At 34.8% G+C, this 72,089-nt stretch overlaps 4 protein-coding genes across 5 annotated transcripts; all 4 read right to left on the minus strand.

Annotated features, from left to right (window-relative positions):
• Positions 1-8,323: 8,323 nt before the first annotated feature.
• LOC127812599 (heavy metal-associated isoprenylated plant protein 12-like) lies at positions 8,324-9,388 on the minus strand. The gene is made up of 3 exons (XM_052353038.1): positions 9,222-9,388; positions 8,972-9,047; positions 8,324-8,866 (listed from the first exon to the last, which is right to left on the minus strand). Exons 1-3 carry the CDS (start codon positions 9,225-9,227, stop codon positions 8,538-8,540), a joined length of 411 nt encoding a protein of 136 aa, XP_052208998.1. The 5' UTR covers positions 9,228-9,388; the 3' UTR covers positions 8,324-8,537.
• A 12,298-nt stretch (positions 9,389-21,686) lies between these two features.
• LOC127812609 (heavy metal-associated isoprenylated plant protein 12-like) lies at positions 21,687-22,744 on the minus strand. The gene is made up of 3 exons (XM_052353047.1): positions 22,596-22,744; positions 22,352-22,427; positions 21,687-22,246 (listed from the first exon to the last, which is right to left on the minus strand). Exons 1-3 carry the CDS (start codon positions 22,599-22,601, stop codon positions 21,924-21,926), a joined length of 405 nt encoding a protein of 134 aa, XP_052209007.1. The 5' UTR covers positions 22,602-22,744; the 3' UTR covers positions 21,687-21,923.
• A 13,944-nt stretch (positions 22,745-36,688) lies between these two features.
• Positions 36,689-37,861, minus strand: LOC127812577 (heavy metal-associated isoprenylated plant protein 39-like). Of its 2 annotated transcripts, XM_052353017.1 has the most exons (4): positions 37,641-37,861; positions 37,398-37,473; positions 37,060-37,285; positions 36,689-36,936 (listed from the first exon to the last, which is right to left on the minus strand). In XM_052353017.1, the coding sequence occupies exons 1-4, from the start codon at positions 37,644-37,646 to the stop codon at positions 36,897-36,899; spliced, it is 348 nt and encodes a 115-aa protein (XP_052208977.1). In that variant the 5' UTR covers positions 37,647-37,861; the 3' UTR covers positions 36,689-36,896. The 2 variants fall into 2 exon arrangements, with proteins under 2 accessions (XP_052208977.1, XP_052208970.1); XM_052353010.1 differs by having other exon boundaries at positions 36,689-37,285; positions 37,641-37,856.
• Positions 37,862-49,608: 11,747 nt separating this feature from the next.
• Positions 49,609-50,793, minus strand: LOC127812591 (heavy metal-associated isoprenylated plant protein 12-like). The gene is made up of 3 exons (XM_052353029.1): positions 50,608-50,793; positions 50,359-50,434; positions 49,609-50,253 (listed from the first exon to the last, which is right to left on the minus strand). The coding sequence occupies exons 1-3, from the start codon at positions 50,611-50,613 to the stop codon at positions 49,922-49,924; spliced, it is 414 nt and encodes a 137-aa protein (XP_052208989.1). The 5' UTR covers positions 50,614-50,793; the 3' UTR covers positions 49,609-49,921.
• Positions 50,794-72,089: the final 21,296 nt, after the last annotated feature.

Genomic DNA, 72,089 nt, shown 5'->3' on the forward strand with positions numbered 1-72,089 from the left:
TCAAGATTTTCTAGAATTTTTCCCCATCATTTTCCTATTTTTTCTTCTTTTTCTTTCTTTTCTTTTCTTCTTTTTTTTTTCTTTTTCTTTCTTCCCTTCTTCTTCCTCCCGAGCGACCTGCAACTCCTCTGCTTCTTCTCTTTTCTTTTCTTTTTTCTTCTTTCTTTTCCTTCTTTCTTTCTTCTTCTTCTCTTCTCTTCTCTTCCTTCTTCCCCTTGTGCCTGCAACCAGCACCTGCGCCCCCGCGCTGCCGTCGCCCTTCCCATCCCCCGCCGCGGCCGCCCTCGCCGCATATCGCGACTACCACCACCAATCGCCTCGGTCGCCGCCCCAGCCTCCTGCGAAACCCCCATCGCGGCCTGCTGCTGCTACGAGCTACCATGAGAGCTGCTCGCTTCGCCGACCACCTCCTTACAGCCTCTGCTGGCTTCGCCGATCATTTAAACGACCGCTGCCACCCGCTCACGTCGCCACCAGCAAGCTGCCTCTTGCCGCAAACCACTCCACCAGCTTCCCCTGCCTCACTCGGACTTGCGGCCATGGCTGCTTGCTGCTTTGGGGCAGCCGATCGGCCTTCCTCTCTCTCACAACTCTCTTTCTCGACTCTCATCTTGGTGCTTCTCCATTGCCCAACCCCTGCCTATTTATAGGCAGCCATGCTTGCTCTCCAACGAGCGCGCGCGCACACACACACACACACACACATATATATATATATATATTATACATCACATTAATAACAAAATCTCTCAAATTTGGCTGCCATATCCCCTTAAATCCCGCTGCCATTCTCTTTCAATTTGCACAAATCTCGCTCGGCCATGAAAATCTTGCAGATGGTCCATCACTTCATCATTTAAATAATTCAAGTTGCAACAAAATGAGGCTTCACAGAAGCTCTCTTTCACGCACACACGCGCACAAATGTGTATATATATATTTATATATTTTGCATGTTACAATTAATTGCTTAATCCATTAAATCATCCTGTCCTACCTACACCATGTCTCTTGGAGATTTTTTTCCTCAATTCATGCTCCCAATATCTCTCCCATTGCAGCAAATCTCAGCCATTAAAGCTTCTCAAAAGCTGGCCAAGCGCACGTGCATATATATGTGTATAGTTATGTATTACACTAATAAATTACATATTTAAACTATAATCCTTAATTTTCTTCTTAATTTCACTCAAGCAATTTCTTTATTGCAACAATGCCCTTAATCCTCAAATTAATTTGCATTACAATACTGAAAATGCAAAATTAATAACTTTAAAGTTACTCGACAATGACGATTTTTGCCCCAGTATCCTTACTGGCTATCGTTTTACCCTGAAACCACTGAAGGGTTGCTCATTACGCAAAACCGAAACCCCCATAGGGTTCCGTTAATTTTTTGGGAGCCTCCTACGACGATTCAATTTTACAGCCTAATTAGAAGCTATATTTTAGCTATACCGAAAACTATTTCCGATCCGATTTTTCTCGACACTATAAATCATATCTTGGGATGCTCATCAAAGCCGTATGATTTTCTTTAGATAATTTCACTCCGAGACATTCCCTGCAGTTGATTTGGTACGTATAACTGTTATCAAACCAATTTTTCGGTGTCCTAAACTCATCGAAATTACGTGACAACCTCATACGAAAATGGGGTATTACACAGATAATCATTACAAATGCAAAGCTAAAATCATAACCTGATATGGTACATAACTGAATTCACTTACTCATAACATGTCAATCTATACCATCATATCATCAAATACTTAAATACACAGAGACTTATCATCAAGAGATAACAACTAAACACCTCAGATACAATCTAACGATACCTCATAAATACATTAAATCGTAACAATTATACATAATCATCAGTATAATATAAACTTCTAAATATGACTAAAAACATATCCTGAAACCTCATGAAGTAGCCAAATACTTGAATTGTCCTGCCAAGTCCATCGGACACGTTACCGTATGTCGTTGCATCTCAACCACTTTTTTGCCCTAATTGCAAGTCTCAACTGGAATGTTTGAATGTTTCAGGGGCATAACCCAATTAGAAGATGAAACTTCTACTGAGGGTTTAAAAATATGGTGCATGAATGCATGATGCAATAATATGAACAATCATAAGCCTAATGTAACTTCCCTAACTCACCAGCCCTACACAAAACCCTAAGCAGAATCCCGACCTATTTTTAGGATAATCCTAACGTTGTTTCATCATCTGCCTTTAGAGAATTACAACTACACTATTAGGGCGACATCCTATCCCGATGAACAAATATCAATATGCCAATCACATCATGCCATATGAAATATCATAACCATCGATGCAATAATATAGGTACATATATGACAAGATGTGCACAAAATACACATAACTTAGCCACTTTCATGACTATCATGCTCAACATAGGCAAAATATAACTTGTATAAGTTTTTTTTGAAAAAAACCACTCATCTTTAGCATGAAATTCAGAATTCCTTGAAAAATGTGCACCGCTCGATTTGCGTGCCCGACCTCGATTTTTTGCGTCAAATCTCAAAAATTGCACAAATCACTAATTCTCAAGTACAACAATCATATAAATCATATTTATTTACAAAATATATCAATACTTCAATTTCTTCACATTTTTCACTATTTTCTTCCATTTTCCTCTCTAAAATTCTAAATAAATACTTTTTAACTATTTTCTTAAATTTTTTCCACAACAATTCATAATATTCAAGGAACTTCAAAAGAAAATTCTAGAACTTATCCCGAAACTTCATTTGTATGCAAAACAAGGCTGGTCGTTGCGAAAATTGAGAAATCGAAAAGGTAAACACCTAAACTTTTTACACAAACCTCGAGATCACATTTTTCTCGATTTTTGGATATTTTTTCCCAATTTTTCCAGCCTTCATGCGCTAGCGAGTGGTCTACGTGTGATGACCAACGTGTGCGACCCACGCCCCGATCATCTTCTCCAACGCCGGCATACCGGCAATGCTAGCTTCCTCCACCACCATGCTCTCCTTGACTATTCAATCATGATGGCAGAACTCTCGGCCTAAAAGAAACACCGAAAGGCCCTTAACGAGTCGGCCAAAGTCTCGACCAGACCGTCCACCTCCTTATCCGGCCAAGCTTCAAAACTCCATCAAATGGCCACCAAAATGCATTAAAATCTCCATATTTGATCAACTCATGGGGAACAAAAGCCCCTTATTTTCGACCCTAATTCGTTCGAAAACAGGAGCAATTTGAAGCTCCATTTCTCCAAAACCCTCAACCAAACTTCCCCTATTTATAGTCAAAATCAACCCACAAAACAATCAATATCGAGCAACCCAAGGCCACTAATGTCCTAAGTTAGTCCAAAACCCACCGAAAGTAACCCCAAAATCTCCATTACATAGCCCAAACTTTCGGTCGAAAGTTGGCCCTTTTCTAATGTGATAAAGCCGATTGTTGGCCAAGATGTCTTGTCCTGAGGTACCTTGCCACTTTCTCGAGCTTTCCATGGCCGAATTCAGTGATGGGATGGAGCTTGGTCGGCCATGACTTTTAAGCTCTCTTAGAAATTACACTATCACCCCCTCTCATCTTTGAATTACATTTTTTGCCCTTTCCACAAGGCCCCTAGGTTTTCGAACATTTATATTGAGACCCTTACATTCTAAATTTCTTGTTTGACCCCCGAGGTTCCAGGAAATACGTCATTTCGACCAGAGATTTTAAAAATTACACTTTGGCCCAAACTTATGCTTTGCTTACAAAACCCCATTATTTCATCCCGAAATCACTTCAGGGTTGATCCTTATAAAAAATCGGAGCTCATTCAAGGTTCCGTTGACTTCCCAGAAACCCCCTATGACAATTCGATTTTTCAGCCTAAATCATAGATATATTTTAGTTGTACTGAAAATCCTCTCCGATCCAATTTCTTTTAATACCATAAATCCTACATCAGGATGCTCATCAATACCGTATTGATTTCTCTAGACATCTCGGCTCCAAGACACTTCTCTGTAATTGATTCAGTCAATTTTTTGGACTATTTAGATACCAATTTTTCTCGAAATTTTATTTTTCTAATAAAATACTTATTCTCATAAATCCAATTTTTTTTTTGAGTATTACACTACATATTAGGTCGATTGAGAATAAAATTAACATCAATATTAAAATATGATAACTAGATTGAAGCAATTCTCAAAACAGAATAAAATTGCTAAATAGTTCTATGTTCAAGATAAATCATGCAATTAATCCTTAAAAAAAATAGCTTTTAAAAATTATACAGAACCTTCGAAGTTTTTTCACAATTAAGGAAAGCAAAAAAATAAGATTCAGCAACAATAAATAATGGAAGACCTGGCTAAGAATTACTGCCTCATTGTAAGACTTGTATTTTTATTTGCTAATGATGGCTTAGTTACTATGTGTACTTTATGGATGATTATTGTGGGAAATTGAGATTAGGAGTAAACAGGGCGGACTCAAAGGTGCAGGTTATCGAACAAGATTTCAAAATAGGGGGGTCCCAACAAGATTTCAAAAGCCAATTGTTATCTAAAATTGTTCTATTTTTAATTAATAATTGAAAAAAATGAAAAAAAATAATAATTATAAAAGAATCAAAAATAAAAGAAATGATGAAAGTTGTTGAAATAAAAAATTATTTTAATTTTATTATTAAAATAAAATTAATAAATTTTTTATTTTTTATTAAGAGATTGGGGACCTTAAATTAATAACAACCTAATACCCCAACCCTTGACCCGACTCTGAGAATAAAAATGTAAGGGAGACAAAAAGGGCTAGTATTAAAAGGTGGACGACTTTTGGGGGCATGGATGGTTATTGATCAGCTTACCTTTTAGAAAGGGTGAAATGAATAAACTTTGCCGGTCCTCTTCTCCCATTTGTGGGCCGTCAAAATAGAGAAATGAATTTAAGGGTATAAAATTATATATGCAAGTGCTCCATTATCTTATTATTATTACTAGGATTTTTTGTTAACTTTCTTGGATTAATGCAAGTAATCGCCTTGGTAGCCATCTTAGTAGTTTCCAGAGTCTACATGTTGTAAGGATGGGTGTTTAAATTGGCATAAATATATAATTTATCTATTTTATAATTTTAAGCTGGATTAGAAGAATGAGGAAACTAGTTTTAAAATTACTATTACAAGTTGACAGGAAAAACAAAAACTATCACCTTTGCTTTTAATGATATTTTAAAAACTCAAACTCTTTAATAACAAAAGGAAACAATTAAAGGACTTAAAAGTATGTTAACGTAAGTCCCTCCCTCCCTGCATCATAAAATAAAATAAAATTACATGGCAAAGGCATGTGTACAAATTATATATAGCGATAAGGATGAAAGGCTATGATGCAATACTGATTTTGACCTCATGCAATTAATTTGTGGTGTGTATAGACAGGCGAAGATAATTTAATTTCAATCAAATCGCATCTCAGTAGCTTCAACTTTGACACATATGTGAGTGTCAATTCGAAAGGTTATAAGTTTAATTTTTAAATTACATAAAAGTTAAATATTTAATTAATAATTTATTTTTTTGCACATAATTTCTAACATAATCGAGAGACGAGTGTCTGAGATCACGCAAAAATAGTGACCCTAACTTGACACCGACTTTAATCTAATTAATTAATTAAGCAGGGTACATATATACCCCAGATGATGTGATGCTTCATTTTCCATGTTTATTTCAAAGGAAGAAAATGAGACAGAAACCCAACAAAATATATATGGAGAAATCCAAGCAAAACTCATTTGAATTTTCATTTATTTTATTTTTAATTAAAAATATAATATATATATATATATATAACATTGTTATTTGAATACAATAATAAATTTATTTATCAAAAAATTTATCTTCAAATCATCAAAATTATACCAAAAAAATAATAATAATAAGAGAGAACACAACATTCCTTACACAAATTCTTCAATGCTGAAGTAAGATTTAGGATCGATTAAGATTATAATTTTTTTTAATAAAACTTATCTCTCACAAAATTCTTAGAAAAAAAAATTAGATTTATCTTATTTATATTTTTAGTTACTAGAATATCCTGTGAGATACTCTTTTTAAGAGTCTGTCAAACTTTCTAGAAAACGTCTCACCTAAGGTGGTCTCCTGGATCTTTTGACCCTTTTACTTTATTTTAGCCTTTGAGTTTTGTTCCTTTGTGAGTTTCATCATTGGATTGAAATGTATTTATTAAATAGATTTTTTGTCTAAGTCTTTTTTTTAGGTCTCTTTTTAATTTTTCTTTTTGAGTCTCCCATGCATTAAATTGATTTTATTGAATTTTGGTTTACGTACACATAAAAAATTAATATCAAAACTCATGTGAATTTGTATTAAACAAAGAGATTAGTGAAAATTCTAATAAGAATCAAATGCTTTGTATAATCATAATAATGGGGTCATTATGATTTGTAAAGTAATTTTTGATAAAATCCATTATGATTTGTATAACCATAATGGGGTGGTCATTTTCAAAAATCAGAGCAAGTAGCCAATAAGAATCAAATACTTCAGGAATCGTAACTCTCTTTGTTAATCTTTTTTATTTATAGGAGGAGAAAATACAAAAGAAAGAAGAGCAAGTGGCTTCGAGCAGTACCTGCTTGAGAGCGAAAGCTGGCCCGAAAAATTAATTGAAACAGAGAGCTCAAATTCCTCACGCCCCTCACCCCGCTTTCACCATGCATGCCCATCAAATGCCGTTCATTTTGTGGCTTGTACGGTGACCGACCTTAGCGATAAGCAAGCCTAACAATTAATGTTTTAAAGATAATTGTTAAATATGGTATATAATTGATTTATTATTAAGTAATAAATAAAATTATTTAGATGTTAAAAGATGCACAATAGTTTTTTTTTTATTTTTTCTTAAATTAATATCATTTATTCTAAATTAAAATAAGAGTATAATATTGTATCTATTAAATGTTTGTTTGTATTTAAATTTAGAATAATGTTATAAATCCTAACTGATGACAGTGTCACCATTTATATGGCACATCTTCATTAGATAAGGTTAAAAAGACTATATGTTATTATTTTTTCTACGTAACATCTCCTTCAATGAAAATACGACACATAACTGTTGATACCATTACTGAATTATATTCTCAAAATATGGTCTCTTAAAAGTAGGGGTGTACATGGTGCGGTTTGGGCGGTTTTTGGCCAAAAAAATGCGCCAAACCGCATATGCGGTTTGCACCTATAATCAGACCGAGCGGTCTGATTTGGTGCGGACAAACCGCACCGCATAATGCGGTGCGGTTTGGTGCGGTTTCCGCGGTTTGCTGAAACTTGGTGTTTTGTGTAATTTAGGTGCGGTTTAGGTCCGGTTTGGTTTGGTTTGGTGCGATTTTTGGTTCCAAAATGATAACAAAAAATTATTGAAAATGGGACTACTAGTCTGCTACAAAAAATAATCTAATTATTTTATATATTTCATTTTTTATTTTTTATTTATTTTAATTATTAATATAGTCGGGCGGTTCGGTTTGGAACCGAACCGCCAGCACCCCAAACCGCATAAACCGCGGTTTGGGTATTTTTCAAACCGCACTAGACCGCGTCCTTAAAAAATCACGTGGTTCGGTGCGGTTTGGTTTGGTGCGGGCGGTTTCCGCGGTCTACCGGTTTTTTTGAACACCCCTACTTAAAAGTGAAATTTTATTCAAAATTTTTTATTTACAACTGAACAAAACTATTTCCTATTTTAAAATTTCACTAATTACTCTTCCAGTGATAATCAATATTTTATTTTTTTTCCTCTTGCCCTCTGATGATTTTTCTTCTTAATTCCATTAAAATTTTCAAATCTCTCAATAATACTAATTAGCTGAGCTACCTTCTCATTTAAAAGAGGCACCGATTAATTGGAACAACCCCTCCCATTTGTCCCCTCTCAATGATATGTTAAAAAAGGGTTCAGCTTTAGCAGACGGCGCATTTGCTGACGCTATTGCTTTTCATGACGTATGGACTGGAATATAAGCAAAATTAAAATGTTATTTACTACTTTTTTTCCATAACATTGAATTGTTTTTATAATAATAGAAAATAAAAATATTTTCATTATTATTTCATACATTAATCTTATTGAACAAATGAATTATATCAATTCTACTCATTTCAATCTGTTTTTAGATTTTAAATTATTCAATGAATATAACATAATCAAATCTTAACGTGTAATTTAACCACGTAAAGATGTCCAAATCGATGTAAAATTAAGACAATCGACTGAAGATAGCAGATTACAACATCAAATTTAATGAAAATTATATTATAGAAAACAAAACGCAAACCACCCACTAACATAAAGGCCCTTACCATCATTTACAAAACAAAAGTCCCAAAATCAAAACCATCACCACAAAATATAAAACTACTTCCCTCTTTCTTTTCTGTTTTGCTGGAAGGTGATCCTTTTTCCCCACCCAGCCGCGATTCATGGCAACAACTGGGAATTCAGCAAATAACACAGCCATTCGGATCCTCTTCTACGACGGGTCTGTAATAGCCACCATACGTTGGAGGAGGAGGGTGGTAATAGAAAGTTGCCGGGTGGTACCCGTAAGTCTTCTGGAACCAAGCCACGTACTCCTCCTTCGGATCTTTCTTCGAGTCCTCCTTCGCCGGCTTTGGCGCCTCCGGCTTTTTCTCTTCTTTCGCCGGCCCAACCGACAAGATCTCTGTGTGGCAGATCTTCCTCAGCTTGTCCGCCACTTCGACTGGATCCACAGCCCCTGTTACCGTCAATTTGCTGTCCTTTGCGTTCATGTCAATTGATTCAACTCCTGCATAAATTAAAATATAAGAGAAAACGAATGCGATTTGGGGAATTAATTCGGCGTTTCGAGATATGGGTTTGGTCGTTTACGATTCAAATTAAGGATCGGTACCTGCAAGGCCGGAGACTCTGGTCATAACTTTCTTCTTGCACTTGTCGTCTTGAATATTCAGTTTCAGCACCACCTTCTGTCATCAGCAAATTAAGTTTTAGTACTTAAGAGTCGATTATATATATATATATATATATAGTAAGAATCTGAACAATTTTGACGGAAAAGATGCCAAAGAGAAAAACGGAGATGGATGGGGAGAATCAGAATTAATCAAAAGGCCAAAAAGTGATGGGATTAGAAAGCTAACCTTCATTTTCTCGAGAAACGAGTGATCTGAGCAGATAGATGCTCCGGGAAAATTGTAAATCAAACGTTAAGAAGAAGAAAAGGAAGCAGGGAGAAGAAGTGTAATGGAGTTGCAGAAACGGAGGTGGCAATGGGCTGAATAAATAAGAGGGAAATCTAGAGAGAGAGAGTGTTAGAGAGAGAGAGACAGCTTTCTCGTCAAGGTCTAAGTCAACATTTTCCAGTGGCAGGCGGATCAAAATCTCGGTTAAGAACTTAAGATCATTAAAAACGGCGTCGTTGGTAGAAACTTTGAGCCGCCACGCTTTCAGTAATGTTCAAATCAACGGCCAACGCGAATCATCGCAGAAGCATCGTGTTGAAAACGGAGGGCCCATTCGCACGTGGTCGGGGAGGCCATTAAGTGTGTGCAAAGGGGGCCTCGCACGAGTGTCAGTCAACTCTTGGCTCTCAAAGGTCTTTGTCTTTATTTTATTTTGGGACATTCAGCGAACCGCGTCGATTACGTTAGATTTGAGGGGTGTGGCGCGGTTTCATCGGTCTGAATCATTTTTAGTACATCAAATTGTTAGTGTGATTTTTTAATCAAATTAGACTTTGGTCTAGTTTGGGTTCGGCCAAACCGCACCAAACTAGACTGCATTTGTAGTCTGATTTAGTGCGATTTACTGCGATTTGAAATGTTATTTAAAATAACTAAAAAAGATATTTAAAAATAATAAATAAAGACACAAATATTGATAAATAAAGACAATTAAATGTAAATAAATAGAAGTAAAAAAAAGATAAAATAATGTAAAAAATAAATAGGATGGGCTGCCAATTATTAGATTTTTATAATAATAATTTTTTATAATTTTTTTTATTATTTTTTTGGACGGTTCGGTTTAAAACTAAACCGCAAACTGTCCAAACCGCAAATCGCGCGGTTTGGACAGAATCCAAACCGTTTTTGATCGCCAAAAAAAAAAATCAATCGAATCGATTTGGTTCGGTTCGATTTGGCCGATTTCCGCGATGCATCGATTTTCTTGAACACCCCTATTTGATTTCAATATATATATATATACACACACAAATATCTTAAATACCACTTAAATAATATTATTTAAATGGTCAAGCTAATGGTTAAAAAATAATGGCTAATGTAATGATTAAATAATAATAAATATATTTTATTTTAAATAATATTATTTATTTTAACATTTTTTTAATATTTAAAAAAATTTATTAATTGATCATAAATGTATTATGTTTTAAACTATTTCAATAGTATTTGTTAATAAAAATTATTAAAAAATAAAATATAAAAATCATTTAAATAAAATTATTTTTATTACATTTATTAAATTTATGTGATAACTTTTCAAAAAGAAAGTATGAGACTTTTTATCTAAAATTATTTAGATAAGTTTATTTTTTTTTCTTTAGATAAATTTATTTTATACATTATAAATAAAAAACATAACTCATAAATCTCCCAGTATATTTAAGAAAATTAATAAATAGTTTGATAAAAATATTAAAATATTTATCAGATTTATTTTAACAATTTCATGTTTTGATTAGAAAAGTATTTCAACTTTATCTTATTAATTTTAAAAAAAACTACATTAATAAATTAATATAATTGTTTGAACGTTGAAAATAAAATGTAATGAATGAATATTAAAAATAAGGTATATTTATTATTATTTAACTATTACCATTAACAATATTGAAAAAAAATAAAAATATTTTATTTTCAACTAATCTCTATTTATTACATTTTATTTTTAATCTTTAAATCATTTTTTTTGATGAAAATAAATATATCGTGTTTTCAATTATTTAATCAAATAATAAAATTATTTACAATTAAAATTATCTTATTTAAATATAGGGTGATGCTAAACCTGGGCACCAATAAATATATTTTATTTTTAGATAATATATATTTATTATATCTTATTCTAAACACTCAAATAATTCAATTAGTTCATTAAATAATTTAAAACATGATATATTTATTATTAATTAATAAAATTATTTAAATATAAAAAATAAGATACAATAAATGTATCTTATTAGAATAAGGTATATTTATTGATAATATTATCCTTAAATATACAGAAAAATGCTACTCCCACCAACAAATTCAACAAATAATCATCATAAATTAAAGTAGCATACACAAAATTATAATATTTTTATTTAAAATTAAAAATAAATCTACTGATTAGTACAAAATATTGTTAGTATTGAATATAATTATTATAAATTGTTAGCGTGGGTTCTGAACGTTGTAACTTGTAACCAAAAGAGAGAGAGAAGAAACAATTATCTGGAATTCCAGAAACATCCTCCCGATCTACACAATTTCAAATCTATCTCCAAATCTTCGAGAATCGTTCAAGAAACGAGTGAAAGTGGAGTGGTGTAGTCAAAATTCAAAAAGATGAAAGTTTGCTGGCATCAGCAGCTTCTCGGAACCGTACGCGTGTCTCCCACTGCGCTTTCATGACATCGCTTCCTCCTCCGGTGCTGATGCAATCATGTGAAAAATTGATAAATTACATTTACTGAAAAGATAAAAATATGTTTTCCAAATAGAATTAGGCAACATATATAGAGAAAATTAAAAATTTTATTAATTTTCCTAAAAGGGTATAAAATGAACATATTGAAGAAAAATTTGATAACTCACTCCAATCTAATCGAAGTTTGTTAAGATTGGTTTCAACTATTCTATTCCAATTCAATCCAAATGAATTTAATTCAGAAATATAAAGTGTCGTGAGACATTCAATTTTTAACTAAAAACTCAAAACTCTTAATAATAAAAGGAAACAATTAAAGGATTTAAAAAATGTTAACGTAAACCCTCCCTGCAACATAAAAAACATATTATACATAGCAAAGGCATGTGTACAAATTATAGTGGTAAGGATGAAAGGCTATGATGCAAATACTGATTTTGAGCTCATGCAATTAATTTGTGGTTTTGTGTACAAAACCAAGGCTGATTTCATTTCAGTCAAACCACATCTCCAGTAGCTTCAACATGACGCACATTTTAATCTAATTAATTAAGCACAATACATCTAAATCTCAAATAATGATAATGTTACGCTTCGTTTTATTTGTTTATTTCAAAGGAAGAAAATGAGACAGAAACCCAACAAAATATATATAATATATATGGAGAAACCTAAGGAAAACTCATTTGGGTTTTCTCCCATTTTATTTTTAATGATAAACATAAAAAAAATATTGTTGCTTGAATGCATTAATGAATTTATTTGTCGACAAATTCATTTTAAAACTATTGAAACTCTAAAAAAAAAAAAAAAAGGAATTGATAAGAGGGAGTATTGACATTTATTACACAAAATTTTTGATACTTGAATCAAAATTTTTAAAATATTGAAGAATTTGTAAACTCTTATATTTATTATTAGAGACATATCTTTTTTGAATGTAAGTTCACATCTCCAAAGAGAAGTTATGAGATTTGTGATAAATATATCAAAATCGATTAGGATTTGGACTTTTTGTGAATAAGACTTATCCCTTGTAAAATTTTTAATTTTTTTTTAGATTTATCTTATTTGTAATTTTAATTACAAGAATACCTGCTGAATGATTTTTTTAGTAAGTGTCTATCGAGACTTTCTCGTGGACCTCTCAACTAAGATGATCTCCTAAGATCTCAACCTAGACATGGTCAAAATTGAACCGGACCGGCGGTTCGAACCGGAACCGGACCGGTCGGAACCGGACCCGGAACCGGCCGAACCGGAACCGGAACCGGATCGAACCGACGAAATTCGGTCCGGTTCCGGTTCAAGGTTCCGGAGAACCGGAACCGTCGGTTCCGGTTCCGCGGAACCGAACCGTTGCCCCCCCTCCCCCGTGCGGCCGTGCCCCCCCTCCCCCCCCGTGCTCCCCCCCCCCCGTGCGGCCGTGCCCCCCCTCCCCCAACGGTCCAATTTTGGACCGTTGGCCCCCCCCCAACGGTCCAAAATTGGACCGTTGGCTGCCACCCCCAACCAATTTTATTTTATTTTTTTTAAATTTTATAATTCCTATCTATATATACCCCTCCCTCCCCCACTCATTTTTCACACTTTCTCTCTCTCTCTCTCTCTTTCTCAAATCTCAAGCTATTATTCTCTCAATTTTGTCTCTCATTTAATATTTTAATTTCAATTTCTTCAATCTTCTCATTTTGTTATTTATCAATTTATTCAATTATATTGTTAATTATTTATTACTTGTTACTATATTATTTTATCATTATTATATTTTTTTATTATCATATTTTTTTTAAAAAAATGGCAAGTGAAGGTAGAAATGTTGAAAATGTTGAGTTTGAAGCTCAAAATTTTCAAATACAAGAGAGTGAAACTCAACAAAAGGGAGGTGGAAAAATTTCTACTTCTGATATTTTTAATATTCATTTCAAGAAAACACTAAAAGGAGATGGTAAATTTGATGTATCTTGTAATTATTGTAATCAGGTATACAAATTCAAGCAAGGAGGTGGATATGGTACTTTCACCCGACATTTGCAAACAAAGCACCCGCTCAAGGTTGGATTGAGCCGCGATCAAACACAAATATCTGGGTTTGCTACCTCTTCAAAGTCTCCTCAATTATTTCATTATAATGAAGCTAATTGTAGGTCTGGTTTAGCTGAAATGGTAGCAATTGATCATTTATCTTTTAGTTTTGGTGAAAAATTAGGTTTTACTCGATTTTGTCAAAACTTTGTTAATCCTAGTTTTAAATCAATTCCTAGAAATACTTTGAAAAGGAATTTGTTAAAATTGTTTAAAAACTCAAAAATTGAATTGATAACATATTTTCAAAACAATAATATTAATGTTTCTATTTGTAGTGATATTTGGAGTGATCATTGGCAAACTCATTCATATATGGGTATTACTTGTCATTGGGTTGATGAAAATTATGTTTTACAAAAAAGAATTCTTGCGTATCGATGTTTTGATGAAAGTCATAATGCTGAAAATATTTGTAGATTAATTCAACAAATTTTACAAGAATATAGATTAGTTAATAGAATTTTTTCAATTTCTTTTGATAATGCATCGGCTAATACTGCTTCTATTAATGAATTGAAAAGAATTTGCCAACCAAATTTTGGTGGAAGATTTTTTCATGTTAGATGTGCATGTCATGTTTTAAATTTATGTGTTCAAGATGGTATTAAGTCACTTAATTCTTATTTAGATCCAATTAGAAATGTTATTTCTTATATTTGGGTACACCCTCGAACTGCAAAAGCATGGGCACATTTTTGCACCTCCAATGGTCAAACCCCAAAATGTTTTTCAAAAGATGTCCCTACTCGTTGGAACTCAACTTTTAAATTACTTAATCAATCTTTTGAATATAAAGATTTATTGTGTTCTTTTGCAGCAAATTATATTCCACAATATCCTATTTTTCCAACTATGTGGAATGTTTGTAGTTCAATTTTGAATATTTTACGAATTTTTAATGATGCTACTCATACACTTAGTAATGTTTATAAACCAACTTCACATCAATTTTTAATAGAAGCAATGAATGTGGCCGGTGTATTAATGGAAGGAATTAATGTTGAAGAAATTTGTCATGCTGTTTTAGAAATGAGAGAAAAATGGTTACGTTATTATCAATTTATTCCTGAAATTTTTCTTGTTACTATGGTATTTGATCCTAGGTGTAAATTTGATGGTTTAATTGAGTGTTTGTCTAACTATTATTCGTTGTTAGGATTAGAAAATAATAAAGAAATTGATGTGAATATTATAATTTCTAAGGTTAGAACTTTATGCAATCAATTATATGAAGCATATGTTATTGCTCCTAGTAGTGAAGAATCATTTCCATCCATGGCTCCGCATTCCTCTTCCTCCCAACCAATGAAATGGGGTCATAAATTTTTAGATCAAAGGAGGAAAAAACCTAGATCGAGCTCACATTCGGCGCTCGAAACTTATCTAACCACAGTTTTTGAGTTTGGTGATGATACAGGTTTAAATTTTGAAATTTTGGAGTGGTGGAAAAGGCACAAAGAGACATTTCCAACTCTTGCAATTATTGCAAGTCAATTTCTTGCAGTTCCAGCTTCAACTGTAGCCGTTGAACAAACATTCAGTAGTGGAAGCAACATTTTGGACGAAAGAAGATCAAGATTGGCTCCAGAATCATTGGAAGCTCAAGTTTGCCTCGATAATTGGGAAAGAGCTAACATGCGACGTCAAGAAGAACTTATCCATTCATCATCATCTGACGAATGGGTTAATGATGGTTCAACAACGGCGACTTCCGACTCCAATGAAGATGCGTAGGATCCAAGTCCATATTTTATTTTTTTTCACATTTGTAAAAATTAATTACTTGTATTACATTTTTGTTGTAATTATTTTTTAATGAAATTAAGTCTAATTCTATTTTTTATTTTTTATTTTTCACATTTGTAAAAATTAATTACTTGTATTACATACTTGTTTAGTTGTTTTAATTATTTTTAATGAAATTATTACTTATATTTCTTCAATTTTTAGTAGTGTTTTTTTATTAAAAATATGGTTGAGAATATTTATATTTACAATTACATTTAACAATTAAAAATCGAAACCAAACCGAACCGAACAACGGAACAAGGACCAAAATTGAATACAACAATATTTAAAAAAAATTAAAAAAAATTGGTTTGAACCGGAACCGGAACCGTTGACCGAACCGGCTCAAACCGTTGACCGAACTGGTCCAAACCGTTGACCGAACCGGCACGAACCGTCCCAAACTGCCCTTGGGCGGTTCGGTTCAGGTTCAAAGATTTCTTGAACCGGAACCGGCGATTCATGAACCGGAACCGGCGGTTCATGAACCGTGGCCATGTCTATCTCAACCCTATTACTTTTATCTTTAGTTTTTGAGTTTTATTCTTTTGTGAGTTTTATTAGATAAATTTTGTTGTGCCAAGTCTTTTTTCTTTAGAATCTTTTTCTTGGCTCTTATTAAATTAATTTTACTGGACTTTAGTCTATGTACATGTCAAAAAAGTATTATCAAAATTCCTGTGATTAATATTAAACAAAGAGATTAGTGAAAATTTATTTATCATCATTAAATTATTATAATCATAATGGGGTCATTTTCAAAAATCAAATGCTTGTAGCCAATAAGAATCAAATGCTTCAGGAATCGTAATTCTCTTTGTTAATCTTTTTTATTTAGAAGGAGAAAATCCAAGAAAGGAGAGGAAGTGGCTTCGAGCAGTACGGCTTGACGGCGAAAGTTGGCCCGAAAAATTAATTGTAACAGAGAGTTCAAATTCCTCACGCTCCTCACCCAGCTTTCATCTTGTCATGCCGATCAAATGCCGTTCATTTTGTGGCTTGTACGGTGATCGACCTTTAGCAATAGAAAAATGCTATTAGTACACCTATTTTATATATTTTGGGTTATATAAAGGGCTATTATGACAAAAAAGTCCCTCATGAAGCCCATAGAGGCACGTGAGGTGCATGTAAGGGGCAGAGTATTTTAGTCATAATACCCCCTTATGTAGTCCAAAATGTACAAAATTAGTGTACATCTAGCATGATCTTTAGCGATAAGCAAGCCTAACAATTAATGTTTTAAAGATAATTGTTAAATAATAATAATAATTATATTTCATTTTTAAATAAGGTATATAATTGATTTATTATTAAGTAATAAATAAAACTATTTAGATGCTAAAAGATGGGCAATATTTTTTTTTTCTCAAACTAAGATCATTTAATTCTGAATTAAAAAAAGAGTATAATATTATATTTATTAAATATTTGTTTATATTTAAATTTAAAATAATATTATAAGTCATAATTGATGACAGTCTCACAACTTATATAGCACTTCTTCATTAGATAAAGTTAAAAAAACTGTGTTATTGTCTGTATAACATTTCATTCAATGAAAATGCGATACATAATTATTGATACTGTCGTCACTGAATCATAACCTCAAAATGTGATCCCTTAAAAGTGAAATTTTATTCAAAATTTTTTATTTACAACTAAAAACAACTATTTTCTATTTTAAAATTTCACTAAACTATTCCAGTCAGAGGAACGCTTAACCCACATCTTTAGGTTGCTTTTCGTTTTTGAGGCGACTTATGAGATGTCGTGGGAATGGAATAGTTTTTGATACGGTGAGGTGTTTTTAGTCGTACAGGCTATAGAGTAAATAAGATCGGTTCTAAAGATCGAGTCCCAACTACCGTATAAGGTTTTGAGGAGGTCAGGGTTAATATTTAGTGATCGAGAAGAAGTATGGCCAATTAGCTATTTGGAGTTAAGATCGGCGGCAGGTCAAGATTGAGGGTTGGTGGTCACCGAATAAGTCAAAATTATGTGTGTTGATTCCTTTAAGGAGGGGAGATCTGGCGACATTTAAGATCTCGAGGTGTATTGAGGGGGGAACGTGTAACCTTTGATAGTTCTGATTAAATGGCTACTCATGTTTATTAACAGGACCCCGAACGTACGCGACAAATTGTGGGAGAAAGTACTGCCGAGAAAATGATGTGTATCTGGTTAAGAATCAGTTGGCAAAAGTCAGACTAAAGGATATTGCTGCTGAATCCTTGATTGAGGATGTCGTATCGTTTCCGTGTTTCAGTGCGTCGTAAGTACGTGGCAGGTTTAGGTCGTGTTATCGAATATTAGCTTCTCGCCATGTAAGAGGATGGCCCCACTCCTATCGTTATCAGTTGAGTTATGAGATAGTAATAGAAGAACCTTGATGACGTCTCTTAGGCTGGTTAAGGTATTAGTGGTCATATCGTGGTTCACTTGCGGTGATGGATTAGGGAGATGTGCTAGTGTATTAAGTCAAGTAGGATATGTCGTGGACTTGGACTTGTGAGAATTGGAAAATGATGATATGGAAGGTCTCGGAAGATGTGTTAGGTAATATCATGAGAATCGTGAGCGTATCTTGAGGACATGGACTGAGCGCGAATTTCGAGGACGAAATTCTATTAAGGAGGGGAGAATTGTAATATCCCGAAAATTTGAGAAATAAATAATGATTAATAATTTTGGCATTTGATGTCATTTTGGAGTATTAGAGAAATTAAGAGAAAATATTTACTTATGTTATTTTGAGAAAATAAGTAAATAAGATAATTATTAATTCTTGCATTTATGGAAATTATTAATTTATTTGGGAATTTGGAGATATAAGAAAAAATAAATTAATTTAATGGATTTTTGAAAGTTTTCGGGTGTAAGTGCAATAAAGGAAATTGGAGTCTGGGGTGTGTGTGCCAATAATGAAAGTTCTGGGGGCTGAAATGTGATTTGCCGAAGTGGCCGCAAATCACCTTAAATATAAGTGAAGGCATTATATGGTTAAAGGAGTCGGCTAGGGCGGGCGGTCGCGAGTGCTCGTGTGCTGGGTGAGGTCGCGGGTTCGAGCCCCCTCGGGTGTGCGCGCGCGCTGGAGAATTTTGGCTGATTTTTCAGCCAAAATCCTTGCCCAAAACGGCGTCGTTTTGGGCAAGGCGGTGGCAGCCATGTGCAGCTGCTGGGCGCGCCACGTGGCGCGCTGTGGGCCGCCCATTTGCCTCGCGTTAAAGCAGCATTTTTGCTGCGATTTTAAGGCTGATTTCGGCCAAATTTGAGACAGAACCAGAACCAGAGGAAGAAAAATGAAGAAGAAGCAGCGCGCGCGAGGGTCATTTTTTAGAGAAAAATTGAAGATTAAATTACGTTTAATCGTGATTTAATTAATCAGGTAAGTAAATAATTATGTGTTATACATTCTCTACGGTTGAAATTTAATTTTGGGCTCAATTTTATTAATTTTGGGAGTTTAATCTAATTTACAGCGTGTATTAATTTGGTGATGTTTAAGCATGGAAACGCTGTAATCAGCTTAAGCGAGGCAAGTTCTCCTCTACCCTTGCGATCTATTTTCATTTGGTGAATCCCTTGTCTTCCCTTAATTCGGTTTGATTTTGCGTATTAATTATACGAATTAGGAATGTTTTGGGCATGATTTAATTTAAAAGAAATATGAGATTTATTGGGATTTTATTTACGAGGTGCCTATGTGGGATTTAGATGGCTAAATTAATTATATTATACGATTAGATTTAATTAATGTGAGTCTCGGGTTTTATTAATTGTTATCAAACGTTTTTAAACATTTTACTTCGCAGCGGGAATGCAAGAAATGGAGGAAACGGTCGTGTAAAGGCAAGCTCCTAACCCTCTTCTCGTGTTCTTTAATTCCCGTGAAAGACCCCGTGATTTCCTGTATTTTATCACCTCCCTTACTTTAATTCGGTACATTGCCTTATTAGTTGAACTATTATTCAATTGTTTTAATTTAAATTAAATCCGAGACTTCTAGAGTTGTGTTTGTTGTGAGCTTATGGGGGTTTGTACCGCCCCCACTCCTTTTGGGAATGATGCTGAACCAGTTTGGGGACTAGGTTCCTAGACATGAGGGTTTATTTACGATTTTATTAGGTTTACTTACAGTTTTTCTCAGATTTATTTGTGGTTCGGTTAGAGCTATCGAGCAGTGGGGCAGGGGTCGGTTGTTGGTGACGTTGGGGTAGACTATGGTACGGCCCTGATGTGGACCGTCGGGTGGACACCCCTAGTCACTGACCGTTGACCGGTGCCGAGCATTGCTGACTAGCTCTGCCGGTATGTGATTTACTGCATGATTAGATACATTGTATTACTGTTCATGATTTGATATGCACATGGGTACGGGATGCATATTGGGATATCCATTTATTGAGAATGCTTGGACACGGACATTCTAGTTTGGTTAGGTTGCATCCAGCGCGAGCATATGCATGGCGTGTGGTTTACTATGTGGGCGGAGCATGGCCTGATGCCTGGATGTATGGGCGCCTTGTATCACGTTGATGCTCACTACGCCATTGCATTTCTATGTGCATTGCATGGATACTGATAGTATTTAGTTCTCGGACGGGAGTACCGTTCCGAGGGAGCCTATGGCTCGGTTGTCGGGAGTACCGACGGATACAGGTGACGGGAGTACCGGCCTGGGACAGCGCGCGCAGGTTTGTGGAGATATTTGTTGCCTTTCAGGGCAGCGGCAGGTTGGTATGGGACTTGGGTGCCAAGTGTCTTATGTGGGCCCCAAGGACCGGTATGTGCCTTTATTTTGTTATGCTATTGAGCTGTTGTGTTGTAGCGTCTCATGGCTTGTGTGTACCTGGGGGTTTATTCTGGGGTGAGATTTCTGGTTTTGTGTAGCCTTCAGCCTTTTCTTCCTTATGCTTGCTGAGTCTCTCGACTCATCTTGCTTTCCATCATTCCAGGTAGTGGCGGCGTGGGCCATGGCAAGGGAGTCAGCTTTAACGGCAGAGTCGGTGTGGTGTACAGGCAGTCTCGTCAATCCCTGTCAACTTTGATGATTGTGTAGGGTCTACTCTATTATTTTCTACTGTGCCAGGTGTTTTCTCGAGTCTTGTGTATTTCGGCACAGGAGTTTGTGTTTGTTTATTTATCTTGTGACCGCTGTGTTAGCGGGGTACTCGTAGTGCATGCATGTGTTTTTCTTCGCTTCCGTTGCTCTCATCTTTGAGTATGCATGCCGGGGTGGTTTTTGTCTGGTGTCTCATTCTTTTCTCCTCCCGTAGGTGCTCCCGTTCGGGTAGTCCGGGTGCTTGGGATATCCGGGCGGGGGTGCTTACAGCAAGGTTTGAGCAGCCTCCATACCACGAGGTGCGGAGATTTCCATGGCGGCGACCAAACTTTTGTGTGTGTGTGATATATATATAATATATATATATATACACACACTAACACACAACAACACACACACTTTTATATATATATATATATAGGTGTGTGTGATATATATATAAGTGTGTGCGATGCTGGGTTCATGCTGCTGTGTGTATATGTATATATAGAGAGAGAATGTGTGTGCGCGCGCCTGTGTGTTGGGGGAAGGGGGTCAGCCAGTAATTGGATTCATGGCCGCATATGTGTATATATATATATATGTATGTGTTTGTGTGCATATATTTGTGTGCGGGGGAGAAGTAGAGAGGGGAGGCGGAGGCTGACAAGGAGAAGAAAGTGGGTTGTGAGAGGGGTAAAATAGGAATTTTAAAATTAATATAAAATTTTACGAGATTTGAATTATGAAGAATAAAAACACGGGTTTTAAATAGAATTTTCCTAATACTAATTAGCTGAGCTACCATCTCATTTAAAAGAGGCACCGATTAATTGGAACAACCCCTCCCATTTGTCCCCTCTCAATGATATGTTAAAAAAGGGTTCAACTTTAGCAGACGGCGCATTTGCTGACACTTTTGCTTTTCATGACGTATGGACTGGAATATAAGCAAAATTAAAATGTTATTTACTACTTTTTTCCATAACATTGAATTGTTTTTATAATAAAGATGTCCACATCCATGTAAAATTAAGACAATCAATCAACTGAGATTACAATATCAAATTTAATGAAAATTATAGAAAACAAAACGCCACCACCCACTGAACATAAAGCCCCCAATCATCATTTACAAAAACAAAAGTCCCAAAATCAAAACCATCACCACAAAATATAAAACACTTCCCTCTTTCTTTTATGTTTTGCTGGAAGGTGATCCTTTTTCCCCACCCAGCCGTGATTCATGGCAACAACTGGGAATTCAGCAAATAACACAACCAGTCGGATCCTCTTCTACGGGTCTGTAATAGTCACCATACGTTGGAGCATGGTGGTAATAGAAAGTTGCCGGGTGGTACCCGTAAGTCTTCTGGAACCAAGCCACGTACTCCTCCTTCGGATCTTTCTTCGGGTCCTCCTTCGCCGGCTTTGGCGCCTCCGGCTTTTTCTCTTCTTTCGCCGGCCCGACCGACAAGATCTCTGTGTGGCAGATCTTCCTCAGCTTGTCCGCCACTTTGACTGGATCCACATCCCCTGTTACCGTCAATTTGCTGTCCTTTGCGTTCATGTCAATTGATTCAACTCCTGCAGAAATTAAAATATAAGAGAAAACGAATGCGATTTGGGGAATTAATTCGGCGTTTCGAGATATAGGCTTGGTGGTTTCGGATTCAAATTAAGGATCGGTACCTGAAAGGCCGGAGACTCTGGACATAGCTTTCTTCTTGCACTTGTCGTCATGAATATCCAGTTTCAGCACCACCTTCTGTCATCAGCAAATTAAGTTTTAGTACTTAAGAGTCGATTATATATATATATATAGTAAGAATCTGAAGAATTTTGACGGAAAAGATGCCAAAATGAAAAACGGAGATGGATGGGGAGAATCAGAATTAATCAAAAGGCCAAAAAGTGATGGGATTAGAAAGCTAACCTTCATTTTCTCGAGAAACGAGTGATCTGAGCAGATAGATGCTCCGGGAAAATTGTAAATCAAACGTTAAGAAGAAGAAAAGGAAGCAGGGAGAAGAAGTGTAATGGAGTTGCAGAAACGGAGGTGGCAATGGGCTGAATAAATAAGAGGGAAATCTATAGAGAGAGTTAGAGAGAGAGAGAATCATCTGCCTCGTCAAGGTCTAAGTCAACATTTTCCAGTGGCAGGCGGATCAAAATCTCGGTTTAGATCATTAAAAACGGCGTCGTTGGTAGAAACTTTGAGCCGCCACGTTTTCAGTAATGTTCAAATCAACGACCAACGCGAATCATCGCAGAAGCATTGCGTTGAAAACGGAGGGCCCATTCGCACGTGGTCGGGGAGGCCATTTTTTAAGTGTGTGCAAAGGGGGCCTCGCGCGAGTGTCAGTCAACTCTTGGCTCTTAAGGGTCTTTGTCTTTATTTTATTTTGGGACATTCAGCGAACCGCGTCGATTACGTTTGATTTCAATATAATGGCTAATGTAATGATTAAATAATAATAAATATATTTTATTTTAAATAATAGTATTTATTTTAACATATTTTTAATATTTAAATAATTTTTATAGTTGATCATAAATGTATTATGTTTAAAACTATTTAAATAGTATTTGTTAATAAAAAAAAAAATTAAAAAAATAAAATATAAAATCATTTAAACAAAAATTATTTTTATTACATTTATTAAATTTATGTGATAACTTTTCAAAAAGAAAGTATGAGACCTTTTATCTAAAATTATTTAGATAAATTTATTTATTTTTTTAGATAAATTTATTTTAAATATTATAAATAAAAAATAACCCATAAATCTCCCGATATATTTAAAAAAATTAACAAAAAGTTTGATAAAAATATTAAAATATTTATCAAATTTATTTTAACAATTTTATATTTTGATCAAAAAAGTATTTTAACTTTATCTTATTAATTTTAACAAAAACTACATTAATAAATTAATATAATTATTTGAATGTTGAAAATAAAATGTAATGAATGAATTTTAAAAATAAGGTATATTTATTATTATTTAACTATTACCATTAACAATATTGAAAAATAATAAATATATTTTATTTCCAACTAATCTCTATTTATTACATTTTATTTTTATCAAAATTCAAAAAGATAGAAGTTCGCTGGCATCAGCAGCTTCTCGGAACCGTACGCGTGTCTCCCACTCGCTTTCACGACATCGCTTCCTCCTCCGGTGCTGATGCAATCATGTGAAAATTGGATAAATTACATTTACTGAAAAGATAAAAATATGTTTTTTATATTTAAAAAATTATCGAAATTTCCTTTTACTTTGTAATTTTAGTTATAATTTTTTATTATTTGTTATGAATGTTTAAAAATTTAATTTAATAAAACTACTTTTATATTTTTTCTCTCATTTTCTTTTTTCTTCTCATATAACAAACTAACTACAATCTAATTGTCTGTCATTAATTTTTCTTTGATTCAATGATAGTTTAGTTATAATTTTAATTACTATTTTATCAATATTAAAAATTTAATATAACAAAACTACTTTCATATTTTTCTTATATTATCTCTTTTCTTCTAGTATAACAATGTAACGCCTCGTAAATGTCAATTTAATTTAATTTTGGGGTAATTTAAATTAAAAAAAATATTAAAATAATTTGTTGTGATTTAATAAAATTTACTTATGTGATTTTAAGGAAATAAGAAATTAATATAAATTAATTTTGTTATTTAGGAATTTCTGGAAAAAGAAAAAAAATTAAAATAAATTAATTTGTGTGATTTTTAGAAAGTTCTGGGCATTTCTGTAATTATTATAGTGGATGTTTGTGTATATAATGAAAGTTTAGGGGTGCTGGCGTGAATCGCGGAAGAGGCCAAAAGTCACATTAAATATAACTTAAAACATATATAGGTTAGATGCGGGCGGTTCGCGCGCGAGGCGGCCAGGCAGCGCATGAGGGATCGAATCGCGGGGGCTGCGCGCGAGGAGGGGAAATTTTGGCTGATTTAAATCAGCCATAGGCGTCAAAACAGCGTCGTTTCGAAGGAGGCGGTGGCCTCCCCCAGCGGCCTGCCGCGTGCTGCCACGTGGCGCCTCCCTCCCCACTCGTTTTTTGCCGCAATTTAGCCTGATTTCGGGCGTGAATTTGAACAGCAAGCAGTAAGGAAAATTGCAGAAAATGGCAGCGAGCTCGCGACGTAAATTTGAGATTTTGGGGCTTCAAAAATTGGATTAAACTCCGTTTAATCCCTGATTTAATTATCCAGGTATGTAGAGCAGCTAGTAATTAATATTCTGTACAGTCAGAATTTCGTTTTGCGTCCAATTTTATTAATTTTGGCAAATAATTGGGATATTGCAGTTTGTATAATTTTTACTGCTTTTGGACCCAACAAGCCCAAGGATATCTCTGTTAAGGCAAGTTCTTCTTACCTATCTCGTCGTTTCTTTCGTTGGCGATTTATTGGACCTCCCTTCGTTTGTTTCGGCTATTAATTAATTATGAAGTTTTAAACGGTTAGTTTAAGATTTAATTTATTAAATGGATCTCGTGGGTTTTATTCGTTGGTTGCCTACGGGGGTTTGTACCACCCCCTGCCTGTTGGGAATGATACCATACACACCCGGGGCTAGGTTCTTAGCGGTTCGGGTATTAATTGGATTTTTGGTTATTTTCTGGCTGGAGCGGTTGTGCAGTGGGGGCTAGGATCGACGGTTCGGTGACGGAGTGACTGTCGTACGGACTACCTTAGGCCGCCGGCGAGTCTCTCCTACCCACTGACCGTTGACCGGTGCCAGGCACTGCTAACTTGCTTAGCCGTTATGTGATTATAGCATGCCTGCTTATATTTTATTCTCGTTGCATGGCTTGATGTGCACATGGGTACGAGCTGCATGTTGGGATTAACATGATTTGGTTATGCTTGGTCACGGGCATTTTAGCTTGATTATGATGCATCCAGCACGGGCATATGCATCGTGTGTGGCTTACTATATGGGCGGAGCATGGCCTGATGCTTGGATGTATGGGCGTCTGGTATCACGTTGATGCTCACTACGCCATTGCATTTTATGTGCATTGCATGGCTACTGATAGTATTTAGTTCTCGGACGGGAGTACCGTTCCGAGGGAGCCTATGGCTCAGTTGTCGGGAGTACCGACGTGGATACGGGTGACGGGAGTACCGCCCCGGGACAGTGCGCACAGGTTTGTTGAGGATATTGTTGCCTTTCAGGGCAGCGGCAGGTTGGTATGGGACTTTGGTGCCAGGTGTCTTGTGTGGGCCCCAAGGACCGGTATGTGCTCTTATTGTACTGCACTATTGTGTTGTAGTGTCTCATGACTTGTGTGTACTTGTGGGGCTGTGTTTGGGATGGTTTCTTCTTTTATTTATAGCCTTTCATTTCTTATAAACTTGCTGAGTCTTACGACTCACCTTGCTTTCCATAATTCCAGGTAAGGGTAAAGCAAAGGCCGAGGGCGATGATCGTTCCACTTAGCAGCCGGCCGCGTTGGTAAGGTGTACAGTTAGCTGCCCCCGTCATCTCTGATGTTTTGCTAGAGTCGTTGTCTTTTATTTTTGACTGTGCCAGGTTGTCATTTGTACCTCCTATTGTGGGCACAAGGTCTGTATGTATTTTTATATACTCCATGACCGCTGTATTAGCGGGGTACCTGCGGACATGCATGTATATCATTTTGCTTCCGCTGTGGCATTTCTTTTATGAATGCATGTAAGGGCATTTTGTCTTGTATTTGCTTATCTTCCCTTACGTAAGCGCTTTCATTTGGATAGACCGAGTGGTTGGGATATCCGGACGGGGGTGCTTACAATGTTGGTATCAGAGCGTCATTAAGTCAATTTGGGGGACAAGTAACTGTACACCAAGGCTGTTAGGTAGAGATAGAGTGTTAGGACGTGTCTGTTATTACGAAATGCGTTCTAATTAATTCTGGTTGTATAGGTATCATGGACGCACGTCGTGGACGAGATCGTGGTAGATCGCCGATGCGAGGTAGAGGGTACCTTGTCCCTACTCCGGAGGTTCAGGCTATAGGTGCGAGAGAGCAGAGACAGCCAGGGCCACCAGATATGCAGGAGACATTAGCGGGTATTTTACAAGCTGTAGATGTACTGACAGCATCTCAGTTGCGTTAGGAGCGCAGTCGTGATGGTAGGACTACTACGGTCCAAGCATCACATTCAGGTACTCCGAGAGATGGGAATAGGTCTGGTGCTGCATTGCTTAAGGACTTTATGGCCTTACGTCCACCAGATTTTAGTGGAGGCGCCGATACGACAGAGGCCGAGGATTGGCTACTGGCTGGGGAGAAGCATTTACGATCTATAGGCTGTGCAGAGGCCCATAGAGTTCGACTGGGAACCTTCCTATTGCGAGGTGACGCCGAGCGGTGGTGGGAGACCACCAAACAGCGATATGGTGATGGGGGCCCGACATGGGCACAGTTTGTCGCGGCATTCAATGAGACTTATATACCGGCTTGGGTCAGAGAGCAGAAGGTGTTCGAGTTTGTTGACTTACAGCAGGGAAGACGTTTGCAGTGTCAACCGCCGAGGCAGCTGAGGGCAGTGATATGGTACAATGTATACTTTCTCTTCATGGCCACGATGTACGTGCTTTATTTGATACAGGTTCTACTCACTCTTTTATAGCACCTCATTTGTTGCATAAGATCCCAATCCCGTGTGCCCCCTTACCATATGATTTATCTGTTTCGACACCGGGAGGGATGGTATTGTTGGGGAGTGACATGGTCAGGGATTGCGAGATAGGGATTCATGACTAGGTATTTTTAGGGGATCTTATTGTTTTGGCGATCCAGGATTTTGATTTACTGTTGGGTATGGATTGGCTCTCACGGCACTATGCTCGAGTTGATTGTCGTCGGAAGGTAATTTCATTTGAGCACCCGGGGAGACCAGTTGTTACATATCGGGGTGTGAAGCCTGTGGTGACTACGCCGATGATATCGGTTATGCACGCCGAGAGGCTTATACGACGTGGGTGTGAAGCCTATTTTACATTTGTGACTGTGATAGCTGGGGAGAAGAAGGAGTTGGCTGCCTATCCTGTGGTGCGAGACTTTCCAGATGTGTTCCCAGATGAGTTGCCGGGACTACCACCGCACCGGGAGATTGATTTTGCAGTCGATCTGATACCAGGTACGCAGTCTATTTCCAAGACTCCTTACCGTATGGCTGCCATTGAATTAAAAGAACTCAAGGTGCAGTTGCAAGATCTTTTGGAGAGAGGGTTTATTTGACCGAGCACATCGCCATGGGGGGCTCCAGTATTATTTGTGCGTAAGAAAGACGGGTCCATGCGACTGTGTATAGACTACCGACAGCTTAATCAGGTAACAATCAAGAATAAGTACCCCCTACCCCGTGTGGATGATTTACTGGATCAGTTGCGTGGTGCATCGATGTTTTCCAAGATAGATTTGCGGTCAGGTTATCATCAAGTGCGAGTCAGAGATGAGGATATTGCAAAGACCGCATTTCGTACACGTTACGACCATTATGAGTTTGTGGTCATGCCATTTGGGCTGACCAATGCACCTGCAGTGTTCATGGATCTGATGAATAGGGTATTCAAGGAATATTTGGATTCTTTTGTCATAGTTTTCATTGACGACATCCTAATTTACTCACCGAACCCTGAGACACACGAGGTGCATCTGAGCGTGGTTCTGCAGAAGCTCAGAGATGAGCAGTTATATGCCAAGTTTTCGAAATGTGAGTTTTGGCAGACCCGAGTGGTATTCTTGGGACACGTGGTCTCAGGAGAGGGTATCTCAGTAGACCCAGAGAAGACTAGAGCCGTGATGGATTGGCCGAGACCGATGACAGTGACAGAGATTCGGAGTTTTCTTGGCCTTGCCGGATATTATCGACGGTTCATAGAGGGTTTTGCACGGCTTGCTTCTCCCCTGACGAAGCTGACAAGGAAGGGCGCCAGATTTATTTGGGATGAGTCTTGCGAGAGATCATTCTAGGAGTTGAAACGGCGGTTGACTTCGGCGCCAGTACTAACGATACCCAGGAGTGGTGAGTTATTTACTGTTTACAGTGATGCCTCGTATGCAGGGTTGGGATGTGTTTTGATGCAGGACGGCCGAGTGAATGCTTATGCATCCAGACAGTTGAAGAGGCACGAAGAGAATTACCCTACACATGATCTGGAGTTAGCGGCCGTAGTGTTTGCCTTGAAGATTTGGAGGCATTATCTTTATGGTGAGAGAGTCCAGATTTACACTGATCACAAGAGTCTTAAGTACCTCTTCTCACAGAGGGAACTCAATATGAGACAACGTCGTTGGTTAGAGTTGCTTAAAGATTATGATTGCGAGATCCTCTATCATCCAGATAAAGCCAATGTGGTTGCAGATGCATTGAGTCGTCGTGGAGCATCAGCTGCAGCTATGATGGTGCAGGAGTGGTCCTTATTGGAGCAGATGAGTGATCTTACTATCTCAATGGCATCAGACAATCCTACACTCTATTGTGCTGCCATGAGTATCCATTCAGATCTAGAGGGTCAGACTCGTGATCGACAACGACAGGATGTGGAGCTTGGCGAGATTATGGCTGATATGGAGAGATTTGGCCCATTGGGGTACAACCAGAGGGATAATGGTTTGCTATTATTCCATGGGCGGATTTGTGTGCCGAGTGACGGTGATATCAGGCAGAGGATCCTAGAGGAAGCTCATCGTTCTCCCTATACTATCCATCCTGGAGCGACGAAGATGTATCAGGGCTTACGGCGTCAGTATTGGTGGAGCGGCATGAAGAGGAGCGTAGCAGAATTTGTATCGCGATGTTTAGTGTGCCGGCAGGTTAAGGCTGAGCACCAGAGGCCCGCAGGATTGTTACGACCTTTATCTGTGCCGGAGTGGAAGTGGGAACGCATAGCTATGGATTTTGTCTCAGGATTGCCATGATCTATTCGGGGATTCGATTCGATATGGGTGATTATCGATCAATTGACCAAATCAGCGCACTTTCTACCTGTCAAGAAGACCTATCCTATTCATCGACTGGCCACATTATACATTGACGAGGTGGTGAGACTGCACGGAGTCCCAGCTAACATTGTGTCAGACAGGGATCCTCGATTTACCTCACGATTTTGGGAGGCGTTGCAGAGTGCTATGGGGACTCAACTGACTTTCAGTACAGCCTTCCATCCTCAGACTGACGGGCAGTCGGAGCGGACCATTCGGACTTTGGAGGATATGCTCCGCGCCTATGTACTGGATTTTCATGGGAGTTGGGATGACCATTTGTCGTTGGTGGAGTTTGCTTACAATAATAGCTTCCAGGCCAACATTGGGATGGCACCATTTGAGGCATTATATGGGCGGCCGTGTAGGTCACCGCTTTGCTGGACCGAGACTGGGGAGTGAGCGTTACTTGGACCGGAGTTGGTGGAGCAGATGACAGAAAAGATCAAGTTGATTCGGGCTAGGATGAAGGCAGCTCAGGACCGTCAGAAGAGTTATGCTGATAGACGACGCCGAGATTTGGAGTTTGATGTGGGTGATCATGTTTTCCTTCGAGTTATGCCGATGAGGGGTGTTCGACGCTTCGGAGTATCTGGCAAGTTGAGTTCTCGCTATGTGGGACCGTTCGAGATATTGGAGCGAGTCGGATCGTTGGCATACCGGTTAGCTTTACCCCCTCAGTTAGCCCATGTACATGATGTCTTTCATGTTTCTATGCTCCGCAAGTACGTGGCAGATCCCGGGCATGTCATTGATTATCATCCGCTCGTGGTGCAAGAGGACGCGTCGTACATCGAGTTGCCTACCAGTATCGTGGATCGGAAAGAAAAAGTGCTCCGTAGCCGCACGATTCCCTATGTGAAGGTCCAGTGGCAGCGGCATACCCCTGAGGAGGTTACTTGGGAGCTAAAGGAGGACATGAGGCGACTTCATCCTCAGTTGTTTGCCTAGCCAGGTACGAATTTCGGGGACGAAATTCTTTTAAGGGGGGGAGGATTTGTAACGCCCCGTAAATGCCAATTTAATTTAATTTTGGGGTAATTTAAATTAAAAGAAATATTAAAATAATTTGTTGTGATTTAATAAAATTTACTTATGTGATTTTAAGGAAATAAGAAATTAAGATAAATTAATTTTGTTATTTAGGAATTTCTGGAAAAAGAAAAAAAATTAAAATAAATTAATTTGTGTGATTTTTAGAAAGTTCTGGGCGTTTTTGTAATTATTATAGTGGATGTTTGTGTATATAATGAAAGTTTAGGGGTGCTGGCGTGAATCGCGGAAGAGGCCAAAAGTCACATTAAATATAACTTAAAACATATATAGGTTAGATGCGAGCGTGGGCGCGGGCGGTTCGCGCGCGAGGCGGCCAGGCAGCACATGAGGGATCGAATCGGGGGGGCTGCGCGCGAGGAGGGGAAATTTTGGCTGATTTAATTCAGCCATAGGCATCAAAACGGCGTCGTTTCGAAGGAGGCGGTGGCCTCCCCCAGCGGCCTGCCGCGTGCTGCCACGTGGCGCCTCCCTCCCCACTCGTTTTTGGCCGCAATTTAGCTCGATTTCGGGCGTGAATTTGAACAGCAAGCAGTAAGGAAAATTGCAGAAAATGGCAGCGAGCTCGCGACGTAAATTTGAGATTTTGGGGCTTCAAAAATTGGATTAAACTCCGTTTAATCCCTGATTTAATTATCCAGGTATGTAGAGCAGCTAGTAATTAATATTCTGTACGATCAGAATTTCGTTTTGCGTCTAATTTTATTAATTTTGACAAATAATTGGGATATTACAGTTTGTATAATTTTTACTGCTTTTGGACCCAACAAGCCCAAGGATATCTCTGTTAAGGCAAGTTCTTCTTACCTATCTCGTCGTTTCTTTCGTTGGCGATTTATTGGACCTCCCTTCGTTTGTTTCGGCTATTAATTAATTATGAAGTTTTAAACGGTTAGTTTAAGATTTAATTTATTAAATGGATCTCGTGGGTTTTATTCGTTGGTTGCCTACGGGGGTTTGTACCACCCCCTGCCTGTTGGGAATGATGCCATACACACCCGGGGCTAGGTTCTTAGCGGTTCGGGTATTAATTGGATTTTTGGTTATTTTCTGGCTGGAGCAGTTGTGCAGTGGGGGCTAGGATCGACGGTTCGGTGACGGAGTGACTGTCGTACGGACTACCTTAGGCCGCCGGCGAGTCTCTCCTACCCACTGACCATTGACCGGTGCCAGGCACTGCTAACTTGCTTAGCCGTTATGTGATTATAGCATGCCTGCTTATATTTTATTCTCGTTGCATGGCTTGATGTGCACATGGGTACGAGCTGCATGTTGGGATTAACATGATTTGGTTATGCTTGGTCACGGGCATTTTAGCTTGATTATGATGCATCCAGCACGGGCATATGCATCTTGTGTGGCTTACTATATGGGCGGAGCATGGCCTGATGCTTGGATGTATGGGCGCCTGGTATCACGTTGATGCTCACTACGCCATTGCATTTTATGTGCATTGCATGGCTACTGATAGTATTTAGTTCTCGGACGGGAGTACCGTTCCGAGGGAGCCTATGGCTCGGTTGTCGGGAGTACCGACGTGGATACGGGTGACGGGAGTATCGCCCCGGGATAGTGCGCACAGGTTTGTTGAGGATATTGTTGCCTTTCAGGGCAGCGGCATGTTGGTATGGGACTTGGGTGCCAGGTGTCTTGTGTGGGCCCCAAGGACCGGTATGTGCTCTTACTATACTGCACTATTGTGTTGTAGTGTCTCATGACTTGTGTGTACTTGTGGGGCTGTGTTTGGGATGGTTTCTTCTTTTATTTATAGCATTTCATTTCTTATAAACTTCCTGAGTCTTGCGACTCACCTTGCTTTCCATCATTCCAGGTAAGGGTAAAGCAAAGGTCGAGGGCGAGGATCGTTCCACTTAGCAGCCGGCCACGTTGGTAAGGTGTACAGTTAGCTGCCCCCGTCATCTCTGATGTTTTGCTAGAGTCGTTGTCTTTTATTTTTGATTGTGCCAGGTTGTCATTTGTACCTCCTATTGTGGGCACAGGGTCTGTATGTATTTTTATATACTCCATGACCGCTGTATCAGCGGGGTACCTGCGGACATGCATGTATATCATTTTGCTTTCGCTGTGGCATTTCTTTTATGAATGCATGTCAGGGCATTTTGTCTTGTATTTGCTTATCTTCCCTTACGTAAGCGCTTTCATTTGGATAGATCGAGTGGTTGAGATATCCGGACGGAGGTGCTTACAAACAAACTAACTATAATTTAATTATCTGTTATTAATCTCTTTTTAATTCGAACCACATGAAAAGAGATAAATAAACTGTCACATTTTAACTAATTTGACAAACAAACAAGGAAGATAAAGGAATTGTGAGAGAAAATGTAGAGGTTTTTTTTGTTATATTAATAATTTTAATAAAAACAAAAAATGTATCTCAAATTGTAAAATTATAAGATATTATTATTATAATTATTTTCTAAATATTAATTGTGTTTTTTATTTTTTTAATGTAAATCAAAGGTATTCAATCTAACTTATCTTATAAAATTTTGAGGGAGACTAATAGAGAAAAAAAAGAAGAGAAATGGGTGTTTTTATTTAGTTTACGTGCTTGATGTCTCAACAACGCTTTGCAACGAAATCCCCGCTAATGATAGTGGTGGCCCACTATGGGTATTTTACGAAATCCCAGCTAATGATATGTACTTTATTACATATAAAGTATATTTTAACAAAATTTTGTCATAATTTGACCAACTATGGGTATTTTACAAAAAGGATTAGTAATGGAAAATATATTTTAGTAAATTTTGTATAATTTATAATTAGAAAATACGTAATTAATGTGAAAATATATTTATTTTAACATAAGAAAGAAAAAAAAGAAATCTAATTAGGGTTTTCCAAATAGAATTAGGCAACACAGAGAAAATTAAAAATTTTATTAATTTTCCTAAAAGGGTATAAAATGAACATATTGAAGAAAAATTTGATTAACTCACTCCAATCTAATCAGAGTTTGTTAAGATTGGTTTCGACTATTCTATTCCAATTCAATCCTAATGAATTTAATTGAGAAATGTGAAGTGTTGCCATACATTCAATTTTAAACTAAAAACTCAAACTCTTAGTAACAAAAGGAAACAATTAAAGGACTTAAAAGTATGTTAACGTAAGCCCCTCACTGCAACATAAAATAATATTACATGGCAAAGGCATGTGTACGAATTATAGTGATAAGGATGAAAGACAATTAATTTGTGATGTATATATACAGGCCAAGATGATTTCATTTAAGTCAAACCACATCTCCACTAGCTTCAACTTGACACCGACTTTAATCTAATCTAATTAATTTTTTTTAGAGTATTGTAGAATTTGTAGATCCCTTGAATTCTTATTAGAGACATATCTTTTTTTAACGTAAGTTCACCTATTCATAGAGAAGTTTTGAGGTTTGTAATAAATGTTTCGAGATCGATTAGGATTTGAACTTTTTGTGAATAAAATTTATCTCTTATAAAATTTGTAAAAAGATTTTTAGAGTTATCTTGTTTATAATTTTAATTATGAGAATATTATATAAATGACTTTTTTTAATAGAGTTTGTTGATACTTTTGGGAGGAACTTTCAACTAAAGATGATCTCCTAAGATCTTTTGGGCCTATTATTTTATTTTTAGTTTTTGAGTTTTGTGTTATTTTGTGAGTTTTATGATTGGATTGAACGGTATTTATTTGATAAATTCTTTTATCTAAGTTTTTTTTTCTTTTAGAGTCTGTTTTTTTTAGTCTCTTGTTAAATTAATTTTACTGGACTTTAGTCAATGTACATATCAAAAAAGTATTATCAAAATTAATGTGATTAATATTAAACAAAGAGATTAGCGAAAATTTATCATCATTAAATTATAATCATGATGGGGTCATTTTGAAAAATCAGAGCAAGCAGCCAAAAAGAATCAAATGCTTCGAATCGTAACTCTCTTTGTTAATCTTTTTTATTTAGAAGGAGAAAATCCAAGAAAGGAGAGCAAGCAAATGGTTTGGAGCAGTGGGAAAATTAATTATAAATTTAAGTAGTATTTGTTAAAATGAGTGAAATACAATTATATCAATATAAAATTAAAATATTTTTTAAATTAAAATATGAAATAATTAAAATAAACTTGGGAAATATTTTAATATTTTTATTAAATTTTTTAAAATATACGTCATTTTTTTTTATCCGTAAGATATATGATATGTTTATATAAAGTGAAGATATAAGTATATCTGAAAAATATCAAATAAAAAGTTATGTGATTTTTTTTTTAAGAATAGTTAAATAAATTTAACAAATATATTAAAAATAATAAAAATTTAAACTATTTTTTATATCTTATTTTTTCAATTTATAAATAACAAACACTATCTTACTTGAAACATAGGGTTCAAGTTCCTCACGCCCCTCTCACCCTGCTTTCATCATGTCATGCCGATCAAATGCCGTTCATTTTGTGGCTTGTTAAATAATAATAATAATAATAATAAATATATTTAATTTTTAAATAAGGTATATTTATTATATTTAAAATGTAACAGATTTATTATTAACTAACAAAATTATTTAGATGTTAAAAGATGGGCAATAGTTTTTTTTTTATTTTTACTCAAACTAATATCATTCATTTCAGAATTAAGAGAAGAGTATAATGTGGCATGAATTAAATGCTTGTTTTTATTTAAAAATTAAATTATAACCTCAAAATGTGATCCCCTAAAAGTAAACTTTTATCCAAAATTGTTTATTTATTGCTAAACTAAAAGGGAAAGTCGTAAGCCTACAGACTTGGAGCATTGGCCATCATTTTTAATATGTCTGTCTACAAATTGTCGTAGGAATAGTTCATCAAATCATGTATGTCTTAAATAAAAATTTTCTTTTGATACAACTCTCCAAAACTATCTCCACAAAACTTTTTTCATCCTCTTGCCCTCTGCTGATTTTTTCTTCTCAATTTCATTAAAATTATTAAATCTCTTTATTGTTCATCACGCAGTGATATGTTTTAAAAGGGTTCAACTTTAGGAGACGAGGACCCTCCATTGAAATATTGGCAATTTTGGTTGTCACGACACATGTACTTGAAAATAAGCAAATTTTAGGAGGTTGGTACTAGATAGTTGTCGGGTGGTACCAGTAAATCTTCAAGTACCAAACCATGTACTCGTTCTTTAGATCTTTCTTTGGGTCCTCCTTTGCCAGCGTTGAAATATTGGCACTTTTGCTTGTCAGACACATGTAATAGAAAATAGGCAAAATTAAAATGTTATTTAATACTTTTCTCCATAACATTGAGTTGTTTTTATAATAATAATAAAAAATAAAAATATTTTCATTATTATTTCATGCATTAATCTTATTGAACAAGTGAATTATATGAATTCTACTTATTTTAATTTGTCTTTAAATTTTAAATTATTTAATAAATATAACATAATCAATTCTTAAGGTGTGTTTGATTCCATTACCTAAAATTTAATTCTAGGTAATGATTGTCTAGAAAACAAAAATCACCTCATCTACTTAAAAAATGAATTTTATGAAAAAAAATTTAAATGTTTATATCATTTATATTTTTTTATAAGAAAATTAAGAGTGTTTGATTGCACATATTTATCATAGAAAATATGTAACGGAAAGTAATCAAATACTCTTAATTTTTTTATGAAAAAATGTGTATGGTATAAGCATTTAAAGCTTTTTTTTTCCATAAAATTTATTTTCTAAGGGGGTAGGATGATTTTTGTTTTCTAGCTAATATTATTTAGAATTAAATTCTAAGTAATACAATCAAACATACCTTAAGAGTATTTGATTGTTTCCATAAAAAATATATGTACTAATTATATATTTTTTATAATAAATATGTGTAATCAAACACATGCTTAACGTGTTTAATCTAAGCATGAGAAAGATTTCAAATTTATGTAAAATTAAGGCAATCAATTGAAGATGGCAGATTAGAACATCAAATTTAATGAAAATTATTGAAAACAAAAGACCACCACCCACCGAACATAAAGCCCCCAATCATCATTTACAAAAACAAAAGTCCCAAAATCAAAACCATCACCACAAAATAAAACTACTTCCCTCTTTCTTTTCTGTTTTGCTGGAAGGTAATCCTTTTTCCCCACCCAGCCGTGCTTCATGGCAACAACTGCGAATTCAGCAAATAACACAGCCATTCGGATCCTCTTCTACGGGTCTGTAATTAACAGGGGCAGATCCAGGGAACTGGTGAGCAGTGGGCTGTGTGGGGTTTACAGAAGGTAAAGAGGTGGAAACGGTGGGCAAAGAACGGTGGTAATAGATAGTTGCCGGGTGGTACCCGTAAGTCTTCAGGAACCAAGCCACGTACTCGTCCTCCGGAGTTTTCTTCGGCGAATCCTTCTTCGGCTCTGGCTCCTTCGCCTTTTTCTCTTCTTTCGCCGGCCCAACCGACACGATCTCTGTGTGGCAGATCTTCCTCAGCTTGCCCGCCACTTCGACTGGATCCACATCCCCTGTTACAGTCAATTTGCTGTCCTTCGCGTTCATGTCAATTGATTCAACTCCTGCAGAAATTAAAATATTAGAGAAAACGAATGCGAATTGGGGAATTAATTCGGCGTTTCGAGATATGGGTTTGGTCGTTTAGGAATTAGGATTCAAATTAAGGATCGGTACCTGCAAGGCCGGAGACTCTCTTCATGGCTTTCTTCTTGCACTTGTCGTCGTGCATATCCAGTTTCAGCACCACCTTCTGTCATCAGCAAATTAAGCTTTAGTACTTAAAGAGTCCATTATATTTATATATAGCAAGAATCGGAACAATTTCGACGGAAAAGATGCCAAAGAGAAAAACGGAGATGGATGGGGAGAATCAGAATCAATCAAAAGGCAAAAAAGTGATGGTATTAGAAAGCTAACCTTCATTTTCTCGAGAGACGAGTGATCTGACCAGATAGATGCTCCCGGGAAATTGCAAATCAAACGTTAAGAAGAAGAAGAAGAAGAAGAAGAAGAAGAGGAGGCAGGGATAAGAAATGTAATGGAGTTGGAGAAACGGAGGTGGCCAATGGGCTGAATAAAAAAGAGGGAAATCTAGAGAGAGCGAGAGAGAGAGAGACAGAGTCAGCTGAGAGACAGAGTTAGCTTTTGCAATTTCCACTTATATATATATATATATATATATTCATTTTCTTATGTTAAATATATTTATTTTAACATAAGAAAGAAAAAAAGAAATCTAATTAGGGTTTTCCAAATAGAATTATAGCAACATATATAGAGAAAATTAAAAATTTTATTAATTTTCATAAAAGGGTATAAAATGAATATATTGAAGAAAAAATTGATAACTCACTCCAATACTCGAAATAACAAAAGGAAACAAAGGTCTTAAAATATGTCAACGTAAACCCCTCCCTGCAACATAAAAAAACATATTACATATAGCAAAGGCACTTATACAAATTATTGTGATAAGGACGAAATATTATGATGCCAATACTGATTTCGACCTCATGCTATTAATTAATTTGTGGTGTATACAACCGAAGATGATTTCATTTTAGTCAAACCACAAAATGTATATAATATATATGATAATGTTATGCTTCACTTTCCTTGTTTATTTCAATGGAGAAAAATGAGACAGATACCCAACAAAATGTATATAATATATATGGAGAAACTTAAGGATATCTCATTTGGGCTTTCTCCCATTTATTTTTAATTAGAAATATAAAAAAATATTATTACTTAAATACAATAATAAATTTATTTATCAAAAAAATTATTTTAAAATTATTAAAACTCTACAAAACAAGATTAACCAGAGGGAGTATAACATTTATTACACAAACTCTTCGTTACTTAAATCAAATTTACAAACCTTTTGAATCCTTATTAAAGACATTTTTTTTTTTAATCTAAGTTCACATATTCGAAAGGAAATTTAGAGGTTTCTAATAAATATTCCGAGATCGATTAAGATTTAAATTTTTTATGAATAAAATTTATCCTTTACAGAATTATTAAAAATATTTTTGAAATTTGTATTTTTGATTATGAGAAAACCTTGTGGGGGACTCCTTTTGAGGGAGCCTGTCGAGATTTTCTTCTTCGGAACCCCTTGGTTGAGATGGTATCTTAGGATTTTTTGGGCATTTTATTTTATCATTAACTTTTGAGTTTTGTTACGAATTAGTGACATTTATGATTGGATTGAAATATATTCCCTGGATATATGTTTTTTGTCCAACTCTTTTTTTTCTTAAAGTCTCTTTTTTAATATTTTGTGAGTCACTCGTTGAATTTATTTATTTTCTTGGGGTTTGATCCTTATACATATCAAAAAGTATTATCAAAATTCATGTGATTTGTATTAAACAAAGAGATTAGTGAAAATTTATCATCATTAAATTATTAGAATCATAATTAATGGGGTCATTTCCAAAAATCAGAGCGAGTAGCCAATAAGGGTCACATGCTTCAGGAATCGTAACTCTCTTTGTTATTCTGTTTGATTTTAAGGAGGAGAAAATCCAGCCCTGCTTGAGAGCGAAAGTTGGCCGGCAAAATTAATTATAAATTTAACTGAAACAGAGACTTCAAATTCCTCACCTGCTTTCATCATGTCATGCCGATCAAATGCCGTTCATTTTGGGGCTTGTACGGTGGAGTTATGCTATTTGTACAGAAAGATATTTACAGAAATTTTACAGGGATAATGAAATGACCAATTTGTCCCTGATAAATAACCAAATGAGCCAAACCTAAAGACCCAAAATACTCTCTCTGCCTCTGTTTCTCTCTCGTTGTCAATGGAGTCATCAAATCAAAGATTTACTCAAACTGCCAAAAGATTAAATCTTAAGGAGTTCAGAATCAGCCATGAGAGGGCGGCAGTTGCAAAGCAAAGCATAATGGGACACCATTCAATTCATTTATCAGTAAAAATGGATTGGAATTGGTAGATTTACAGAACACAAACATATTATTCTCTTCTTCACCCAAAATTTGTTCCAAATCAGGAACATCTCCCAAATGGACCCAAAACCCACAAATTTTGTAAATAAAAAAAAGAAGAATCAAAGGAAAAAGAACAGATTGAATCTGTACACAACCATGAAATGAATATCTGAAAGAAAATGGAAAGAAGAAACAAATCAAATCAAATTTGAATGCGAAGAAGTCGATAACGGCTGCTTCAATCTGTGATGCTCCCGATCGTACTGCTGCCAGAGATAATCCAAGGGGCACGGCTTCTTCAAGCAAGAATGGCGGCAGCGAACCCAGCTCGTAGATCCGCTGCTTCTTCTGGAGCTCCATCCAAATCTCGATCTTGCTCTGGTAATAACCCACCCGCTTTTAGTTCTTCGATTATGCAAAGATAAGTTCTTACCTTCTTCAGGACCTCAATGGACCCAGCAGCTCGACGAGGAGGACGATGAAGACTAGTCTTGCTTCTCGGATTCATCGGAGAATGACGAAGAGGATGACGAGCTGAGTTTTGTCCCGTCTCTCTATCTCCTGCTTTTCAAATCCAATTTATCGTGATAAATTGCTTCAATTTACATCTCAAATATCACTAATTTCTCGCGAAATATCACACCTGTAAATCAATCGGTAAAAATATTTCTGTACAAATAGCATAACTCTGTACGGTGACCGGCCATTAGTGACAAGCATGCCTAACAATTAATGTTTTAATTTAGGGATAATTGTTAAATAATTTTAAAAGAGACATCAGTTAATTGGAACAGCCTCACCCCAATTGTCACCTCGCACTGATATCCTAATAAAAAGAGTAGTCTCAGGCACCAATAAAGCATACAGAGAATAATAGAAAAATTATTAGATGTTTGAATTTTTGTGGTATTTTGAAATATAAAATTATTATTAAAATATAGTATTAGTTAGAAGGCAAGTTATTCACGTGTGGAGGCAAAGTCATACTGTTAAATATTATTCATTCAGGGGTTCTATTCACACGACGTAAAGGTGGAGTATATGAGAAAGATAGTTGTTTCTCGAAAGTCTACTCTGAATGTGTATAAATTGTGATCGTATTTAAATTTATCGAAAAAACGAATCAGAGAAAAATGCCGCTCTCCCCAAGATCATTCGGATGAAATTTGAACACAAAGATTCAAAGATTCAACTTAATGAAGACCCCACATTAAGATATACACTTTTGCTTGTCAAAACGTATATATTAGAAAACAAGCAAAATTAACATGTAATTTTGACAAACTCAACTCATGGTTTGAGAATAATGAATGTATTGTTGCTTTAAGTGAGAATGAAGTCGTGTCATTAACATGAACTATACCAATAAATCGTTTAATGACATTTCTCTCTTTATTCACATAACGCAATAGAACGATCATTTGTCATTTGACTGCTATATCACGAGACTCATTAATTAAAATAGAAAAGAAATCATTTCCAAGATCATGAATTATTGTATTAATAGTTTCAATTGTTGCATTTGCAATTTCTTTTTGAATATCATGAGCTATTACTTTAAGATTTTTTGGAGCATTATTTAACATACATTGTGGATACTTTTGTTGTGATTAACAAGAAATTTCAAAAGTTCTAAAAAGTTACCTTGATTTAATGAACCTTCAGATTCATTGTGACCATGAAATGTCAATTATTGACACAAAAGAAATTGGACAAAGGCTACTATTATAGTCAAACGGATTCGATACTCCTTTTGAACTTGTTTGGATTGTCTAGAATAAAGAGTTTCAATATATTGCATTTGATTCATTAAAACTTAACATTTGCTCCAAGCATAATTGTGAGCACTCATGGGGCCTTCTATATGTTGTTGAAGTATTTTGTTTTGTTTTTTTTTTTTTTCAATTTTTGAACTCCTTTGAAACAAAAGATTCACCTCTAATGTGTTGCTTGCCAACATACTCTCATGAGATAGCAACACAAATAAAATGTGGCATATTTTTCAATAATATAATCTAATCAATTGTTGAACTCATCAAACCATCTTGGTTGGAACGATGCTTTTTATTTCTTTTCTTTTTTTTGGTGAAAAATGGTGCTTCACGATTGACATGAACCTCTCAATAAATAGGGTTGTCAAATTTCATCCCTCTCATTAAGATGATAATCATAAATACTCTTTCACAATCTTAGATCTGCTTCATAATTATCTAAATCAATACGCTTATACTTAAAATATACTTGATCCCCACTTGTTTCAAAAATTGAATTTGGCTCTTGCCTTGTACTATTTAAATATAAGGTGTTGCTAAACCCTAGGTACCAATAAATATATTTTATCTTTAAGCAATATATATTTATTATATCTTATTCTTAACATTCAAATAATTTTATTAGTTGATTAAATAGTTCAAAACATAATATATTTATTATGCAGGAAAATGCAATAAATCCACTTTATTAGAATAAGGTATAATTATTGTTAGCATCACCTTTAAATATGCAGGAAAATGCTGTTTTCATTAATAAATTTGACAAATAATTATTATAAATTGATATGACATACATAATTTATAATAATTTTATTTAAAATTAATAACGAATAGACTTATTACTATCAACTATTAATAATGTTGAATATAATTATTATAAATCGATACTAATTAAGAAGTGATCCAAATTGAAGACAAGTCTAAATCCTATGTGTGAATTCTAAACGTTGAAACTAAAAGAGAAAGAAGAGACAATTATATAAAATAGAATTGATATGTTGTTTTGACACGGACTCCTCCCCCCTTCCACGCAGGTCGCCCCACTCTCTTTGCACTCCATCCCCTCCAACCTGCCTTGGGACCCGCATTAGACAACAAATTAGCCCTCCGAAAACATCCTTCCAAGTCCCATCCTCGTCAAGTTGCTGGATTTTTATAATTATTATTGGTTTGCATTCGGACTACACATTTTCAAATCTATCACTAAATCTTTGAGAATCGTTCAAGAACCGAGTGGAAGTGGAGTGGCGTAGTCAATATTCAAAAAGATGAAAGTTTGCTGGCATCGGCAGCTTCTCGGAACCGTACGCGTGTCTCCCACTGTGCTTTTCATGACACCGCTTCCCCCTCCGGTGCTGATGCAATCATGTGAAAATTGGACAAATTACATTTACTGAAAAGATAATTTTTTTTATATTTTAAAAATAATATAAATTTTCTTTTAATTTGTAAGTCTAGTTATAATGTTTATTATTATTTTATAAATATTAAAATTTTAATACAATACAACTACTTTCATATTTTCTCTCATTCTTTTTTTTTCTCCTCGTATAACAAATTAATTATAATCCAATTATCTATCATTAATCTCTCTCTGATTGAATGATAGTTTAATTATCATGGAACCACATGAAAAGAGATTCATAAACTGTCACATTTTAACTAATTCAACAAACAAACAGGGAAAATAAAGGAATTGTGAGAGAAAATGTAGAGGTATTTTTGTTATGTTAATAATTTTAATAACGACAAAAAAATGTATCTCAAATTGTAAAATTATATAATATTATTATTATTATTTTCTCGAAAAATGTATCTCAAAGGTGTTCAATATAATCTACCTTGTGAAATTTTGGAGGATACTAACAGAGAAAAGATGAAGAGAAATAAGTGTTTTTAAATATTTATTTAGTTGCATGTTTGATGTCTTAATTCTTTGCAACTAATTCGTCACTAATGATCGTTTAGCGGTGGCCCACTTAAGTTAAGGTCCCCCTAAAATTCTACCATTCTCATCAATTGCGATGATTGTGCTCTATTATGAGTAGGTTTGACTTAAGATATAGGCCATTAAGACTTATGTTTAGGGCTCTTAAAATTTTTTCGGCTAGCTTAAGGTTCAAGTGGCTGTCGCCAGGCCGACTACCCACGAGGAGGCGACAATGGAGACAAGATCGACTAGGAAGGCCCCCAAAAAAATTTTGGGCCTAGCTTCAGGAATCAGGTGTGAGGCAGCGATGTGATGTATATATACAGACGAAAATGATTTCATTTCAGTCAACCCACATCTCCACTAGCTTCAACTTGACATCAACTTTAATCTAATTAATTAAGCAGAATACATCCATACCCCACGTAATGATAATGTGACACTTCATTTTCCTTATTTATTTCAAAGGAAGAAAATGAGATAGAAATCTAACAAAAAAATATATTATATATATGGAGAAACTTAAGGAAAACTCATTTGAGTTTTCTCCCATTTTATTTTTAATGAGAAACATAAAAAAATGTTTTTACTTGAATTGGAGTAATGAATTTATCTGTCGACAAATTTATTTTAAAACTATTAGAACTCTACAAAAAAAAATTAATAAAAGAGAAAATCGTATTTATTACACACACTCTTCAATATTTAAATTAATTTTTTTAAAATATTGAAGAATTTGTAGACCCCTTGAATTTTTATTAGAGACAAATCTTTTTTTAATGTAAGCTCGAGAGAAGTTTTGAGGTTTGTAATAAATTTTTCGAGATTGATTAGGATTTAAACTTTTTGTGGATAAAGTTTATCCCTTGTAAAATTCTTAAAAAGATTTTTAGAGTTGTCTTGTTTATAGTTTTAATTATGAGAATATCTTATAAATGACTTTTTTAATAGAGTTGTCGAGACTTTTTCGAGAAGCTCTTAACTAAAGATGATCTCCTAAGATCTTTTGGGCCATTATCTTTAGTTTTTGAGTTTTGTTCTTTTATGATTAGATTGAAGGGTATTTATTTGATAGATTTTTTTATCTAAGTTTTTTTTTTTCTTTAGAGTCGTTTTTTTTAGTCCCTTATTAAATTAATTTACTGAACTTTAGTCTATGTACAAACCAAAAAAGTATTATCAAAATTCATGCGATTAATAGTAAATAAAGAGATTAGTGAAAATTTATTTATCATCATTAAATTATTATAATCATAATGGGGTCATTTTGAAAAATCAGAGCAAGTAGCCAATAAGAATCAAATGCTTCAGGAATCGTAACTCTCTTTGTTAATCTTTTTTATTTTAAGGAGGAGAAAGTCCAAGAAAGAGGAGCAAGCAAGTGGTTTCGAGCAGTGCTCCTTGAGAGCGAAAGCTGACCGGCAAAATTAATTATAAATTTAAGTAATATTAATTAAAATGAGTAAGATAAGATTATATTAATATAAAATTAAAATATATTTTAAATTAAGATATGTAAAAATTAAAATAAATTTGAGAAATATTTTAATATTTTTATAAAATTATTTGTTAAATTTTTTAAAATACACTGGGAGATATATACATTATTTTTTTCTTATTTGTAAAATTCATGATATGCTTATATAAAGAGGTAGTTATAAGTATATCTGAAAAATATCAAATAAAAAGTCATGTTATATATTTTTTTAAAAATCGTCAAATAAATTTAATAAATATATTAAAAATAATAAAAATTTAAAATATTTTGTATATCTTCTTTTTTTTTAATTTATAAATAACAAACACTATCTTACTTGAGACATAGGTTCGAATTCCTCACGCTCCTTACCCTACTTTCATCATGTCATGCCGATCAAATGCCGTTCATTTTGTGGCTTGTTAAATAATAATAAAAAAATTATATTTAATTTTTAAATAAGATATATTTATTATATTTAAAATATAACAGATTTGTTATTAACTAACAAAATTTTTTTATTTGTTAAAAGATGAGCAATAATTTTTTTTATTTTTTTATTTTTACTCAAACTAATATCATTCATTTCTTAATTAATAGAAGAGTATAATGTGGCATTAATTAAATGCTTGTTTTTAGTTAAAATTTAAATTATAACCTCAAAATGTGATCCCCTAAAAGTAAAATTTTATCCAAATTTGTTTATTTATTGCTAAACTAAAAGGGAAAGTCGTAAGCAGGGGAGGCTAAACAGTCACCTACGGACTTGGAACGGGTAAAATTAATAGATAATTATTAAATTTTAAAGTTGTAATTATTTACTCATTAAATTTTAAATTATAACCAGTTACTCACTGAATTTTACTCAACGTTAGCCATCCATCACTCGTTATAACTCCGTCAACTGTTACAAACGAAAAATACTAATGGAATCTGATGTGGCTAACGGAATCTGACGTGGCAAAAATTAATTTAACATACACTCAATAAACTTTAAAAATATAACTACTCATTCATTGAACTTTACTCAATATCAACTATCCATGACCCCGTTACATCATCGTCTAATTTTGAAATACCCATTAGTTCATCGTCTGATTTTGAAACATATTAAAAGATTTTTGTATGCATTTGAGATCACTTACTTTTCAAACTAAAAACCAAAAACTAAACTAACGATTCAAATTAAAAAAAGTTATTGATGCAAACCAAAAATAAAAAAAATGTTCACTTATATTTTTTTACCTCCCTTATGAACAACAAAATTCACAAAAAATGTATTTAATAATGAGACCAAGAGCCAAAAACTGATTGCAAAAATCGTATTTCTTCTATACCAAAAACCAACAATCTTTTGTACATTTTTTTTTGCATCAGTAGCTTTTTTAATTTAAATCATTAGTTTAGTTTATGACTTTTGGTTTGAGAAGTAAGTGATCTCAAATGCATATAAAAATCTTTTAATATATTTCAAAATCAGACGGTGATATAACGGAGTGATGGATGATTGACGTTGAGCAAAGTTCAGTGAGTAAATAGTTATATTTTTAAAGTTCAGTAAGTGTATGTTAAATTAATTTTTATCACGTCAAATTCCATTAGCATTTTTCGTTTGTAATAGTTGATAGAGTTATAACTAGTAATGGATGATTGATGTTGAGTAAAGTTCAATAAGTAACTGGTTATAATTTAAAGTTTAATGAGTAAATAATTATAACTTTAAAGTTTAATGAGTATTTATTAATTTTACTCCACTTGAAGCATTGGCCATCATTTTTAATATGTCCACAAATTCTCATAGGAATAGTTCATCAAAATCATGTATGTCTTAAATAAAATTTTTGCAAAAAAATTCTTTTGATACAAGTCTCCCAAACTATCTCCACAAAAATATTTTCTATTTAAAAAATTTACTAAATTACTCTTCTAGTAATAATAAGAGCTTTTTTCATCCTCTCACCCTCTGCTGATTTTTTCTTCTTAATTTCATTAAAATTTTTAAATCTCTCAATTGTTCATCACATGGTGATTTGTTAAAAAAGGGTTCAACTTTAGGAGACGAGTACCCTGCTTTGAAATATTGGCACTTTTGGTTGTCACGACACATGTACTAGAAAATAATCAAAATTTAGGAGGTTGGTAATAGATAGTTGTCAGGTGGTACCAGTAAATCTTCAAGAACCAGGCCACGAACTCGTCCTTTAAATCTTTCTTTGGGTCCTTCTTGACTAGCACTGGCGTCATCGACTTTTTCTCTTTTTTCATAGGATTGGCTTAAGGCATGAGCTTGGGTGGCCTATGTTTGGGCCCCCAAAAAAGGAGGAGAGGGCCCAAAAAATGGCATACCCAGAAGCTTTAGGAGACCGACCACCAAGGAGGAGACGTCGACCGGTCGACGTCGACTGGAAGAGATAACGAATGCCAATGGGACTCGGTCACTGGCGAGAAGAAGGAGCCAGCAGCAAATGCACGATTACTAGTCAGGCAGTGACACTGTTCAGCCTCAGTGCTCACATAGACACAGGACAGTGACCGGAGAAGGAGAGAGAGAGAATCAGGTTGCCTTTTGGTTGGGCCGTTGCTCGTTGCCGCTGGACAACTCTTCCCTGCCACTACAATAAATGTGGGGTCATGTGACTTAGACTTTTGATTTTGAATTTTGACTATTTAAGCGACTAACTTGGGTGGAAAATGTGAAATCTCTCATCTTAAAAGTCTCCTACACATTGTCTCACGTACGTAGGGAGGTTAATCCTGATACACCACAACATACCAGACAAGAGACACAGTGCATGGTACCCACAAGGAGCCACCCCTACAGGAGGGTGAAACTCCCACACTGCAGCTGTCATGATTCGAATCTATATTATTGGGTGTAATTTACTACCTGAGAACCAACCGTGCTACGCCCGAAGAGACTATTTGAGCGACTAACTTGACAACATGAATGAGAGAAAGAGAAGCATAGAAATAAAAGAAAAAAAGACTGATGAGCCTCATCATTTACTGATAGTTCCTACTTCCAAGCTTCCAACTATCCTTGCTTGAATAACAGGAAATCACTTTCACCAAACCGTTCGAACGTGAAAGAAAAATAGATATAAAAGGCCTTGAGCTTCACTGACCTAGACACTTGTCCATTTCTTTCTCTACTCTAGCTACCGTTGGCGACACGACGTTAGAATCAGACAATTGGAACCTGTTCTGTTGCTTCAATTAGTCTATGCTTCTTCTAGCCCAATGGACTGGTTGTAAGGGCGACATAATGCCACGATTCAACGATCTCTGCGATAAGGGTGATTGGCACATACAAGCACTCTAACGCTCAAGTTAGTAAAGGTTTAAAATATCAGAGTGTGAGTAAGGTTTAGAAATAACACATATTGATTTGTAGTCAGGTTGGTTTATATAGAGATGAATGTGTCTTACATGTCGTCGGGCATTGTGAAAAGATAAAGTGCCGAGATGCACGACAGTGATAGGGATCATCTTCAAGGATCCCAAATTCAATGAAGATTACGAGCTGATAAAGATTAGTGTATGAGTTGCTCGGAGTCAATGGAATCTGTTACTGGCGTAAGGACCCTGGCTTATATGGAAAGATTGTCCAAACTTCTTGGGCTAAGATCTAGTTTGGGGGTCGGGTTCGATGCCAAGCTTAGGGCCCATGACCCAATGGATTAGTATGATCCAATCTCTCATTTGTCATATGTCTCCTGTTGTCGCACGACCATAGCAGTACTAGTAATCGGTTTGATCGGTAGTGGCATCTCTTCCTCTAGTTAGTTTATTTATCTTACATGTTCGATCAACACCGGTGACTGATACACTATTTTATTGTTATTATATTTCAATATCATGGTTAATTTGATTATTTCTTTTGCAGGTAATAATATCAAATTTTTTCATTATTTCACCAAAAAATCCATTTAAAAGAGCATAATCAGGTGCTACAGTCTATACTTCATTGTATTTTTTATAATTATTTTTATTTTAGCAAAATAATATTAATGAGTCTAAATTAATTATTGTTTGAATAAAAATATCTACTAAAAAGTATGAATCTGAATTTAAAAAACGTAAGAAAAAAGAAAGGTGAAATAACTAATTCAATATCAAAAAGAACTAAACACCAAATGTTAGAAAAATTAAATGAAAATTTAAAGAAAAAATAATTGAAAGAAATTTTTGAAGATAACAATTTAAATTCATAAAAATAGTGAAAATATGATGAATAAAAATGTCTTAAATAATTTTTTTGCAAAAAAAATCTTTTGAGACAACGCTCCAAAACTACCTCCAATATCAACCATGTTTAGACAAAACTATTTTCTATTTAAAAAACTGACTAAATTACTCTTCTAAGTAATAATCAGAACTTTTTTCATCCTCTTGTTGCCCTCTGCTGATTTTTCTTCTTAATTTCATTAAAATTTTTAAATCTCTCAATTGTTCACCTCTCAATGATATGTTAAAAAAGGGTTCAACTTTAGCAGATCGATGAGGACCTGCATTGGAATATTGACACTTTTGCTTCTCATGACGCATGTACTAGAAAATAAGCAAAATTAAAAGGTTATTTACTACTTTTCTCCATAACATTGAGTTGTTTTTATAATAATAATAATAAAAAATAAAAATATTTTCATTATTATTTCATACATTAATCTTATTGAACAAGTAAATTATATCAATTTTACTTATTTCAATCTGTCTTTAGATTTTAAATAACATAATCAAATCTTAACCATGAAAAAGATGTCTCAATCCATGTAAAATTAAGACAATCAACTGAAGATGGCAGATTAGAACATCAAATTTAATAAAAATTATAGAAAACAAAACGCCACCACCCACTGAACATAAAGCCCCTAAACATCATTTATAAAACAAAACTCCCAAAATCAAAACCATCACCACAAAATAAAACTACTTCCCTCTTTCTTTTCTATTTTGCCGGAAAGTGATCCTTTCTCCCCACGCAGCCGTGCTTCATGGCAACAACTGGGAATTCAGAAAATAAAACAGCCATTCGGATCCTCTTCTACGGGTCTGTTTAATTAGCAGGGGCGGATCCAGTGGGCTGCGTGGGGTTGACAGAGGACGAAGAGCTGGAATCGGTGGGTAAAGTGCTGCCGTGGTAATAGATAGTTGCCGGGTGGTACCCGTAAGTCTTCAGGAACCAAGCCACGTACTCGTCCTCCGGAGTTTTCTTCGGCTCCTCCTTCTTCTCTGGCGCCTTCGGCTTTTTCTCTTCTTTCGCCGGCCCAAACGACACGATCTCTGTGTGGCAGATCCTCCTCAGCTTGTCCACCACTTCGACTAGATCCACATCCCCTGTTACAGTCAATTTGCTGTCCTTTGCGTTCATGTCAATTGATTGAACTCCTGCAGAAATTAAAATATAAGAGAAAACGAATGCGAATTGGGAAATTAATTCGGCGTTTCGAGATATGGGTTTGGTCGTTTAGGATTCAAATTAAGGATCGGTACCTGCAAGGCCGGAGACTCTGGTCATGACTTTCTTTTTGCACTTGTCGTCGTGCATGTCCAGTTTCAGCACCACCTTCTGTCATCAGAAAATGAAGCTTTAGTACTTAAAGTGTCGATTATATATATATATACATATAGCAAGAATCTGAACAATTTTGACGAAAAAGATGCCAAAGAGAAAAACGGAGATGGATGGGGAGAATCAGAATCAATCAAAAGGCAAAAAAGTGATGGTATTAGAAAGCTAACCTTCATTTTCTCGAGAAATGAGTGATCCGAGCAGATAAATGATCCGGGAAAATTGCAAATCAAACGTTAAGAAGAAGAAGAAGAAGAAGAAGCAGCAGGGAGAAGAAATGTAATGGAGTTGCAGAAACGGAGGCGGCCAATCGGCTGAATAAATAAGAGGGAAATCTAGAGAGAGAGAGAGAGAGTCAGCTGATTATATATATACACATACATATATATTAATTTTAATATATTTAGCATAAGAAAGAAAAAAAGAAAACTAATTAGGGTTTTCCAAATAGAATTAGGCAAACATAGAGAAAATTAAAATTTTTATTAATTTTCCTAAAAGGGTATAAAATGAACATATTGAAGAAAAATTTGATTAACTCACTCCAATCTAATCAGAGTTTGTTAAGATTGGTTTCGACTATACTATTCCAATTCAATCCTAATGAATTTAATTGAGAAATGTGAAGTGCTGCGATACATTCAATTTTAAACTAAAAACTCAAACTCTTTAATAACAAAAGGAAACAATTAAAGGACTTAAAAGTATGTTAACGTAAGCCCCTCCCTGCAACATAAAATAAAATAATATTACATGGCAAAGGCATGTTAGCGGTAAGGATGAAAGGCTATGATGCAATGCTGATTTTGACCTCACGCAATTGATTTGTGGTGTATATATACAGGCGAAGATGATTTCATTTTAGCCAAAACACATCTCCACTGGCTTCAACCTGACGCAGACTTTAATCTAATTAATTAAGCATAATACATAACCCAAAAAAATGTATATAATATATATGGAGAAACCTAAGGAAAACTCATTTGGGTTTTCTCCCATTTTATTTTTAATGAGAAACATAAAAAAAAAACATTGTTGCTTAAATGCAGCAATAAATTTATTTGTCGACAAATTCAATTTAAAACCATTAGAACTCTACAAAAATATATATATCATAGAGTATGACATTTATTATACAAAATATTCGATACTTGAATCAAATTTTTTAAAATATTGAAGACTTTGCAGACCCTTTAAATCCTTATTAGGGGCATATCTTTTTTGAATGTAAGTTTACCTATGGAGGGAGAAGTTTAGAGGTTTGTGATAAATATTTTGAGATTTGTTAGGATTTAAATTTTTTATAAATTAAATTTATTATTTGTGAAATTATTCAAAAGATTTTTAAAATTATTTTATTTGTGTTTCTTGGGATGACCACCATGATTGGATTGAAATGTATTTATTGGATAACTAATTCTTTTGTCCAATTCTTTTTACCTTTAGTCTCTTTTTAATTTTTTTTTTTTAGTCTCTCATTGAATTTATTTTCTTGGGGTTTGATCCTTATACATATCAAAAAGTATTATCAAAATTCATGCGATTAATAGTAAACAAAGAGATTAGTGAAAATATATCATCATTAAATTATTATAATCATAATGGGGTCATTTTGAAAAATCAGAGCAAGCAGCCAATAAGAATCAAATGCTTAAGGAATCGTAACTCTCTTTGTCAATCTTTTTTTGTTAATGAGGCATTTGAAACAGAGAGTCCAAATGCCTCACGCCCCCCCCCCCCCCCCTGCTTTCATGTCATGCCGATCAAATGCCCTTAATTTTGTCGCTTGTATTGTGATTATTAGATAAAATATTTTGTTATTATTATAAATTATTTACTTTAAAATTAAATACAAGTTAATTAATAAATGAAGAGTGTGAAGATTAAAAAAATCTTAGTGATAAATTTAAAAATTAATAAACAAATAATGAATATGCTATAAATATAAACACTTGATGTTGAGATGAGATTATTTAAAAATAAAATAATTAATCAACATTTATAAAAAATAAATAAATAAAAAGACATAGTATAAGAAGAATATACTAATAATAATTATTGTTACTGTAAAAAAATATTTAAAAATAATTTAATATTTCGAGGTACAAGTAAAATAAAAAATTTTGAACTTGATATAAATAATATAAGACATGAAGAATATGATAATAAATCTAATATGAAAGATAAACAATAAAGTGTACAAAAAAAAGTTATTGGACATAAATTATAAAGCATTTTATATGTCATGCAATTGTCACCGTCTTAATTTAGTTATTTATGATATATGACTAATTCATGTGCTGATATTATGATTTTTTTTTTCTTTTTAGGATGACCTAGGTGCCCGAGTTTTGGTCTTTCCCCCTTATTTGATCTTCTGGTAAATCAGAGATGCGGTCTCAATTTTATACACTCCCAAGCAAACATGTGGTCAGTGCCCACTAAATATCGTATTTCTGCCTCCACCAAGAGTTGATCTCTCGCCACTCCCAATAAAATATGAGAGTTTTATCACTTGTATCATGCCTTGGGAGCAAAACTATGACATTTTTTGAAATCACACAACGCATATACTCATTATTTTCTTCTTCTACAAAAAAATGTAAAAATTTTATGACATCGTGTTTTTAATTTGAAACTTAAGCTATCAATAAAATTTAAAACTTTATAAATAAAAGATGTTTTATATTAATTTAGCAAAAATTAGTGAGGATTCTAAAATAAAAAGTGAAACTATTTCTTTAACAACGCATGAGATTGAAAATTTTAAATTTCTACTAGATACGATTATTTGGTACAATATGTTATTTACTTTTAATACGATTAATAAATATTTATAATGTAAAGGCGTAGACATTATTATTGCAATAGATAACTTGAAATGTCTTTTTTTAAAAAAAAAAATTATAAAGAAAATGGTTTTAAATTTTTTATAATTTATGTTAAAAGAGATTGCTTAGTATATAAATATAAATTGAAAAACGTACAATAAGAATAAAGAAACAATTTGATGAGAATGAAAATAGAGAGATTAAATTTGTTGAGCCAACTTGCTTATATTAATTAAGTTTTAATAATTAACAAAAATATTTTTATGATATAAATATATTTCTTTTTCATATAAAAAAAATAAATTTATTTTGAATTAAAAATGGGTACAAAGAGTAAATTTATTTTGAATTAAGAGTAGATTGTCTTTAAACATATTTCTTTCTTTTGATCATTTATGTCTTAAAAGTTTATGTTTGAATTTTTATTTACTGATAAATGCTTTTATTACTTATGTAAAAAGTATATTTATTTTGAATTAAAAAAGAATTATTTTTAGACATGTTTTCTCGTTTTCATACAAAAAATAAATTTATTTTGAATTAAAGAGAATTGGTTTTAGACATGTTTTCTCTTATTCATGCAAAAAGTAAATTTATTTTGAATTAAAGAAGATTATTGTTAGACATGTTTTCTTATTTTAATCATTTATATCTCAAAAACTTATATCTGAATTTTCAAATCTTGATTTCTCATACAAAAAGTAAATTTATTTTGAATTAAAGATAAAATGTGTTTTCTTATTGTTTGAATATCCCAAACTCATTTTTTGAGTATTCATTGCACATATTGCACATTCAAAACTCTCAAGCTAATTTCCAAACATTTCAAGTCTCTCAAAGATTTATTGTTCATCCATCGAAGAGTCACAAGGCAAAAGGAGAAAAAGAGATCGCAAAGCTGAATCCGATTTTCTTCATTCAAACTAAAGTCATTGTTTATTTATTTATTTAAATATTATTGCCTTGTATAATTTGTTCTTAATTGTTTATTTGTATTCAAGTGTGGACAAATTATTTGTAACATTTAAATTATTATTGAGTATTGTATAGGTTGCCTAGAATCTATTATAATCTAGGTGTGTATCTAATTTTCTAGGTGGGCCAGTATGGAAACCTTTATGATTTTGATTTAGTAGAACCCAAGAGTGGTTAAACATTAGAGAGTGGATTAGGTGTGTGTGGAAACACCGAACTACTATAAATTATGTTGTGCCTCATATTATTTTTTTAAATATAATTTATTATATTTATCAAATGTATATTTTTTAATAAAATCATTAATAAAAAATATTTATTAAAAATAAAAAAAAATTAATCATTCAATTCATCGTTTCTTGAGTGGCGATATCTAAGGAACCTACAAAATTATTTATTAAAAAATCTCTTAAAACTAATTATTTTATACACTTAGTTGATAATGGTGTTTTCTCTCTTCAAAATAAATTTGAACAATTTTAAATTTACGAAGATAATTTTAATTTGCTTTATAATATTAAAAGTTAAAGTAAAAATTTCTTCATGATGATAATTTGAAGAAAAATTATTTAAAATTTAAAAACATTCTAAAATATAATATACTTTCTAATATTGATGATTTAGATTTATTTTTAAAATTAAAGATTTTAAAATAAATTATAATTATAAACATAGAAATGAAAACACCACTTGAAATACTAAATTTTATAAAAAAATAATAAATTTTTTTCAAATACATAGATAGTTTATAAAATATTATTAACTATTCTTGTTATTATATTTTTAATTAAAATTAAAATTAATAAAATTTTATTTATATTTAACTATGTCAGAAAAAAGATTAAATAATTTTACTATATTGTTAATTAAAAAATATTTATTTTCTAAACTAAAATATAAAAATTTAATTAATAAATTTATATTATAAAAAGTGAAAAAAAATAAATTTTCAATAATTTTTAATAAATTATTAAAATAATTATAGTCTAGGAACCACCAACTCTTAATCCGTTTCGTAATATGTTCTTTCGCCAGCCCCACCGACATGATCTCTGTGGGGCAGATCTTTCTCAGCTTGGCAGCCACGTCGACTGGATCCACATCCCCTGTTACCGTCAATTTGCTGTTGTTTGCGTTTATGAAAATTTCTTCAACTTCTACAGATACAAAATATAAGAGAAGACGAATGCGATTTGAGAAATTAATTTGGCGTTTCAAGATATGGGTTTGGTCGTTTCGGATTCCAAATAAGGATCGGTGCCTGCAAGGTCGGAGACTCTGGTCATGGCTTTTTTTCTACACTAGTCGTCGTGCATATCCAGTTTCAGCAGCACCTTATGTCACTTGTAACGTACCGAGAATCATAATTTAATTTAATTATTAGTTTATTATGTTAACTTAATTTAAAGTGGTCACTTATATATATTTGGTTGATATTAACAATAATAATGTTAAGTATAGGAATCATTATATTAATAAACATAATAATAATAAATTATTATTAAGGCTAAGGAAGTTTCATGGAATGTTTAAGGATTTAGAGGTTCAATGTATAAGTTAAGGGAAAGAATTGAGTGGCGTGCGTGAAGTGGTGGAAATTAATAGAGGCAGCCTTAATTAATATTTAAAATTGAAGTGGGATGCTAATTTAAATGAAGATGCAGCCAGTATGGGTGGCACGCGGGCATGTGAAGGCGGGCGCGGATGCGGGTTCGAGATGCAAGCGGGGCTACGCACGCAAGGTTGGAAATTGGTTGAGTTTTAATCAACTAATTGGCGCCCAAAACGGCGCCGTTTTGGGTTAGAGGCGGTGGCTTCCCAGCGGTAGCCACGTGGCCACATTCTGGCCGCTTCTTTTGGCCAATTTAAGGCCGCTTTTCTGCTCAACTTTTACAGCACGAGCAGTGAGCAATTTCAGAAGAATCCAGCGAGCGCGCGATCGTGAATTTGAGAGACTTTGGGCTTCAAATAAGGATTAAATCAAGTTTAATCAGTGAATTGATTATCCAGGTATGTAAACAAGCTAGTAATAAATATTCTGTACGGTCAGAATTTCTTTTAGAGCCCAATTTTATTAATTTTGGCAAATAACTGGATATTACAGTTTGTATAATTTTTATTGCTTTTGGACCCAACGAGCCTAAGGATATCTCTGATAAGGCAAGTTCTTCTTACCTATCTCGTCGTTTCTTTCGTTGGCGATTTATTGGGCCTCCCTTCGTTTGTTTCGGCTATTAATTAATTATGAAGTTTTTAAACGGTTAGTTTAAGATTTAATTTATTAAATGGATTTCGTGGGTTTTATTCGTTGGTTGTCTACGGGGGTTTGTGCCACCCCCTGCCTGTTGGGAATGATGTCGTACTCATTCGGGGCTAGGTTCTTAGCGGTTCGGGTATTAATTGGATTTTTGGTTATTTTCTAGCTGGAGCGGTTGTGCAGTGGGGGCTAGGATCGGCGGTTCGGTGACGGAGTGACTGTCGTACGGTCTACCTTAGGCCGCCGGCGAGTCTCTCCTACTCACTGTCCGTTGACCGGTGCCAGGCACTGCTGACTAGCTTAGCCGTTATGTGATTATAGCATGCCTGCTTATATTTTATTCTCGTTGCATGGCTTGATGTGCACATGGGTACGGGCTGCATGTTGGGATTAACAAGATTTGGTTATGCTTGGTCACGGGCATTTTAGCTTGATTATGATGCATCCAGCACGGGCATATGCATTGCGTGTGGCTTACTATATGGGCGGAGCATGGCCTGATGCCTGGATGTATGGGCGCCTGGTATCACGTTGATGCTCACTACGCCATTGCATTTTATGTGCATTGCATGGCTACTGATAGTATTTAGTTCTCGGACGGGAGTACCGTTCCGAGGGAGCCTATGGCTCGGTTGTCGGGAGTACCGACATGGATACGGGTGACGGGAGTACCGCCCCGGGACAGTGCGCACAGGTTTGTTGAGGATATTGTTGCCTTTCAGGGCAGCGGCAGGTTGGTATGGGACTTGGGTGCCAGGTGTCTTGTGTGGGCCCCAAGGACCGGTATGTGCTCTTATTATACTGCACTGTTGTGTTGTAGCGTCTCATGACTTGTGTGTACTTGTGGGGCTGTGTTTGGGATGGTCTCATCTTTTATTTATAGCCTTTCATTTCTTATAAACTTGCTGAGTCTTGCGACTCACCTTGCTTTCCATCATTCCAGGTAAGGGTAAAGCAAAGGCCGATGGCGAGGATCGTTCCACTTAGCAACCGGCCGCGTTGGTTTGGTGTACAGTTAGTCGCCCCCGTTATCTCTGATATTTTGTCAGTATTTTTTTCCCTCATTTTTTTACTGTGCCAGACTATTCCCTGTATTTTCATCTGTTGGCACAGGTGTCTGTATATTTTTATATATACTCCTTGACCGCCGTCCCAGCGGGGTACCTGCAGACATGCATGTATATCATTTTGCTTCCGCTATGGCATTTCTTTTATGAATGCATGTCAGAGCATTTTGTCTTGTATTTGTTTATCTTCCCTTACGTAAGCGCTTTCGTTTGGATAGACCGAGTGGTTGGGATATCCGGGCGGGGGTGCTTACAATGTTGGTATCAGAGCGTCATTGAGTTAATTTGGGGGACAAGTAACTGTACACCAAGGCTGTTAGGTCGAGTTAGAGTGTTAGGTCGTGTCCTTAATTTCGAAATGCGTTCTAATTGATTTTGGTTATGTAGGACTCATGGACGCACGCCGTGGACGAGGTCGTGGTAGACCACTGATGCGAGGTAGAGGGCACCTTATTCCTACTCCTGAGGTACAGGCGACAGATACAGGAGATGAGAGACAGCCAGGGCCTCCGGACATGCAGGAGACATTGGTAGGTCTTCTACGGGCCGTGGACGTACTGGCGGCATCTCAGTTACGTCAGGAGCGCAGTCATGATGGTAGGACTGCTACGGCCCAGGCGTCACATTTAGGTACTCAGAGAGCAGGGGACAGTTCTGGTGCCGCATTACTTAAAGACTTTATGGCCCTACGTCCACCAGAGTTTAGTGGAGGCGCCGATACGACAGAGGCCGAGGATTGGCTACTGGCTGTGGAGAAGCGTTTACGATCTATAGGCTGTGCAGAGGCCCATAGAGTTCGACTGGGAACCTTCCTATTGCGAGGAGAAGCCGAGCGATGGTGGGAGACCACCAAACAGCGATATGGTGATGGGGGCCCGACATGGGCACAGTTTGTCGCGGCATTCAATGAGACTTATATACCGGCTTGGGTCAGAGAGCAAAAGGTGTTCGAGTTTGTTGACTTACAACAAAGGAAGGCGTTTGCGGTGTCAGCCGCCGAGGCAGCTGAGGGCGGTGATACGGTACAAGGTATACTTTCTCTTCATGGTCATGATGTACGTGCTTTATTTGATACAGGTTCTACCCACTCTTTCATAGCACCCCATTTGTTGCATAAGATCCCGATCTCGTGTACCCCATTACCTTATGATTTATCTGTTTCGACACCGGGAGGGATGGTATTGTTGGGAAGTGAGATGGTCAGGGATTGCTAGATAGGGATTCATGATCAGGTATTTTTATGAGATCTTATTGTTTTGGTGATTCAGGATTTTGATTTACTGTTGGGTATGGATTGGCTCTCACGGCACTATGCTCGAGTTGATTGTCGTCGGAAGGTAATTTCATTTGAGCACCCGGAGAGACCAGTTGTTACATACCGGGGTGTAAAGCCTGTGGTGACTACGCCGATGATATTGGTTATGCACGCCGAGAGGCTTATACGACGTGGGTGTGAAGCTTATTTTGCATTTGTAACCGTGATAGCTGGGGAGAAGAAGGAGTTGGCTGCCTATCCTGTGGTGCGAGACTTTCCAGATGTGTTCCCAGATGAGTTGCCGGGACTACCACCGCACCGGGAGATTGATTTTGCAGTTGATCTGTTGTCAAGTACGCAGCCTATTTCCAAGACTCCTTACCGTATGGCTGCCAATGAATTAAAAGAACTTAAGGTGCAGTTGCAAGATCTTTTGGAGAGGGGGTTTATTCGACCGAGCACATCGCCATGGGGGGTTCCAGTATTATTTGTGCGTAAGAAAGATGGGTCTATGCGACTGTGTATAGACTACCGGCAGCTTAATCAGGTAACAATTAAGAATAAGTACCCCTTACCCCGTGTGGATGATTTACTAGATCAATTGCGTGGTGCATCAGTGTTTTCCAAAATAGATTTGCGGTCAGGTTATCATCAGGTGCGAGTCAGAGATGAGGATATTGCGAAGACCGCATTTCGTACACGTTACGGCCATTATGAGTTTGTGGTCATGCCATTTGGGCTGACCAATGCACCTGCAGTATTTATGGATCTGATGAATAGAGTATTCAAGGAATATTTGGACTCTTTTGTCATAGTTTTCATTGATGACATCCTAATTTACTCACCGAGCTCTGAGATACACGAGGTACATCTGAGCGTGGTTTTGCAGAAGCTCAGAAAGGAGCAGTTATATGCCAAGTTTTCGAAATGTGAGTTTTGGCAGACCCGAGTGGTATTCTTGGGACACGTGGTCTCAGGTGAGGGTATCTCGGTAGACCCAGAAAAGACTAGAGCTGTGATGGATTGGCCGAGACCGATGACAGTGACGGAGATTCGGAGTTTTCTTGGCCTTGCCGGTTATTATCGACGATTCATAGAAGGCTTTGCACGGCTTGCATCACCCATGACGAAGTTGACGAGGAAAGGCGTCAGATTTATTTGGGACGAGTCTTGTGAGAGGTCTTTCCAGGAGTTGAAACGGCGTTTGACTTCGGCGCCAGTACTGACGATACCCAGGTGTGGTGAGTTATTTACTGTATATAGTGATGCTTCGTATGCAGGATTGGGATGTGTTTTGATGCAGGACGGCCGAGTGAATGCTTATGCATCCAGACAGTTGAAGAGGCACGAAGAGAATTACCCTACACATGATCTGGAGTTAGCGGCCGTAGTGTTTGCTTTGAAGATTTGGAGGCATTATCTTTATGGTGAGAGAGTCCAGATTTACACTGATCACAAGAGTCTTAAGTACCTCTTTTCACAGAGGGAACTCAATACGAGACAACGCCGTTGGTTAGAGCTGCTTAAAGATTATGCTTAAAGATTATGATTGCGAGATCCTCTATCATCCAGGTAAAGCCAATGTGGTTGCAGATGCATTGAGTCGTCGTGGAGCAACAGCTGCAGCTATGATGGTGCAGGAGTGGTTCTTATTGGAGCAGATGAGTGATCTTACTATCTCAATGGCATCAGATAATCCTACACTCTATTGTGCTGCCATGAGTATCTATTTAGATCTTGAGGATCAGATTCGCGATCGACAGCGACAGGATGTGGAGCTTGACGCGATTATTGCTATATGGAGAGATTTGGGCCATTAGGGTACAGCCAGAGGGACGATGGCTTGCTATTGTTTCATGGGCGAATTTGTGTGCCGAGTGATAGTGATGTCAGGCAGAGGATCCTAGAGGAAGCTCATCGTTCTCCCTATACTATCCATCCTGGAGCGACGAAGATGTACTAGGGCTTACGACGTCAATATTGGTGGAGCGGCATGAAGAGGAGCGTAGCGGAGTTTGTATCCCGATGTTTAGTGTGCCAGCAAGTCAAAGCTGAGCACCAGAGACCCGCAGGATTGTTACGACCTTTATCTGTGCCGAAGTGGAAATGGGAGCGCATAGCTATGGATTTTGTCTCAGGATTGCCACGATCTATTCGGGGATTCGATTCGGTATGGGTGATTATCGATCGATTGACTAAATCAGCGCACTTTCTACCTGTCAAGAAGACCTATCCTATTCATCGACTGGCCAAGCTATACATTGATGAGGTGGTGAGACTGCACGGAGTCCCAGCTAGTATTGTGTCAGACAGGGATCCTCGATTTACCTCACGATTTTGGGAGGCGTTGCAGAGTGCTATGGGGACCCAATTGACTTTCAGTACAGCCTTCCATCCTCAGACTGATGGGCAGTCGGAGCGGACCATACGGACTTTGGAAGATATGCTCCGCGCCTGTGTATTGGATTTCTATGGGAGCTGGGATGATCATTTGTCGTTAGTGGAGTTTGCCTACAATAATAGCTTCCAGGCCAGTATTGGGATGGCACCATTTGAGGCGTTGTACGGGCGACCATGTAGATCACCGCTTTGCTGGACCGAGATTAGGGAGCGAGCACTACTTGGACCAGAGTTGGTAGAGTAGACATCAGAGAAGATCTAGTTGATTCGGGCGAGGATGAAGGCAGCTCAGGACCGTCAGAAAAGTTATGCTGACAGACGGCGTCGGGATTTGGAGTTTGCTGTGGGCGAACATGTTTTTCTTCGTGTCATGCCAATGAGGGGTGTTCGAAGTTTTGGAGTATCTGGTAAGTTGAGTCCTCGCTATGTGGGACCGTTCGAGATACTGGAGCGAGTCGGATCGTTGGCTTATCGGTTAGCTTTACCCCCTCAGTTAGCCCATGTACATGATGTCTTTCATGTTTCTATGCTCCGCAAGTACGTGGCAGATCCCGGGCATGTTATTGATTATCACCCGCTTGTGGTGCAAGAGGACGCGTCGTACATCGAGTTGCCTGCCAGTATCGTGGATCGGAAAGAAAAAGTGCTCCGCAACCGTACGATTCCCTATGTGAAGGTCCAGTGGCAGCGACATACCCCTGATGAGGCTACTTGGGAGCTAGAGGAGGACATGAGGTGACTTCATCCTCAGTTGTTTGCCTAGCCAGGTACGAATTTCGAGGACGAAATTCTTGTAAGGAGGGGAGAATTTGTAACGTACCGTGAATCATAATTTAATTTAATTATTAGTTTATTATGTTAACTTAATTTAAAGTGGTCACTTATATATATTTGGTTGATATTAACAATAATAATGTTAAGTATAGGAATCATTATATTAATAAACATAATAATAATAAATTATTATTAAGGCTAAGGAAGTTTCATGGAATGTTTAAGGATTTAGAGGTTCAATGTATAAGTTAAGGGAAAGAATTGAGTGGCGTGCGTGAAGTGGTGGAAATTAATAAAGGGAGCCTTAATTAACATTTAAAATTGAAGTGGGATGCTAATTTAAATGAAGATGCAGCCAGTATGGGTGGCACGCGGGCATGTGAAGGCGGGCGCAGATGCGGGTTCGAGACGCAGGCGGGGCTACGCACGCAAGGTTGGAAATTGGTTGAGTTTTAATCAACTAATTGGCGCCCAAAACGGCGCCGTTTTGGGTTAGAGGCGGTGGCTTCCCAGCGATAGCCATGTGGCCACATTCTGGCCGCTTCTTTTGGCCAATTTAAGGCCGCTTTTCTGCTCAACTTTTACAACACGAGCAGTGAGCAATTTCAGAAGAATCCAGCGAGCGCGCGATCGTGAATTTGAGAGACTTTGGGCTTCAAATAAGGATTAAATCAAGTTTAATCAGTGAATTGATTATCCAGGTATGTAAACAAGCTAGTAATAAATATTCTGTACGGTCAGAATTTCTTTTAGAGCCCAATTTTATTAATTTTGGCAAATAACTGGATATTACAGTTTGTATAATTTTTACTACTTTTGGACCCAACGAGCCTAAGGATATCTCTAATAAGGCAAGTTCTTCTTACCTATCTCGTCGTTTCTTTCGTTGGCGATTTATTGGGCCTCCCTTCGTTTGTTTCGGCTATTAATTAATTATGAATTTTTAAACGGTTAGTTTAAGATTTAATTTATTAAATGGATCTCGTGGGTTTTATTCGTTGGTTGCCTACGGGGGTTTGTGCCACCCCCTGCCTGTTGGGAATGATGTCGTACTCACCCGGGGCTAGGTTCTTAGCGGTTCGGGTATTAATTGGATTTTTGGTTATTTTCTAGCTGGAGCGGTTGTGCAGTGGGGGCTAGGATCGGCGGTTCGGTGACGGAGTGACTGTCGTACGGTCTACCTTAGGCCGCCGGCGAGTCTCTTCTACCCACTGTCCGTTGACCGGTGCCAGGCACTGCTGACTAGCTTAGCCGTTATGTGATTATAGCATGCCTGCTTATATTTTATTCTCGTTGCATGGCTTGATGTGCACATGGGTACGGGCTGCATGTTGGGATTAACATGATTTGGTTATGCTTGGTCACGGGCATTTTAGCTTGATTATGATGCATCCAGCACGGGCATATGCATTGCGTGTGGCTTACTATATGGGCGGAGCATGGCCTGATGCCTGGATGTATGGGCGCCTGGTATCACGTTGATGCTCACTACGCCATTGCATTTTATGTGCATTGCATGGCTACTGATAGTATTTAGTTCTCGGACGGGAGTACCGTTCCGAGGGAGCCTATGGCTCGGTTGTAGGGAGTACCGACATGGATACGGGTGACGGGAGTACCGCCCCGGGACAGTGCGCACAGGTTTGTTGAGGATATTGTTGCCTTTTAGGGCAGCGGCAGGTTGGTATGGGACTTGGGTGCCAGGTGTCTTGTGTGGGCCCCAAGGACCGGTATGTGCTCTTATTATACTGCACTGTTGTGTTGTAGCGTCTCATGACTTGTGTGTACTTGTGGGGCTGTGTTTGGGATGGTCTCATCTTTTATTTATAGCCTTTCATTTCTTATAAACTTGCTGAGTCTTGCGACTCACCTTGCTTTCCATCATTCCAGGTAAGGGTAAAGCAAAGGCCGAGGGCGAGGATCGTTCCACTTAGCAGCCGGCCGCGTTGGTTTGGTGTACAGTTAGTCGCCCCCGTTATCTCTGATATTTTGTCAGTATTTTTGTCCCTCATTTTTTTACTGTGCCGGACTATTCCCTGTATTTTCATCTGTTGGCACAGGTGTCTGTATATTTTTATATATAGTCCTTGACCGCCGTCCCAGCGGGGTACCTGCAGACATGCATGTATATCATTTTGCTTTCGCTGTGGCATTTCTTTTATGAATGCATGTCAGAGCATTTTGTCTTGTATTTGTTTATTTTCCCTTACGTAAGCGCTTTCGTTTGGATAGACCGGGTGGTTGGGATATCCGGGCGGGGGTGCTTACATGTCACTAACAAATTAAGCTTTAGTACTTAAAATGGTCGATTATGTTAAATGAGCGTTGAGACATATAATATTAGGGTTAGATTTTAAGTAAAATTCGTTAAATATTTGAATTGAGTCAAATTAAATTTTTATTTTTCGTCATAAGGAGATCAAGTTGATATGTTTATATGTCTAAAATAATAAATAGGTGAATAAAAAGTTGACATTCAAAATATACTGGTTGAATTGAAAAATTTTAAGAGAATGCTATTATCACACATTGAAATAGCAAGATAGCATCTTGGTATTTATATAGACTTATACAGTAAATGAAAAGTAAGTTTATTAAACAAGAAAGTCTCTCTCTCGCATGTGCATGTGCATGTGCATGTGCGGGAGGTGCAAATCCCAAACCTAACGAACCAAACTTGTAGTGAGCGCAAACCCTGTGTATGCAAAAGGGCCTCATACGAGTGTCGGTCAACTCTTGAGTCTTTCATGGTGTTTTGGGATATTCAATGAACTGCGTCAATACACTTAATTTCTGTAAAATAAATTATATATATTTAAGTATCATAAATACCAATTAAACAATATTATTTAAATGGACCATCTAATGGTTAAAAAATAATGGCTAATGTAATTATTAAATAGTAATAAATATATTTTATTTTTAAATAATAATATTTATTCTATCATATTTTTAATATTTAAATAATTTGATTAGTTGATTATAAATATATTATGTTTTGAACTATTTAGATAGTGTTTGTTGATTAAGATATGAGTTGAAAAAAATGAAATATGAAAAAATTATTTCACACAAAAGTGATTTTTGTATATTTATTAAATTTATTTGATAACCCATAAAGAATAAGACACTGTTTGGCTTATCGATTTGACCATTAATAGCTTATAAGCTATTAAGCTATTAAGCAAAAGCTGGTGAGATGTTTGAATGCCCCTCACCAACGTTTAAGTTAAATAGCTTAAATACTACTACCACAGCGTTTTGCAAAAGTTGGTGGGGGGAAACTTTTGCAAAATGTTGTTAATTTATAAGTTGTGTTACCCAATCATTTTACCATTTTACCCTTATTTTTTTTGTTAATTTTTAACCATGCCCTTATTCTTCAACCTTTGCGTCCCACCATTTGTTGCCCTAGCTCTTTTGGCCGCCACCGTTGACCATTGTTGTCACCTCTACCGATCGTTTCCCATAAGCCATTGACCAAGGCCTGCATCGTCAACATTAGTCATTGCCCCCATCATCTCCTTCATCAGCTATTGCCCTTATCTACTTCAACTTCTCATACGTCGCCCTCATCGGCCGCTGCTCATCGTCATCCTTACCCTCATCTCCTATGTTTGTGTTTCTTTTCCCTACTGTCATTATTTGTGTATGTATGTATATATATTTATATATATATAACATATATAATACATTTAACAATATCGTATTCATATATTTTTAATAATTATGTATAATTTATCAACATCTACCAGTAAAATTTTACATCATTTAACGCTATGTCTATTTTGGTCTTTTTGTCAAGTTTTGATAACTTATCAGGTCTTTCAAACCAAACACATAATTATTAACTGATAGTTTAAAAATACATTTATTCAAATACGTTATCGACTTAAACGCTACATAACATTTAAGTTTTATATAACTTCAAAGCTAAATAGTTTAAAAACTATGAAAAGAAAGGTAAGCCAAACACCCTCTAAGTCACGTGACTTTTTATCTCTTTCTCTTGTAGATAAAAACACATTTATTCAAATACGTTATCTATAAGAAGAGAGATAAATTTATCTTAAACTTTACAGATAATAAAAATAATATATATGTCCCCCAATACATTTCAAAAATTTTAACTAACTGTCTAGTAAAAATTTTAAAATATTTCTCAGTCATATCTTAATTATTCCATATTTTGGTTCGAAAAGCATTTCAACCTTATATTGATATAATTATATCTTGTTCATTTTAACAAACACTAACTTGATAAATTAATAAAATTATTTGAATGTTGAAAATAAAATGTAATAAATGAGCATTACTTAAAAATAAGATGTATTTATTATTACTTAACTACTACCATTAATAATGTAGAAAAATAATAATAATTTTTTATTTTCAAATTATTTCTATTTATTATATTTTATTTTTAACCTTTAAATAATTTTATTAATTGAAAATAAATATATTATATTTTAAATTATTTAATTATTTAATAAAATTATTTATAATTAACATTATCCTATTTAAATATAGGGTGATGCTAGATCCTAGGCACCAATAAAAATATTTTATTTTTATATAATATATATTTATTATATCTTATTCTTAACATTTAAACAATTCTATTGGTTAATTAAAATATTTGAAATAAAATATATTTATTATTAATAATAAAATTATTTAGATATAAAAAATAATATAAAATAAATACACCTTATTGGAATAAGGTATATTTGTTGATAGCATTACCCTTAAATGTATTGTCATTTTCACTAACAAATTTAACAAATAATTATCATAAATTAACGTGATATACACAAATTTAAAATAATTTTATTTAAAACTAATAATAAATATACTTATCACTATCAACTATTATTAATGTTAAATATAATTATTATAAATTTGATATCAATTAAGAAGTGATTTAAGTTAAATGCAAGTCTGAATCCCATTTGTGGGTTCTGAACGTTGTAATCAAAAGAGAGAGAGAGAGAGAGAGAGAGAGAGAGAAAAGAGACTTTTATCTGGAATTCCAAAAACATCCTCCCATCCTTGTCTGAGTTGCTGGATTTTTATAATTATAATTTTATATATATATATATATTGGTGTGCTTTCATGACACCGCTTCCTCCTCCGGTGCTGATGCAATACGGTCGGGTGTGCAATGTGAAAATTGGATTAATTACATTTACTGAAAAGATAAAAGAATTTTTTTATATTTAAAAAATAATATAAATTCTCTTTTAATTTGTAAGCCTAGTTATCATTTTTATTATTAACTACAAATTAACTATAATCTAATTGTCTATCATCATTAGTCTTTCTCTGATTCAATGATAATTTAATCATCATCTGACTACATGAAAAGAGATACGTAAATTGTCACATTTTAACTAATTTGACAAACAAACAAGGAAGATAAAGGATCGTGAAAGAAAATGTAGAGGTATTTTTTGTTATATTAATAATGATAAAAAATGTATCTAAAATTATAAAATATTATTATTATTATTATTTTCTAAACATTAATTGTGCTTTTGTTTTTCTATGTAAATCAAAGGTGCTAAATAAAACTTACCTTATAAAATTTATGGGGAGACTAATAAGGAAAAGAGGAAGAGAAGCGGATGTTTTTAAATAGAATAATGTTATCAGTACATTTTTGTGTACAAACTACACAAAGATATATCAATGACAAAAAAAAGTCTCTTATGAAGCGCATGAAAACGATGGGTATTTTGATCATAATATCGTAGTCTAAAATGTACAAAAGAGAATATTTATTCAAATAAAATATTTATTTGAATCATGCTATATGTACATTACTTTTATACACATTTTAAATATTTACTGGTACACCTTTTAAATATTTATTTAGTTGAATGCTCCATGTTTCAATTAGCTAAATCGTTACCAATGATTCTTTAGTGGTGGCCACTAAGGTTAAGGTCCTCCTAAAATTCTACCATTTTCACCGGTTGCGGTGACTGGGCTCCATTTTGAGATAACTTAAATGCCTTTGCTAGAAGGGATTTTTACAAATAATAAGAATTTACCAGCATTAAAAAAAATTATGGTTTAAGATAACATTTTTTGAATTGAGTAAGATAAATAAATATTAAAATAAAATTTAAATATTTTTTGAATAAAGATATAGAATGATAAACACTAGATCAATTTTTTTTATTAAAATATATTTATGATCAAATTCATTCAAAATTGTATATTAACATTAATAATAAATTTATTATTAAAATAATATTTTATGATTAATGTAAATTATCAAAAATTAAAAATTAAAAATAGTGTTATATTTTTTAAATATACGTTCAAAAATAAATTCTAAAAAGACTCAGTAAAAATAATTATTGATGAAATTATAATAACTTCACTTAAATAATTAAAAAATGATAAAATATATTTTTATATTAAATAATAAAATATTAAATTAAAAAATCAATTTAGGTTATACGTGAGGAAGATCGAAGAAATGGGAGATCTAGATGATCGGTGGTCGGACGATGAAGCCAAGCAAGAAGACCAATGATTGCCAAATAATGATATGAAGAAGAAAAAGAGACCAACAATGATCGAACGGTTCAGTGGCAAAGAAGATCTTTGAATAAGGGTTGCTAGACACTGAAGCTAATGGGGAAGAAGTAGATCAGAGGTCATCAAACAATGAAGCGAAAGGAAAATGAAGACTAACAGTGGTGGGGAAGATTGATGAGCAGAGGTTGTCAGACGTTTTGGTGGCGAGGAAGAAGATGAAAGGCAAGAAATATTGATGGTCAGATAAACGATGTCGAGGAAGAAGATGAACAGACGAGAAAAAAAAAAAAAGTGAAGCTTTTATATAATAGAGATATGATTAATTTATGCTTATTTATAGAATATTAGATAAATCTATCTTGAGATAATTAGATAAATTTATTTATAAAAAATTAGATAAAGAAGTTATATGAGCATTTTTTTAAAAGTTATCAATTAAATTTAACAAACATTTAAAAAAAATAAAAATTCAAAATATTTTTTAAATTTTATTTTATTTTTTTACTCATATCTCGGTAATATACACGACGTAGATAGTTAGCCGGGTGGTACCCCTAAGTTTTCAGAACCAAGCCACGTACTCATCCGGTTCTTTTGCCGGCCCAGTCGTGAATTAGATCTCTGTGTGGCAGATCTTCTTGAGGTTGGTCGCCACTTTGACTGGATCCACATCCCCTGTTACGGTCAATTTGTTGTCCTTTGTGTTCATGTAAATTGATTCAACTCTTGCTGAAAATAAAATATAAGAGAAAACGAATGCGATTTGGGAAAATAATTCCCTGTTCCGAGATATGGGTTTGGCCGTTTCGGATTCAAATTAAGGATTAGTACCTGCAAGGCCGGAGACTCCGGTCATGGCTTTCTTCCTGCACTTGTCGTCGAGCATATCCAGTTTCAGCATCACCTCCTATCATCAGTAAATTAAAGCTTTAGTACTTGACAGTGACAGAGTCACAAGAAAGAATTTTAGTCTGATTAAATTATAGTTTTAATTAAATTATAAAAATTATAATTATTTATAATAATATATAAAAAATCCAAAAAGTAAAAAAAATCAGCTGGGCGCAGCCGGGCAAAACGTGGCTCCGCACTGACTTAAGAGTCGATTATATATATATATATATATATAGCACGTGGTCGGTCGGGAGACCATTATTGGTTTGCATTCGTGCTACACATTTTCAAACCTATCACTAGACGAGTGAAAGTGGAGTGGCATAGTCAAAATTCAAAATGATGAAAGGTTGCTGGCATCACTCATCAGCAGCCTCTCGGAACCCTACGCGTGTCTCTCACTGTGCTTTCATGACATCGCTTCCTCCTCCGGTGTGCTCATGCAATCACGTGAAATTTTGATGAATCACAGTTACTGAAAAGATAAAAAAATATTTTTTTTATATTTAAAAAATGATAGAAATTTCCTTTTACTTTGTAAGTCTAGTTACAATTTTTTATTATTATTTTATAAATATTAACAATTTTAATTTAATAAAATTACTTTCATATTTTTTCTCATATTCTCTTTTTTATTTTCTCATATAACAAATTAACTAGAATTAAGCATGGGACACTAACCACTCACCTATAGATTTGGAGCATTTCCTATTGAGGTTCAATAGAAATAAAAATGAAAAATATTTTTAATATAAAATAAAAATAAAGAAATAAATATTTTTTTAATGATGTAGAAAACGAAAATATATGGTAAAGTATAAATTATTATTTTTTTAAATTTTTTATAAATATAATCTTTAATATAAAAAATAATTCAAACATAATGCATTTATCTAAAAATAAATTCACAAAGTTCAGGGTCTAAGAAGTAGTGAAGCAAATCAAGTAATGATGGCGAGTGCACAGAAGCAATCGAATACGAGTGTGAGACGAAAGAATGACCAATTGTGGTAATCGTGAAAGGGAATGACGACATTCATCGAGGCTCAATTTTCGGGATTCAACAACGAGAGAACATCAATGAGCAACAAGAAATAATATCAACAATTTTCAATATTCGAAAATGCAAAAAAGAAGAAAGCTGGCAAAGAGAAGTAGTTCTTCAATCTTAATTATATAGTTGCTCGTTAGAGATGGAAGCAATTTTATCTCTAACATAATTAGTAGTTATAAACGCGTTTTCGATAATTTTTTATAATTTGCAAAATGCCATTAAAACATTTCACAAAATACAAAAAATACCCAAAAAAAGGTTTTTGGGCCATTCAGATGTTTCCGAAATGGGAAACGACTTCTAAACGTCAAAATAGAGTCTCCAAATTGTTTTCGTGCATCAAAGTTGAATACCAATTTTAATATGTTTACAAAGTTTCGTAGCAATAATTCGTCAAATCATATATCTCTTATGTGTAAAATTTTTACAAAAAATTGTTTTAAGGCAACTCTCCAAAACTATCTCTAATATCAACGATGCCTGTAAAAAACTATTTTTTATTTCAAAATTTCACTAAATTACTCTTCTAGTAATAATCAAGACTTTCTTTTTTTTCTCTTGCCCTCTGCTGATTTTTCATTAATAATACTAATTAGATAAGCCGCCGTCTAATTTAAAAGACACATCAATTAATTGGAACAGCCTAGCTCCCTCCATTTGTCACCTTGCAATGATATGTTAAAAAAAGGGTTCAACTTTAGGAGATAAGGACCCCCGCATTCAAATATTGACACTTTTGCTTGTCATGACGCATGTATTAGAAAATAAGTAAAATTAAAATGTTATTTAATACTTTTCCTCATAACATTGAGTTGTTTTTATAATAATAAAAAATAATTTATTATTATTATTATTATTTCATACATTAATCTTCTTGAACAACTGAATTATATCAATTCTACTTATTTCAATCTGTCTTTAGATTTTAAATTATTCAATGAATATAACATAATTAAATCTTAACGTGTAATCTAACTATGAAAAAGATGTCCAAATCCATGTGGAATTAAGACAATCAACTGAAGATGGCAGATAAGAACATCAAATTTAATAAAAATTATTGAACTATTGTTAAGGTAGCAGACTATAATTATTATAAATGGACACCAATTAAAAAGTGTTCCAAGTTAAATGCAAGTCTGAATCTCATGTGTCAAGTTGCTGGATTTTTGAGAATCATTCAATAAACGAGTGAAAAGTGAAAGATAAATTAATAATAAATTGACATGATATACATAAATTTATTTATGTTAATTTATAAAAATTATTTATGAGTATATTTTTTAATATTTAAAATAAAAATATTAAATATTACATTTACTGAAAAGATAAAAAATATTTTATATATTTAAAAATAATATAAACTTTCTTTTAATTTGTAAGTCTATTTATAACTTTTTATATTATTTTATAAATATTAAAAATTTTAATATAATAAAACTATTTTCATATTTTTCTTCATATTTTATCTTTTCTCATCGTATAACAAACTAAACACAATTTAATTATCTCTCATCAGTCTCTCTTTGATTCAATGATAGTTTAATTATCATTGAATCACATGAAAAGAGATATATAAATTGTCACGTTTT

This window comes from Diospyros lotus, chromosome 1, assembly GCF_014633365.1.
Source record: "Diospyros lotus cultivar Yz01 chromosome 1, ASM1463336v1, whole genome shotgun sequence".
In the NCBI taxonomy this organism is placed as follows: domain Eukaryota; kingdom Viridiplantae; phylum Streptophyta; class Magnoliopsida; order Ericales; family Ebenaceae; genus Diospyros; species Diospyros lotus.

Excerpts from the sequence above, each read along its gene's own strand:
- LOC127812599 (XM_052353038.1), bottom strand. Across the intron at positions 8,867-8,971 it reads CAGAGTCTCCGGCCTTGCAG|GAGTTGAATCAATTGACATG; the intron begins GTACCGATCCTT and ends TAATTTATGCAG.
- LOC127812609 (XM_052353047.1), bottom strand. Across the intron at positions 22,247-22,351 it reads CAGAGTCTCCGGCCTTTCAG|GAGTTGAATCAATTGACATG; the intron begins GTACCGATCCTT and ends TAATTTCTGCAG.
- LOC127812577 (XM_052353010.1), bottom strand. Across the intron at positions 37,286-37,397 it reads GAGAGTCTCCGGCCTTGCAG|GAGTTGAATCAATTGACATG; the intron begins GTACCGATCCTT and ends TAATTTCTGCAG.
- LOC127812591 (XM_052353029.1), bottom strand. Across the intron at positions 50,254-50,358 it reads CAGAGTCTCCGGCCTTGCAG|GAGTTCAATCAATTGACATG; the intron begins GTACCGATCCTT and ends TAATTTCTGCAG.